Here is a 72089-nt window from a genome sequence, read left to right as displayed (position 1 = left end):
AGTGATGGTTTTTTTTCTCATTTTTACTCTCTAATCTCCATCTTATTTCAAAGATTTCCAGATTTGGGTACTTTGTTCGCCGGTGAAAATGGTGGCGGCGGTTTTCATTGGGTGGAGACAACTCGATTTTATGTATTTTTTTGGTTTTTTGTTTCGTGCTAGTTACACAATTGGTTTAGCAGCAGCTATGGTCGATTTTAATGGTGAAAAACGGTGGTAAATGAATCAGCTGATGTTAATGGTGTTTGGGTTGGTTACATGTTTTCTATGGAGCCTTAAATAGTGTTTATGGGGTAGTGGAAATCAGGGCCGGACCCACGTAGGGTCAAGTGGATCAAATGAACCCACTTCGCCGACAAATTCCGGTGTTTTCTACAAAGTTAAATTCTGTAAATTCTAATATATAAAGTATTTGAACCCACTAAAGAACAAAATAATCCCGTCGATGGATGGTCAGTGGGTTCAATTGTTGGTGGAGGGTCGTGTGTTCGAAACTTAACAAAAGCACTCACGTGCAAAGCTCTTTTTTTGTTCTTTCACCTGCTAGTTTATTCTTCTTCTTCCTTCTTGTTTTTTTTTTTTGTTCTTTCACTTGCTAGTTTATTCTTCTTCTTCCTTCTTTTTTTTTTCTTTTTTCCCAATGATAATGATCTTTTTATTTTATTTTACATTTGATTTCTTTATTCAAATTTCATAGGATTATTCTACTGTCAATTTCACTTCAAAATATAAAACAATTCTACAAAGAGAAATCTTATAGTCCCTGTGTTTCAACTTATGTGAACCTATTTTTTTTTTCAGTCTGTGTCAAAAAGAATAACTTTTTTTCCATATTTCGAAACAATTAACCTTTATGTAATGATTTATAGCTAGACAAAATATATGTGCCTCATTTTACACCACAAGTTCAAAAATCTTCTCTGCCCAGTCAAATAGGTTCACACAAATTCAAATGGCAGGAGTACTATTTTATCTAAAATATGCAAGTGCAATCATGAAAACATATAATAATTGTTAACTCTAAATTGTTTATTCATATTTTATTGAATTTGTTAGTTTACTTTATAAGCTCTCTTCTCTTATAACTTGTAGTATTGGTTAATTTAAGTTATATGACTATATTTCCTTAATGTTGTTCTTTTGTTTGTAAATAAATAACTTTATTCTTTTTAATAAGAAAAAGATTTTAGATTTTATCAAATTTCTTAGAATTTAAAAGATTTCTAACTTGGATAAATGATTCAATTTGTTGAAACAACACTGTTATTTTGAATAATTTTATTTTAGTTAAAGTAATAGATTTTTGTTAAACGTTTTAAATTTCCTTCCCAAATGTTTCTAGAGAAAAAAGAAAAAGAAAAAAGGAACGCATTATTCATTTTGGGATAGCATTAAGACCCCCCCCCCCCCCCCCAAAAAAAAAAAAAAACCTCGGCTGCCCAAAAAAAAAAAAGTGTTGGACAAAGTTCACTTGCCGTTTGAAGTCATTTTACTGAACCCACTAGCGTAACACTCTAGGTCTGCCACTGGTGGAAATGATGAAGATGATAGAAATATCTGTGGATCTTTCACGAAGAGAGGGAACGGAGAGAGAGAGGTGAGGGAGAAGCTTGATACAGCGAAATAACTCTTATATTTGGTATAGCTACGATATGTAAATTAAAAATCACTGTAGCTACAAAATATAAATAAATTAAATATTACTCCCTCTGTTTCAATTTATGTGAACCTATTTTCTTTTTAGTCTGTGTCAAAATGAATGACTTCTTTCCTAATTTGGAAACAAATTCACTTTATGAAGTGATTTACAGCCACACAAATATTCAAGACTTATTTTGAACCACAAATTTCAAAAGTCTTCACACTTTCTTAAATGTCGTGCCCAGTCAAATGTGTTCACATAAATTGAAACGGAGAGAGTTGTTTTTATCAATAAATATCTCTTAGAAATAGCTATGACAAGTAAATTTTCCTATTAAATACTAAGTGTTTAATGCTTTCGATTGTTAATAACCCCAATTAGAACTTAGAAATTGTTATTATTTATATAGTTTATAAATATAACTTTGTATTAAAGTTTTATGACTTTGGTTTTTAAGCTTTGCAATATGAATGTATCATGGGGTATGTAGATTGAGTTAGACTCCTCTTCTTGCTATTTTTAGTTTTCTACTTTTCTTTTGTTTATATATTTTTAATTAAATATTTTTTATTTGGCCCATGGCTGGCCCAACTCAGCCTTGCTCAAGTCTTGTTGGTCGGCGGGTTTACTTGGTCGAGCTAAAAGGCCTCGTTCTTAAATGGGCTTCAAAACTCTTAGCCCAGCCAATTTTTTTTATTATTTTTTTTGTCCAGATTACCCTGCTTTTGGGGTGGTCTTTAATTTTTCCCCCTCAAATTGTTGGTCTTTAACTTTTGCCCGTTGCTTAAAAAGGTGGCCGAAAATATCCCGAGATTCTGGGTTCGAACCCCCGCTCAGTAAGAAAAATAACAATTTCGCAAGGCAAGATTTTTGGCAAAAAGTCTGCCTTCTGCTGCAGACTTTGCCTTAAGGCATAACTAAAAGTCTGCCTTATATTAAGGCATAACTAAAAGTCTGCCTTATAAGGCAAAGTTCAGTTATTACTTAAGGCAAAGTCTGCCAAAACCGACAGAAAAGTTTTCCTTACAAGGCAAAGTCTGCCTTCTCCGGCAGAGGTTCTATGTAACTTCGCTCGAATAGAAACCTATGCCTTGCGAAAATATTATTATTTTTGACTCTACTAGGTTTTGAACCCAAAACCTCGGGATATTTTCGGCCACCTTTTGAAGCGAAGGGCAGAAATTAAAGACTAGCGAATTGAGGGCAAAAACTTAAAGACCAGTTTGTATGAAGGGAAATCGTGCAAATTGCCCCAACCAAATCAAATCATGAGCGGGGCTGGACCAGTCTAGCAGGCCAAGCCCATACTGACAGCTCTACGTCTATGTGTGGGAAAGATCACGCATGCCCCTTCAAATAAAAAAAATGTATCCCCTCATACCCCCATTACTTTCGTACCCTCGAAAAAAATTTAAAATATTTACCCGAGATGCCCCCAGTTATGATACTACCATAGTATATAAATATACTGAGATGGTAATGTCACGCCCCAAACCATGGCCTGGACGTAACACGGCACTCGGTGCCTGACTACATGTGACCGAGCGAACCACATGGCTTGCTGAACTATCATGAGGCATACATGAGCGGAAATATAACGTGAATGCATGATGAGCCTTTATAAAACGTGGTAAGTCATAATACTTAATAGAGTACTTGTTTAAACATGAGTGCGGAAATAACATGAATGAGCCAAAAATGGCTATACGACTCCGAATGTCTGACATAACATAACTGACTTGTCTAGTCTATGAAACCTCTATCATGAGTCTGACTGGAAAACATACTTACTGGGACAAGGCCCCCAACATACCTTTAGACGTAAAATTAAATAAGGAAATACAATGTCTAAACCCCGAATGAGATGGGGCTCACCAATAAGCTGGTACGTGCAAATCCTAATGAGCAGAAGCGTCGTCCTGTAAATCTGTACCTGCATCGTGAAATGCAGGCCCCCGGGCAATAAAAGGGGACGTCAGCACATTGAATGTACTGGTATGTAAAGCAACCAGAAGAAAACAACATGGGACATAGAATAACAAGATAAGAACTGAAACTGAAAACCTGGACATGAACGTGAGCATGAGTACATATGTATATATATAACATAAGTAAAAACATGATAAGTAGGGAGAGCATTTCGTAAACCGACATGTGATATCACCACGTGGGTACGTGGAGTCTGGTACCTCGCCGGACCAGCAGAGCCCCTATACCTTGCCAGGGTATAAGGTGGTAACGTACCTGATGGATCCATTCAGTATAAAATTAAGGTATCGTCTTATCCGGGCGGAGCGATCCTTGTCCTACGGTGGCTACGTAGTTTCAAGCTATCTGAGCCTTCTCGGTAATTCGTGCAACTCCCAAAAACATGAACATAATATAGTTGGCTAAGAAGCCCATGACGTTCGTGAATTAACTTGTACTTGTCTTGTAATCATGATTTCACGAAATAACTTGTAAACATATTCTTGATTCATGAGTAATAACAATAGTTCATAATCATATATATATAATTGACTTGAAAACGTGCTTGTAACTTGCAAAATAACATCATTAAGTTTCATATGAACATAATGAGAACACATGAGGAAGAATTCATGATTCCTGGATTCGGCTAGGGTTTCTAATAACCGTAATGGAAGATTAGGAATACAACAATGAGTATAGATACAGAATTCATGTACATAAATACGTAAATACGGGCTACCAATATGTTGGGTTTAATGCCCTAATATTTGGACTTCATGATTATCAAGGAAACTAAGCATGGGGAAGAACATAGAGATTCTCTCATGTGGATGGAAGTTCTACATACCTTAGTTGCTCCAAAACTTGAATTAAAGACTTGAATTTTGGAGAAAATTTCCTAAATCTTGATTCTTGAATCTTGAGATGGGTTTTCTTGAAAACCCTAGATTAGGAATGATGATTTCTTGTTTAGATTACAAGGATATATGTTAGAATTGAGTTGGAATAATTAGGATGGACTTACCTTGGTGTTCTTGATGTTGGAGGAGAGTAGAAAGTCGTCCTAGGGTTTGAGGGAGTGAAAAATAATGAGTTGAACTGATATGGACGGATATATAGTGTTCTGTGAAAGTGCAAATTACGACCTGAACAGTGCTGGTCGTAAATTCAGTTTACGGGTCGTAAACTGCAATACGGGCCGTATTTTGCAATACGGACTGCACTGCGTCTCTTCAGTAAAATGGCCATAACTCTTTGCACGGATGTCCGTTTGACCCCAGTAAGATACCGTTGGAAAGGTATTTCAATGATATACAACTTTCATCAAGGAAGGTTTCCCAAATTCCAAACACGTTTTGCAATATGGGCCGTAAAGTAAAATACGGTCCGTATTTAACCATATGACCTCAAAATGTCAAATTCCAGAATGTTCAGAAATTCTTGGTTTCAGTTTACGGGCACTGTTCATGGTCGTAAAGTGGAATACGACAACTGTTCATGGGCGTAAACCACCATATCACAACTGAACGGAAAAATTTCGATTCTCACATTCTTTATCTGATGTTCTAAGTCTAGGATCGTGGTCAAAACTTTCGTTAAAGGTACGGGGTGTTACAATATCTCCCCCTTGGGATCATTCATCCTCGAATGATGGGTCATGGTCAAGGATATGGATGGACATGGCTTGAATACATGGACTTGAAGAAACATGACATGGAACATGGAAAACTGACATGACATAGTTTCATGAAAACATGAGTGCTAAAACGTGAGACATGAATAGAGAATACATGAACTTAGACGTGAAACGTGAGGCATGAATACATAAGGGACATTATAACTCTTCTCCAAAATGTCATTAAGCCATCATTAATTCGATACTTGTAATTCTTGCCCGACACACAACATATACCTTGCTTTCCTTAACAACTTTCGTCTCTTACCTCAAATGTCATTTAAATCTCATTTAGAATCATTAAATATTACTTCTTACTCGTCAACATATCGTATACTTCATACCATTTGTGGTTCTATTCGCGGTACGCTAACGGGGAAATTTCCAAGGTGTAACATTCTCCCCCTTTTTGGAGCATTCGTCCTCGAATGTTAAACATTCGGGATTCTACAAAAATTTTGCCAGAGTTTCCCCTGTAATATGGCACTACCAACCTGTCACAACAGCCCATAATATCATTGCCTCACAGGGCTACATCACAATAGCACTATAAATTGGCCATACAAGACCAAAAGCATGAAAAGAAAGCTCACATACCTCAAAATCTGGGTGCTTCATCATAAATCTCTTCTGCGGGCTGAAACAAGTGCGGGTACTTGGATTTCATATCCTCCTCGGCTTCCCATGTAGCTTCCTCAACTTTCTGACTCCTCCACAGGACTTTTACTGAGGCTACTTCCTTAGTTCTCAACTTACAAACTTGACGATCAAGAATGGCTACGGGGATCTCCTCATAAGTTAACCCATCCTTAACTGTTATAGTATCAGTAGAAACAACTAACGATGGGTCTCCTACACACTTCCTCAACATGGACACATGAAATACGGGATGTACATCAGCTAAGTCTTGTGGCAACTCAAGTTCATAAGCCACTAGACCGACCTTCCGTAGAATTCTGTAAGGTCCAATATATCTGGGACTTAGCTTCCCTTTCTTGCCAAATCTCATAACACCTTTCATGGGTGAGACTTTAAGGAACACCCAATCATCAACTGAAAATTCTAAATCCCTTCGTCTCACATCTGTATAAGACTTCTGGCGACTCTGAGCTGTTTTCAAACGCTCCTGTATTAACTTGACTTTCTCCATAGCCTGATAAACCAAATCTGGTCCTAACAACTCTGCTTCACCTACTTCGAACCAACCAATAGGTGATCTGCACCTTCGTCCATACAGAGCTTCAAATGGTGTCATCCCAATACTAGCATGATAACTGTTATTATAAGAAAACTCAATGAGAGGCAAGTGATCATCCCAATTACCTTTGAAATCCAAGACGCATGCTCTCAACATATCCTACAGAGTCTGAATAGTACGCTCTGCCTGGCCATCTGTTTGTGGATGAAAAGCTGTACTGAGGTTCACCTTGGTACCCAATCCTTTCTGAAAGGATTTCCAGAAGTTCGCTGTAAACTGAGCACCACGATCTGAAATAATGGACACTGGTGTCCCATGCAATCTGACAATCTCATTAACATACACCTTGGCATAATCTTCTAATGAATATGTGGTCTTGATTGGCAAAAAGTGTGCTGACTTAGTAAGCCGGTCAACGATCACCCAAATAGAGTTATGTCTCCTAGCTGAACGAGGTAAACCTGATACAAAATCCATATTGATCATTTCCCATTTCCAGACAGGAATATCAATATTCTGAGCCAAGCCACCAGGCCTCTGGTGTTCGGCTTTCACCTGCTGACAGTTCAGGCACTTAGCTACAAAATCTGCCACATTCTTCTTCATATTGTTCCACCAGTAAATCTCCTTGAGATCATGATACATCTTAGTGGAACCTGGGTGAATGGAATACCTGGAATTGTGAGCTTCTGACATGATTCGCTCTCTGAGTCCATCTACATCTGGGACACATAATCTGCCCTGGTACCTCAAGGTACCATCATCTCCCCCTTGTTCAAAAGCCCTTGTCTTATGCTTGTGAATCCCCTCCTTCAGCTGCAATAAATAGGGATCACTAAATTGTTTCTCCTTGACTTCAACGACTAAAGAGGAAAGAGCACTATTCTGAACAACCACACCACCATCCTCGGAGTCCAAAAGTCGAACTCCAAGATTGGCCAAACGGTGAACTTCCTTTGTCAAAACTCTCTTATCCACGTCCACGTGGGCTAAACTTCCCATGGAATGCCGACTAAGAGCATCAGCTACAACATTCGCTTTCCCCGGATGATAGAGAATATCCACATCATAATCCTTAAGCAATTCGAGCCATCTCTTCTGTCTAAGATTTAGCTCCCTTTGCTTGAAGATATACTGCAGGCTTTTATGATCTGTGAAAATATCAACGTGCACTCCATACAAATAATGACGCCATATTTTAAGTGCAAAAACTACAGCTGCCAACTCTAGGTCATCAGTCGGATAATTCTTTTCGTGCACCTTGAGCTGACGAGATGCATAAGCTACAACCTTGCCATGCTGCATTAAGACACATCCGAGACCAGCTCTCGAAGCATCACAATAAACCACGAACCCTTCAGTTCCCTCTGGCAGTGTCAAAACTGGAGCAGAAGTCAATCTCTTCTTCAACTCCTCAAACCTTCTCTCACAAGCATCTGACCATTGGAACTTAACTTTCTTCCGAGTCAACTTAGTCAACGGAGCAGAGATAGAAGAAAATCCTTCTACGAAGCGTCGATAATAGCCTGCCAGACCCAAGAAACTTCTTATATCAGAAACTGAGGTGGGTCTGGGCCAGCTCCTTACGGCATCAATCTTCTGAGAATCAACTTTAACACCTTCACCTGAGATCACATGGCCTAAGAATGCCACTGACTTAAGCCAAAACTCACACTTTGAGAATTTTGCAAAAAGTTCACGATCTTTAAGAGTCTGCAACACTATTCTGAGATGTTCTGCATGATCAGCCACATTACGGGAACACACCAAAATATCATCAATGAAGACAATAACGAATAAGTCGAGATAAGGCTTGAAAACCCTGTTCATAAGATCCATGAAAGCGGCTGGCGCATTTGTCAACCCAAATGACATAACAAGAAATTCAAAATGACCATAACGGGTTCTGAAAGCGGTCTTCGGAATATCAACTTCCTTAACCCTTAACTGATGATAACCTGTTCTGAGATCAATCTTAGAATAGCATTGGGCGCCCTGCAGTTGGTCAAATAAGTCATCTATTCTAGGAAGAGGGTACCTGTTCTTAATGGTGACCTTGTTCAGCTGACGATAGTCTATACACATACGTAAGGAACCATCTTTTTTTCGAACAAATAAGACTGGTGCACCCCAAGGCGAAAAACTGGGCCTAATAAACCCCTTGTCAAGAAGATCTTTCAACTGGGCTTTTAACTCTTTTAACTCAGCTGGAGCCATTCTGTATGGCAGAATAGATATTGGCTGAGTATCGGGAAGTAGATCAATTCCAAATTCAATCTCCCTGTCAGGAGGGACTCCTGGAAGATCTTCTGGGAAGACTTCTGGGAATTCATTTGCAACTGGGACAGATTGAAGAGTTGGAGTCTGGGCATCTGAATCCTTGACTCGAACTAGATGGTAGATATAACCTTTGGAAATCATTTTTCTGGCTTTTAGGTAAGAAATAAATCTGCCCCTGGGTACCACTGAATTACCCTCCCATTCTATAACTGGCTCGTTAGGAAACTCGAATCTTACAACTTTAGTTCTACAACATACTGTGGCATAACATGAAGCTAACCAATCCATACCCATGATTACATAAAAGTCTACCATTTCTAATTCCGCTAAATTAGCTATGGTTCTGCGGTGATAGACTAAAACTGGGCAACCCCTATAAATACATCTAGCTATGACTGATTCCCCAACTGGGGTGGACACCTCAAAGGGTTCATATAATTTTTCAGGTTCAATACCAAATTTCTTAGCAACAAAAGGGGTTACATAAGATAAGGTGGATCCTGGGTCAATAAGAGCATATACTTCAAAAGTGAAAACTGTGAGGGTACCTGTGACAACATCTGCTCTAGCCTCTGTATCCTGACGACCTGTTAATGCATACAAACGGTTCTGACCACCGCTTGTATTGCCTGACCTTGCCGTCCCACGCCCCTGCTGGGCCTGATTGTGACGAGGAGCTGTTGAATTTATGGACTGCGTCACATTACCTCCAGTGCCCTGTCTGGCTGATGGACAGTCATTCTGAAAATGGCCCTTCTGACCACACCTAAAACAGGCATCAGTACCCACACGACACTCACCTGAGTGTCTCTTATTACACTTGCCGCACATTGGATAAGTATAAGTCGACTGACCCCCACTAGCCTGAGAGTACGAACTTGATGGCCTGAAATTCTGCTTCTTATCATTGCGGAACTTAGGAAGTGGGGCACTTGCTGTGGACGGAGCAGGTACTGCTGACCTGTTCTTAAAGAATTTCCTGTTTCGGTTCCCACTGAACTGTCCGGTAGAATTGAACCTCTTGTTGAACTCCTTGTCTTTCTCTTTTTGTAAGGTTTCTTCCTCCTTTAGCCTTGTCTCATTGCCCTGTACAAAAGCAACCATCTTGGAGATAGTCATTGCCCCATTCTGTGCAACAATATTGGCTCCATCATACAAATGGGAATCGAGACCTCCAACGAATCTTCTTACTCTTGCCCTCATATCGGGTAACATGTGTGGAGCATGCTTAGCCAGACTAACAAACTCCAAATAGTAATCTTGAACTGACCTGCCATTTTGTTTGAGTTTCAGGAATTGTTCAGCCTTAGTCTCTCTGACCTCTACTAGCATAAAGTGGTCTAGGAATGCACTAGCAAATTCATCCCATGTAGCATCAGGTGCATCTTCACCTCGGGATAATTCCCAAGATTCATACCACGTGTTAGCAATGCTCTGCAGCTGATGAGCTCCAAAAGTAGCAGCTTCGGTTTCTGTAACTGTCATAATCCTGAAGATCTTTTGGAGAGCATCAATGTAGTCCTGAGGGTCCTTATCTTTCTTTGTCCCCGTAAAGACTGGGGGATTCATTCTGAGAAAATCCTTCATCTTAGAAGACTCTCCATTACCTCCTGAACTTGACCCAGATTCCTGACGTTGGGCCTGAGCTGCTACCAGCTGGGTGAGCATGTTGATAACACTCCTAACATCCCTGTCTGAAGCACTAGGAGGTGTAACGGTAGGGGCGGTTGGAGCTGTTGCCTGAGTCGAGACAGTATCTTCGTGAGCTACTTCAGCGGCAGCCCTTTGGCTGGTGGCTGTGTTTTTCTTCTTGTAAGTTCTTTTGTAAGGCATTTTCTGAAAACACGTACACGCACAAATTAGGAAGCCATCCTAAAAATACTACTCTGACTGCACGATCTAGAATATGAAAGAAATGAGACAATCCTGAATGTCTTGGTGGTCAACTGTTTATATGTGTGGGGCCCTCACACATATAAAAGAGACCCCACTGGACACGGTTTCATAGACTCCCTAAAGACATTTGAACCTAGGCTCTGATACCAAGTTTTGTCACGCCCCGAACCATGGCCTGGACGTAACACGGCACTCGGTGCCTGACTGCATGTGACCGAGCGAACCACATGGCTTGCTGAACTATCATGAGGCATACATGAGCGGAAATATAACGTGAATGCGTGATGAGCCTTTATAAAACGTGGTAAGTCATAATACTTAATAGAGTACTTGTTTAAACATGAGTGCGGAAATAACATGAATGAGCCAAAAATGGCTATACGACTCCGAATGTCTGACATAACATAACTGACTTGTCTAGTCTATGAAACCTCTATCATGAGTCTGACTGGAAAACATACTTACTGGGACAAGGCCCCCAGCATACCTTTAGACGTAAAATTAAATAAGGAAATACAATGTCTAAACCCCGAATGAGATGGGGCTCACCAATAAGCTGGTACGTGCAAATCCTAATGAGCAGAAGCGTCGTCCTGTAAATCTGTACCTGCATCGTGAAATGCAGGCCCCCGTGCAATAAAAGGGGACGTCAGCACATTGAATGTATTGGTATGTAAAGCAACCGGAAGAAAACAACATGGGACATAGAATAACAAGATAAGAACTGAAACTGAAAACCTGGACATGAACGTGAGCATGAGTACATATGTATATATATAACATAAGTAAAAACATGATAAGTAGGGAGAGCATTTCGTAAACCGACATGTGATATCACCACGTGGGTACGTGGAGTCTGGTACCTCGCCGGACCAGCAGAGCCCCTATACCTTGCCAGGGTATAAGGTGGTAACGTACCTAATGGATCCATTCAGTATAAAATTAAGGTATCGTCTTATCCGGGCGGAGCGATCCTTGTCCTACGGTGGCTACGTAGTTTCAGGCTATCTGAGCCTTCTCGGTAATTCGTGCAACTCCCAAAAACATGAACATAATATAGTTGGCTAAGAAGCCCATGACTTTCGTGAATTAACTTGTACTTGTCTTGTAATCATGATTTCACGAAATAACTTGTAAACATATTCTTGATTCATGAGTAATAACAATAGTTCATAATCATATATATGTAATTGACTTGAAAACATGCTTGTAACTTGCAAAATAACATTATTAAGTTTCATATGAACATAATGAGAACACATGAGGAAGAATTCATGATTCCTGGATTCGGCTAGGGTTCCTAATAACCGTAATGGAAGATTAGGAATACAACAACGAGTATAGATATAGAATTCATGTACATAAATACGTAAATACGGGCTACCAATATGTTGGGTTTAATGCCCTAAGATTTGGACTTCATGATTATCAAGGAAACTAAGCATGGGGAAGAACATAGAGATTCCCTCATGTGGATGGAAGTTCTACATACCTTAGTTGCTCCAAAACTTGAATTAAAGACTTGAATTTTGGAGAAAATTTCCTAAATCTTGATTCTTGAATCTTGAGATGGGTTTTCTTGAAAACCCTAGATTAGGAATGATGATTTCTTGTTTAGATTACAAGGATATATGTTAGAATTGAGTTGGAATAATTAGGATGGACTTACCTTGGTGTTCTTGATGTTGGAGGAGAGTAGGAAGTCGTCCTAGGGTTTGAGGGAGTGAAAAATAATGAGTTGAACTGATATGGACGGATATATAGTGTTCTGTGAAAGTGCAAATTACGACCTGAACAGTGTTGGTCGTAAATTCAGTTTACGGGTCGTAAACTGCCATACGGGCCGTATTTTGCAATACGGACTGCACTGCGTCTCTTCAGTAAAATGGCCATAACTCTTTGCACGGATGTTCGTTTGACCCCCGTAAGATACCGTTGGAAAGGTATTTCAATGCTATACAACTTTCATCAAGGAAGTTTTCCCAAATTCAAAACACGTTTTTAAATACGGGCCGTAAAGTAAAATACGGTCCGTATTTAACCATATGACCTCAAAATGTCAAATTCCAGAATGTTCAGAAATTCTTGGTTTCAGTTTACGGGCACTGTTCATGGTCGTAAAGTGGAATACGACCACTGTTCATGGGCGTAAACCACCATATCACAACTGAACGGAAAAATTTCAATTCCCACATTCTTTATCTGATGTTCTAAGTCTAGGATCGTGGTCAAAACTTTCGTTAAAGGTACGGGGTGTTACAGGTATCATGGAAGATGCTTCAGTCCTTCTCTTAGTCCTCCATGATACCATTATGGTATATAAATATACTGAGATGGTACCATGAAAGATGCTTCCGTCTTTATCTTAGTTCTCCATGATACCATCATGATATATAAATATACCGAGATGGTATTATGAATGATCATGTTCATTTATTAAAAATGACACACTTTTCTCGAAAAAAGCCTCTATGATACAATCATCTTATATACATATACCGTGATGGTATCATGAATGACTGCTTCAGTCCTTCAATGAGACACTTGTCAGGATCATGATGGAGGACTGTTTTAGTCCTTCTCTTAGTCCTCCATGATACCATTGTGATATATAAATATACTGCGATGGTATCACGGAGGAAGGAGTTTGGCCAGAGACGGAGCGATAGAGTAACACGGGGGTTCGGCCGAACCCAGTAGCTTCTGCGTAGATCCTGTATTTATATTAGAAAATCTAGCAAATATATTTATTTATTTAAGTGGAAACCCACTCACAAACTTAAGCTGATGGTCCAATGGCAAGGAAGAAGGAACAAAAGCCTTCAGCCTCAAACTGTGGATTCGAATCCCAGCTTCCAGCATCCTTTTTCCCTTTTGGCTAAGCATATAATATGTACGCACAGTTTTCCCTTTGCTACACATTTTACCCTTTCTGTTATATAAGCATTTTTTTTTTATAAAAAAAAGTTTATTTTTAAAAACATAAGATTGACAATTAAAAATGCAAAAAGAACATTCCACTCTGAAACAAAAGAGGATCTGGTTCTTTTACAAACATCAAATCAAAAATTAGATTTCTACAAAGACCCAAAACCTATTTGGTCTTCTTCCTCAAAACTACAAAAACTTTTGCCCACCGGTCACCCATTCTCTACCGGAGTCCAAACCTCCGGCTGGTGACTAGTACGTACAGGAACTCTTTTAGTTCATCGCTTTTTTAAATATATTAAATACCGGTTCTTGTTCTTTAATTTGGGAATTGTTATATATTAGCTTGAGATCGTTATCATGTCTTAAAATTCTGAACCCCCAAACCTCAAATCTTGGCTCCACCTCTAGTTTTGGCCGAAGAGTATGTTGGGTAAATTTCCAGCCAGTGGGGGTAGAAGCGAAAATAATTTGGGAAAGGGCATAGACGGCTAAATATTTTAATTTTTAGGGGTATCCAATGATGTTTTCCCATCTATGTGGTACTATTTGACTGAACGCTGAATTTAAAAAGTATAATAATATTTTTTAAACCTTATAGCCTAAAACAAATGTTAATCAGTATTAGTTGGGTGATTCATATTGAATCTTAATTGTTTAGCTACTTGTCTCGGGGGTAATAAGATTTTATCGTTTAATTGGTTTTAGCTGTTCAATTAATCGTAGGTTACCTTTCTTGATGTGGTGTTCTCTTTTACTTTACTTTATTCGTGTTTTCGATTCCGTTTTGTAACATCAGTAGGATTAATATTGACTTTGGAAGTTACTCTCAGACCACTTCTCATTTTTCTCTCCTCCTTATTATTTTATCACTGAATATGGTATTACTGATCATATGTACTTTCTCCATTTCAAAATAAGTGATCTTTTTAGTTTGGACACACACCTTAAGAAATCTATTCATTTTTAGAAAGTAAGATGTTTTTTTACTAACTTACCTATAATAAATACTTTGAAAAAGATGTAGCTCTTATTAGTTTCTTGGTTATGTAAAACTTTTTTTATTCAATTAAGGGTAAAATTGGAGGAACATCATTAATGTCTTCTTAATTATATGAAACACCACTTAATTTGAAACAAAATAAAACGGTAAAAACACCACTTATTCTGAAATGGAGAAAGTATCATACTCTAATTTTCAATAATGTATATTGAAGTACCCCCTATATTTTATTTAAGTACTCACTCCATTCCAAAATAAATAAATTTTTGGGGTACACTCCTTAAGAAAGTTGATTAAATACATTAACTAAAGGGTAATTTATCGATATTATCCTTTTGCTTCTTCCCAAACTTTTCTTAAATCAAGATATAGTCAATATTGAGATTTTTGTAAGATCCGTTAAAGAGAAGGGTGATTTCAAAAAAAATTAATTAATACATCGATTTTTGAACAATGAAAAATTCATTCGTTTTCGATTTAAAAAAATGTCAGAAATTCATTTATATCGGAATGGAGGGAATAATTATGAAGTATGATTCTACCCAAAAATGATGATGTATGATAAAGCTTAAAAAGACAATGTATTTGGACAGTTTTCATGACCATTTCGAAAGTGTGTATATAAGAAAATTTTGGCACCTCTTTTATTCAAATAAGTTAAAGACTTCTCAAAATAAATTATTCCTCGCTAACTACCGATGAGGACTAGAAATTCCTCATTACATAATCATTGGTGTGCCGAATTTTGCCGTTTGTCACATTAGTAATTGATTCGATTCAAAAAGATCATTTATCATACCTTGACTTTCTTTCCAATTAGCCATCACTCCAATTTTTGATCTTTTGGTTAATCCATCATTTCCAACTTTTATATTCTCAACTTAATTAGCTAGGTGTGATCAATATTAATTACGAGTCGAATTTATATTATATTGTGTCCACGGGAAGGTAAACCTTAGAATAAATTTAAAAGATATTAACTTTTGATGAACTTTTAACTTTTCAATAAGTATGATATTAAGAAAAAGTAAATATGTCAGAACAATAGATCATCGCATATTCGCACTTACGCACGGTTTTGGCCTAGATTCGATGGGGCATAATCCGATGGATAAATTAATCCATGAGATATTGATTAAAATTTTAAAATGATAATTATTTTTTACAATGTGCTTAGCCTGTGATAGAATGATAAAGTTATACTCCTTCAATACGATGTTGATTATAGAATGAACCAAATGGAAGCTATACATAGACTCGTGATGTCTATGATATACGATGGACTAATGAAGAGGGGTTAAGAACTAACAACCTTCTAGATTGACAAATGTCCTAAGGAGAGGGATGCAAGAATGATGAATTGTCACATACCACGAGAAAATCCCACTACCTTCGAATTTTAACTTTCTTCATTCATTTCGTTTTTTCAGCCTACGGTTATCTTTAATCAAGAAAGAAAAAAAGTCATCAAAGCTCTCTAAACTATTCTAAAATATGTTATATTATCTCCCAACTTGCACTTGCTTTGACATGGTTTTTTTTCTTGCTGAAGAAGTTGTTTGACATTGTTAAATATAATATTCTACGTCTAAATTAACGCTATACATATAACAAAGGATCGTACAGATACATTAAAAAGAATAAAATTAAAATAAGGATATTCCTCAATGCCTTTTATTTTATTCAAGAACATTTTATGATAGTTATCATGAATACTTTGAATTATGTTATGTCATCTAATTACTTATTTCCGTATGTTTTAATTCATAAAATACATGAACGACCAGTGACAAGCTTGTCCCAAAAGCAATGATTAAAGTATACCAGTGTACTTTTTCAAAATAATTTAGGGACTTGTAGTTTCATTGTTTAAAGAAAGATATACGAATCTACATAATGTAAAACATAACCATTTAATTTACGTGAAGAAAAAATAAAGAAAAATGAAAATGAGAAGAGAAAAGTTAAAGAGTTCTTTCGTGTAGAGCTAAAGGTAGGCATCAAAGGATGTGAACACAATCAACAATCGTAGAATATAGAAAGTCAATTTTCTGTCTCTTTCTTTTTTTTCAAACAAACACTTATTTTTTGCAATAAATAAATATTTATCTATGAAGAAGAAGTAACTTCACCTAACTGGTTTAGAAGAAGTCTTATCTGCCTTCAGACATATTAAGGCTGGGTTGGTGGAAGAATCTTTCATCATACATCTAATGCAATCGTGTTTATTTTTCTACATATTCACGTCATCAAGTTTCCACAAGCAACTCATTTTGTGACTTTCATCGATCTCGAATTTATGGATTCTTTCTAGCCATTTCCCTACTTAAATATTTTTGAAAAAGTTCGAAATATTTTAAACCCATAGTTTGCCCCCCAACTTGTAGTCAAATTATTATTACACACCCTTTATTTTACGTACATACAAAAACATTTTTCTGAATGTGTCTAATATAAATTACTTAGCTAGTATTACTCACATGTTCTACACACCAAAAGAAAAAGGCAAGTAAATTTAAAAAATTATATTTAAAACTTTATATGGACGCCATATAACTTTTAAATGTTTTCCTTTTTTTTTTTTTTTTTTTTTTTGAATCATTTTCATTTTCCCGGTTCCTTATTTCTCCATCTTCATTTCCCTTACCACTCTCGCCTCTACAAAAAGTCATAGTACCATGACTTTTTTTATATGCTTCTTTCTTTCTTTATCGAACTCTAACATTTTATCTCAAGGAAAAAACAACCATTCCACTTTTCTTAGACATGTTTCAATAAATTTAATAGCTTTATTCAAATTTTATAAGTATGTTAAGAAATTCACTAAATATGTATAATAATAAAATTTAGAATTCGATTATTACATTTCATTTTTTATCCTAAATTTAGAATCCGTAAAAAAAATTTAAAAAAAAAATGAATTCGCCTCCTCTGTGAGTTGTCAACTCAAAATATCAAGATTACTTAACAACTGGCTCAGTTAAAGTCAAGAAAATCCAAACTTGTCAATCATTACAGAGTAAATATATATATTTAAGTGTACACATAGTGTGTGGGATTCAATTTGGATCTTCCAATTTTATTTTTGTATGTGTGAAACATCCAAATATACTTTGTCAACTTGAATTTGTTTTCCCTTCAGATTGAGTTAGGTTGTTAATGTGACCGTTGTAATGCAAATTCTTTTTCAATAAGACATAGTTCTAACAATGTGACATGTTATATATTATACTTAGTTTTGGGATAAATGATTATAAAATTAATAAACTGATACTTGAATTGATCGTTGTCTCCACAATCACATTGTTTGAGTTGTTGAGTTTTGGGATAAATGATTATAAAATTAATAAATTGATACTTGAATTGATCGTTGTCTCCACAATCACATTGTTTGAGTTGTTGAGTTCATCTAGTATTGCTCTGACAAGGTTATAAAGAATGACTTTATTGCATATTGCTTGCGTTGATCATGTTCATCAGATTTGGATCGTGACGATAACTCAATGAACTACTCCGTAATTAGAGTTATAGTGCAAATTAATGTTAACCAGGTGAAAATTATCCTCTCAAGAGCACTCTCTAACTAGAATTAAACATAGCAAAACTAGTTACTGCAAGTCCTATTAATTGTCATGGTAATTGTAGACTTTCATTGTCAAGAAAAGAAACATCATCTATATGTGTCAAAAGAAATGTCAAGGAGAAGTTCGAATTTACGACAAGGCTGGAGTTTAGATTCTTCACAAATGATTCATTTAACTTGGGCTATGTGATAATAACTACTGTATTAGTCAAGCACAAAAGTGACAAATGTCATCCACTTGTGTATCATATTGACATTGTTGAGAATACCATAAGGCAATTAGCCAAGTAGGTCAAATATAGGCAAGAAAAATTCTGACAGTGTTCCCATATTTTCATGATGTGCAGAGTGTCACTGTTTTACCAACTAAGAAATTAGTTCCAGATCGAAGGAAGAACAATTTCATCAAAATTCTCTAAACTATTCTAATAATATGTATAATATTATCTTCAACTTGCAGTTGTTTGACATGATTTTTTTTTTCTCGATAAGAGTTGTTTGCCATGGTTGAATTTAGCACTCTACGTTTTAATTAACACTATACATAAAGGTATTTTCAAAAGATTGTACAAGTATTTTTTTTTTAAAAAAAAAAAGAGGCATTCCTCAAGGCCTTTTATGTGTGTGTATATATATATATAAAGACATTCTATGATGCTACCTGAAATTTTATATTTAAAAATCCACTAGATACATATATAAAAGTTAAATTCAGAATCCAATCATTAACATTTAAAGTTGCTATCTAAAATTCAGAAATGATAAAATTAAAATCTTGGATCCGCCTTACCATACAAAAGTCAGCTCTAAATATCAAAATTACTCGACAACTCACACATTTAAAGTCAAGAAAATCAAATTTTGTCAAGCATTAGAGAGTGATTTAAGTGTACAAATAGTGTGCGGGATTCAAATTGGATCTATTTTTGTATGTGCGCAAACATTTGTAGGATTTTAGAAACAACAATACGAGAAAATTTTCTTGTGTATTATTTCCTCTAATGAACAGTGTATATATACAATAAAATGAAAGAAAATGACACCTCTACTCCTAGACAGTTGTCCTATACATATTGGTTGTCCTATAACAGAAAATTCTTATCTATGAAGAATAATAGCACACCCATAGCGCTAAAACCTGATGCTTGTCTATTGTTCCTGTATTGCTTTCCACCATTTCCTCCCCTATTGTACTGGTTGTTGTTCTAAGGAGAGATAGTACTGATTGTTGTGGTTTTGTGGAGGGTAGTGCATGTAGCAATTTTTCTCAACATGGTTTTGTCATTTTGCAGTCTCATGTATTGGGCCAGAAGAGCAAGTACGTTTGGACCCATTCTGTGTATCATCCAATCTTTTATCCTTGGGCCCAATATTTTGTAAGAGCCCAGACGAATTTGTCCACTTATCATCACACACTCTTTCATCCTGCAAGTTCGATAGACGCGATATACTCAAAGCTTTTGTCTTTGAAGCTTTAATGGAAATGTCATCTGAATGTTCAAGTACATCGTCTTCAAAAACATTCGAATATACTTCATCAACTTGAATTTGTTTTCCCTTCAAATTGAGTTAGGTGGTTCATATGACCGTTGTAATGCATTTTTTTTTTTTTTTTGCAACTAATACATATTTGTAATACAGTGACTTGTCATATATCTGTTTAGTTTGGAATTGTTTGATTATGAAATTGATACTTGAATTGATCCTTCTCTCCACAATCACATTGTTTGAGTTGTTGAGTTCATCTAGCTGTCAAGTTTATATATAACGAATGATTTTTTTGCATATTGCTTGTGTTGAGTGATATATATGATTGTTGAACTAGGTTGCATTATAGGACTTTGTGTCGATCAAGTTCACCAGATTTGGATCGGGACAGTTATATCGAACAAACTTATATTTGGAGTTATAGGTGCAAATTAATGTTAACCAAGTGAAAGTTATCCTCTCAAAAGAACAATAATAAATAGTATAAATTAGAGTTATAGGTGAAAGTTAATGTTAACCAAGCGAAAATAGTAAAAAATTATTGCGTGATGTTCATTATCTTCATGTCCAATTAAATTGTCATAGTGATTGTAGACTTTCCTTGTCAAGAAGAAACATCATCTATGTGTCAAAGGAAACGTCAATGAGAAGTTTAAATTTACGATAAGGCTGTAGTTCAGATTCTTCAGAATGATTCACTTTCCTTAAGCTATGTGCTCACAACTGTTAATCAAGCACAAAGTGACAAATGTTATCTAACTTGTGTAACATATCGACATTGTTGGGAATACCTGATTGATAAAGGAAGTAGGTCAAGATGGGCAAGAAAAATTGTGTTACTGGTCCCATATTTGCATGATGATGTGCAGAGTGTCATAGTTTTTCATACTTATCTATTTAAGTTTAAGTAATATATATTGTTTGCGTAAATAATTTTTATACTATTAGGTAATTTAAATATGGGGTTTAAAATCTTCAAAAATAAGATATATTATCTGTTAGAATAGATAAAAATAATTTGATAATGTAAAAATTGTTTACACTGACAATATATATTACTTTACTCATCTGCAGACCAAAGTTATTATTAAGTACTATTCTTTTTCAAGAGTCACATTTTATTACTTTCAGTCATCCGCCTTCGATCACTACTATCAATTACCATCGCCACCATATTACCACCATTAACTGCTTGCATCACAACCTCAATCACATAACTAGCAGTCCAACACTAACCAACACCATGGCCCCCAACATTATACTAAAACTGCAACAAATAGTAAGTCTGAATTCGTAGTTTTAAAAATACAATGGGATCAATACTAAAAATCTAAAGATCGAACCCGTAGAATTTTAATTCTAAATTCACCTCTATTGCCAACTACCACCACCAGCTGCCTTGGTGGCTAGCCACTAACACCACCAATCACCTTTACACCAATAATGGTGGCAAAATCAACCCATACCCGCCTCACTCGTCTGGTGTTTACATGGGTTGGGTCATGACTCATTGTTGAATTGACCAAACGGTATGAACCCAAATGACCCATCAAACAATCGGATCAAAATGGATCAAAGTGTAGAGTAACCGCGGGGTTAAAATGTAATCCAACCCAAATATCTGTTGCTTCATCCATCTTGCCTGACCCGTTTTGACCTAGCACACTTTGAGCGGGTTGAGTTAATTAATTTGACCCATTTTAACCCATTTGAAGTTGACCCACCACGCCCATTTGCCACCCCTAATTAACCACCAACCACTTCCACCTCTCGCTGTCGCCACCAATACCCTGTCTTAATGACTTGTTTAACCTGACTTAACCTGACCTTTTGACACCTTACATTATTCTCACTCAGCTCATCATTGATTTATCACAGGTAATAGACCTATTGTAAAGTTACGTAGAAACCTTATTAACCTCGTTGTTCATATTTCATAGATGATCACTTTTCATCCCTCCAAACTTTGGTTTATTATGATAATAACATCCTAGTCTATTCCAATGTTAATTCCTTGTAGGAGTCATTATATTTATTGACCACTTGATATAGGATATGTAATGGAGGTAGTTGGAACTTGAGAATTAAGGGACAGAAGAAAAAGTATTAATTAAATTAGGTGACTCGTGCGTTTTGACTAAAAACGATTAGGACTGCGATTTAGTTTGAACCTTGTTGATTAGTGTCCTATTGGATTTTATTTTATTCTTTATAGTTTGAAATGAGTGCCACATGAGACAAGGGTTTGGGATTGCATATTATTAGATAATAAATGATTGGCCTAATGGGTAGATGACGTTGTTTATGACCAAAGGGTAGGTAGTGGCAGCCATCAAATGATGAAAATCTAATATTAAGTCTCAAGACCAAGTTTTAACTTACTAAGCATGTTGTTATTGCGAATCTCCGCATTACCCTTGACTTGGCAACATATTGGTAGTTCAGAGAGTTCCAAAAGTTCACATTGGTTGGTAAGACAAATAAATTATATATATATATATATATATATAAGAGAGAGAGAGAGAAAATATACAGTTCCTAATAAAAGGGGGAAAAAGACAATAAGGAAAAAGAGGGGATTGGAAAAATTTGTACATATATTAAATTACGTAACTTTTAACTAGGTCGATAAAGCACCTAACATCTTTCATTCTTTTTCTTTTTGACGAAGTACGTAAATATCATTTAAATGATCTTTGGTCTCGTATTATGAATACTAGTTTATCAAAAAAGTTAAGCTATTTTCTTAATTTGTTATGATGCACAATATATGATAAGTATGTCTTTTTAACCCAGAAAAAGTTGAGCAAGAGGCTTTTAATACATTTGGCCATTCAAATTTTATATCTATCTATACTATATTAAAAGCTACCCTTTCAAAATAGATTTAATGTTAAATAAAATTGTCATTTAATTATTACCCTAATATTTAGGACTTTAAGATTAATTAAAGTTATATCTACTAAGTCTTTCCTAATTCGTAAGAACTCCTAGTATATGTACACACATACACATTAATTACAAAAGATGTATATTTTTCAATTATTATCTTAATGGGCGGTTATGCAGTGTAAATTAAACCCCATTATTATTATTAACCAATAAGGAAAAATTATGATTCCCAGCTTGAGACCTCCCAAACTAGAGACCAAGAAAAATGAGTTAAGATCATCTCAAATCTTAAATTTGCTTCTCATAATTCAATTCTAACTCAAATCTCTCATCAATTCCTTTTACCTGCTGTTATTAAATTTTCTAACAGTAAAATTTAAAACATTAGAACATGATGTCCTTTATCTTTCAAGTCCAATTAATTAATATCATAGTACGTGATTGTAGACTTTCTATGTGAAGAAAGAAAACATACCATTCTATGTCAAAAGAAATGTGAACGGGAGGTCCAAAAATAAGACAATTTCCCTTTTGTGCTATGTGATGACAACAGTTGATTTTTTTTTTATTTTTTTTTATTTTTACAATATGACAACAGTTAATCATTATCGAAAATTGTGGTAGGAAGGATAAGATTCTTCCACCTTTAACTACAACTCTTGGGTTTGAGCCCGTGGATGGAAAAAAAAAATCTGTCAGGGAGCATTTACCCCTTTAATCATGAGCCTTATGCAGCGAGAATCTGGATTAATTATGCCCCAAAGTAGATATAAGACACCGGATGGAAAAAAAATATTAATCAAGTACAACATTGAATGTTGAAAAAAAAAACAGTGACAAATGGCATCAAATTGTGTAACATGTTGACATTGTTGAGAATACCTGATTGATAAAGGAAGTAGGTCAACATAGGCAGGAAAAATTTGTGATGTTGATTGATAAAGCTATGTTGTATTAATATCTCAAATGTTTAATATCCAATTTCGATTAATATGTTTTTAGGTCATGAACTGCAAATATGATTGTACAAGGCTGAAACACCGAAAACTTTGATTCTGAGTTGATCAGTTGTATTCGGTTAATAATAATTTGTTCAATTTGGAATGGCTTGTAGTCAATGGCAGACTCGAAGTTACGGTTTGACAAAATCAATCGCTTTGGCTCATATTCTCTCTTTACGTTTAAAATTCACTAAATACGTATAAAGAATTTAGAATTGCAAAAAGGATTAAGGTCTTGAACTCATAAATTTAAAATTCTAGAACCCCTTTATTTCTAATACATGCATGGTTACACTTAATACGTGATATCCAATAATTTATTTTATACTCTTCGCACAGATGTGTATTTCTACTTTCATCATTTTGATTTAATTAAACAATATTGAGCTGTCATAATCTTGTGTAGTTTTCAGGTGGATTAGGAGCTTGAATACCATTTGACAATATATCTTTCAATGGTTGTGAAGTATACTAGCTCGAAATTTGCCTCGTCTCCAACTCTAAACAATAAGAAAATGTTTGACTTTTCTAATTTATAGAGTAACAAAATAAGAAAAAGTAATAATTGGTGGGCAATCATTTTTGTTTGAGAGAAGCAAGTTCTTGGGAAAAATAAAGGAAATGACTATACTTGCAACTTTTCTTGAGAGATACACTAGTGGCAATACTCATTTATAGATTCATCGGCAAAAAATATTTTAGTCTAATATATTTACATAAATGTGAAACATTCTTGAAGGTTAATTTAAGCAAACCTGTGTTATCAGTGGATATAAATGTTGATACATAAAAGTGTAACCGTAAGAATGTTTTGTCAAAAACAGAAAGAGAAGTCGATTGAGGGTTATGGTAGCATGTAGAGGTGTACATGGACTGGGTTGGTTCGGATTTTTTAAACACCAGATCAAACCAATTGCGTCGGGTTTTTAAATTTATACACCAAACCAAACCAATAAAATTCGAGTTTTTCAACCTCGGATTTTCTCGGGTTATTCAGTTTCTCGGGTTTTTCGGGTTTTTTTTTTCCGGAATAGTCTTGATGCAAAACATATATACTTTTACTTCAAATATTTCTTTAGTCCTAGTAAGATACGACTATAATTAAGGTGTTTCTTAAGAAAATAACACAAAATGTGAGAAGAGTGATGACATTGTATTAAAATATTCAACAAAAGATAATAAAATCGGTTAACATAAATATTGCTAATTAATAAGCCATAAAGAAAATGACCATAATCTAAAAATACTAAGTCATGTTAAAATAAGTACAGCTAATAAGTACAAATTACATAACAAAGAAAAAAACTTAAGTTATGTATTTTCACTCTGTAAACCAGTTATGCAAAATTAAAGAATAGATATCCAACATTATTATCATTCCTAGTGGTAAATTGAATTTCTTTTGTTAGCATTAGTGTTGAGTTGGTTTTGGTTTGGACTTTATTTGAGTTATTAACATCCATAGAATATAAAACTTATTGACATTCAAAATTCTAAGTTCAAGCTTGAATAATATGATAATAAATTAAAAAAAGCACAAAAAAATTTAAGAAATATTTATAAATTACATTACAAATAAATATTTTTATGTATAAAATATTTTAAAAATTGAATACATATAATGTCGGGTTGGTTTGGTTCGGTTTGACTTTTTTTAGCTAAAACCAAATCAAACCAATTATGGTCGGATTTTTTTTTCAACACCAAATCAAGTCAAACCAAACCACTGGTCGGGTTTTTTTCTCGGTTTGACTCGATTTATCGGTTTGGTGCGGTTTCTCGGTTTACTTTGTACACCCCTAGTAGCATGGATGATATCCATTCATCTATAATTGGATGTTTGAAGTTGAGTTTAAGATGCAGAAAACTCTGCTATCAAGTGAGTCTCCTTTAAATAGGCCCTACACGATATGAATCTAAATTAATTAGATGATCATACTAGTAAATTTCAAATATTAGATGATTATTATAAATAAAGGAAAAAAGGGACAGGAGGATCGAAGGGGAAAAGAGGAGGGTAAATAATTTGACCATATGATGTATTGTAGATACAAATAAGGAAAAAGATTAGATAGAAAAGTGATTTTAAGTTAGGGGAATTGAGTAATAGTCAATTATTCAACCACTTTAAGCGTTTTGACGAAAACAATCTTTAGACGGTTTATGTTATGACTCAAGTTATTCTCTCTCATGAGATCACTGATTAATCTATGGTACTTGTTAAGAAGTTAATAGAAAATTTTATCACCTTAGTTACTATTATTTTTGTCAGAACAAACTTTTTTCTCTCCAAATTTTGATTTATTATTATAATTATCCTACTCAATCATACTGTAATTTAAATATTAAATCTATGGTATGAGATATTATAGTTTTTGACCACGTCAAAAAGGATATCTAATTGGAGTGGTTGGAAACTTGAGAAGGGATTTAAAAAAACAGTGTCGACTAAATTAGGTGACTCATGCCTACTAAAAAATTAGGATTACGATTTAGTATTGAACTTTGTCCGAGTCTTGACGGATTCTATTTTATTCTTTACTGTTCGAAATAAACGACACCTGAGATAAGTGTCTTGGATAGTACATTATTAGATTATGAAAATGATTGAGCTTGGGTGGATATTATACATTATTATTAAAGATAGGTAATGGCAACCATCAAATGATTAAAATCAAATATGAAGCCTCATGAGTCATGACTAAGTTTTATAAAACACCTAAGCATGTCGTAGTCGCGAATTTCCGCGTTACTTTTGACTTGGGAACATATTGGGTGGTTCAAAGGTTCACATTGGTCGGTAACAAACTAAATATTTAAAAAAAAAAAAAAAAAAAAAATGTAAGTGTTATGAAATGATAGTGGATGTCCATTAGTTAAGATAATGGCCATTAGTTAAGACAGTGGACATTAGTGGAGATAGTGTTGATGACAAAGTCATGATGATGTTGCCATGTGAGCCCATATGACCATCATTGTATGAGGCTATATATATTCATTCATCTGTTGATGGATAGTACAACAAAAATTAGTAAAACAAAGTATTCTTCGTTTCTCTCTCTTTGTGTGTGAGTCATATTACTTACTTATTTTAGTGGTTAGTTTTATTTTATAACACGTTATCAGCACGAGACTCTACCGTCTCAAGAAATTCTTGAAGGCTAAGGTAATATTTTTATTCTCTCTATTTTATGGCTAACCTTACAAAACTCGAGTTCATTGCCCTTGATATTTCAGGTAAGAACTACCTATCATGGGTGCTAGATGCTGAAATCCATCTTGATGCTATGGGTCTTGGAGACACCATTAAAGAAAATAATAAAGCATCCAACCAAGAAAATGCCAAGACTATGATATTCTTGCGTCATCATCTTGATGAGGACCTAAAAATTGAATATCTTACTATTAAGAATCCACTCGTTTTATGGAAAAACTTGAAAGAAAGGTATGACCACCTGAAGATGGTCTTCCTCCCAAAAGCACGACATGAATGGATCAATCTAAGGCTACAAGATTTCAAATCAGTTATGAAGTATAACTCTGAGATGTTCAGAATTACTTCTATATTGACACTATGTGGAGAAAAGATTAGTGATTCTGATAAGCTGGAAAAGACGTTCTCCACTTTTCATGCCTCGAATGTGCTCCTGCAGCAGCAATATCGAGAGAAAGGTTTCACAAAGTATTGTGATTTGATTGCTCATCTTCTTGTGGCTGAACAAAATAATGATTTGCTGATGAAAAATCACGAAAATCGACCTACTGGCGCTGCACCACTCCCCGAAGTGAATGAGGTGTATGCCCACTACTCCAGGCGTGGAAAAGGTCGTGGCCCCGGTCGTGGTCATGATAATAGTCGTGGTCGTGGTCGTTATAATGGTCAAAGAAGAAATTATTTTCCTGGTGTTAATCACTCTTCAAAGAAAAATCACCACCAAAAGGGGAAAAAGAAGGATGATAGGCATGAAGTGCCAGAAGCACGTGGCTCAGAAAACAAATGCTATCGATGTGGTGGAAGTGAACACTGGTCACGTACCTGTCGTACGGCAAAGCACTTGGTTGAGCTTTATCAGGCATCAATTAAAAGAAAAGAGAAAAATCTCAAAGCTAATTTTATCTCTGAAAATCAAGTTGACATCACACACTTGGATGTAGCAGATTTCTTTGAGCATCCTGAAGGAAAGATAAATCACTTGATTGGTCATGGTTCTGTGGTTAGAGATGATTGAGTTGTTTATTTTAATCTTTACTAGTCATAGTAGTTGATGAATAAAAGACCATGTGACAGTGAGTAAGATTACTATATTTAATGCAATAGTACAATATCATTATTTATGTGTTAATTGAATGTAGTTAATGCATAGTAGGAGTACGCATATATTTTGTGATATTAATAAAAGATATTACGTTTGCAATGGTTTAAGAATGTTATATCATTAATAAACAAGTGAAGTTGCACAATTATTAAATTGAACTATGACACACTTAGAAAGAGATGTTAGATACTTTTGTATATGATATAAGACAATTGGTAGTTTACAAGCAGTTTTATATAATGCACTTATAACACCTCGTAAATGCTTATTTTTTCCTAACTAAAGAAAAGGAAATTATGGGTAGTTTACAAGCAGTTTTATTTTATGTACTTGCTTTACACCTCGTAAATGCTTATTTTTCCTAACTAAAGAAAAGGAAATTATGGGTACAGTACTATTTATAGCGATTGTTTACAGCAACTCTGTTAATCATAATTTTTAATTTCGAGTCCTTATTTCGGTATAATAAATTTTTGATTATCCACAGAAATGTGTTATTAAATTAGTCTGTTGACCTAATAAGTTAAGTAAATATCCTAAATGATATATTGGCTTGGATTATTATATTGAAACGTTGTATTGGTATGTAGTTTCATTTGTTTGTACAACTTTGGTTTGTATTTAGTTTACTCGAATTTCTAATACTTAGTATTTATTTTGCTTTGTTTGTGTCATTTCATTCGAAGATATGGATAACTCTCAAAGTAAGTTTGGATTAAAATCCAATTATGAAGACATATGTTTGATTGATTCTGCTACCACACACACGATCTTCAAGGACAAGAAATATTTTTCTCATTTACTTATGGGTAAGGCAAATGTTAATACCATTTCTGGTAGTACTAATTTGATTGAAGGCTCCGGAAGAGCCGCCATAATTTTGCCTAAGGGAACAAAACTCATTATAAAGGATGTCATGTTCTCTCCTAAGTCCAGAAGGAACTTATTAAGTTTTAAAGATATCCGTCAAAATGGATACCATATTAAAACAATGGATGAGATGAATCTTGAATATATTGGTATCACCAAGGATGTCTCTAGCCAGAAAGTTGTTATAGAAAAGTTTCCTGCTTTGTCTTCTGGCTTATATTGGACAAAAATTGGAGTAATTGAGGCACATTCTGTCGTAAACCAGAAGTTTATGGACTCCAATATGTTTGTACTTTGGCATGATCGATTGGGACACCCTGGATCTATAATGATGAGACGAATTATAGAAAATTCAAATGGGCATCCATTAAAGAACCTGAAGATTCTTTTAAACAATGAATTTTCTTGCCCTTCTTGTTATCAAGGCAAGTTAATTATTAGGCCATCACCTACAAAGGTTGAGTTTGAATCCCCTGAATTTTTGGAACGTATACATGGGGATATTTGTGGACCAATTCACCCCCGAGTGGGTCATTTAGATATTTTATGGTCCTAATAGATGCTTCTTCTAGATGGTCTCATGTGTGCCTACTGTCATCTCGCAACCTGGCGTTTGCGAAATTATTGGCACAAATAATTCGATTACGGGCACAATTTCCTGATAATCCGATAAAGTCTATTCGCCTTGATAATGCTGCAGAGTTTTCATCCCAAACATTTAATGATTATTGTTTATCAATTGGGATAAGAGTTGAACATCCTGTAGCTCATGTTCACACTTAAAATGGCCTTGCAGAGTCATTAATTAAACGTTTGCAGCTGATTGCAAGACCATTGCTCATGAAAACGAGGTTGCCCACGACAGTCTGGGGTCACGCTATTTTGCATGCAGCAACACTCGTTCGTCTCAGACCGACAAACTATCATAAATTTTCTCCGTTGCAATTGGTTTTGGGTCAAGAACCTAATATATCCCATCTAAGAATTTTTGGATGTGCTGTATATGTGCCTGTAGCACCACCACATCGCACCAAGATGGGTCCCCAAAGAAGATTAGGAATATATGTTGGGTTTGAATCGCCCTCCATTATTCGCTACCTTGAACCATTAACCGGAGATTTGTTCACTGCTCGATTTGCAGATTGTCAATTTGATGAGACAATTTTCCCAAAATTAGGGGGAGAGAATAATGAAATAAAAAGGGGAATTTTGTGGAATAATTCATCATTGTCTCATCTTGATCCACGTACTTCTATTTGTGAGCAAGAGGTTCAAAAGATTATTCACTTATAGAAAATAGCAAATCAAATGTCAGACGCATTTACAGATTTGAAAAGGATTACCAAATCACATATCCCTGCAGAGAATGTCCCGATTCGGATTGATGTCCCTGTAGGACCATCTACTAGTGTCATAGCAAACGAGTCCAAAGCACGCTAGAAGCGTGGTAGACCATTGGGTTCTAAGGATCGAAATCCTAGAAAAAGAAAAAGAAATGGTCAAGATGACACTACGAAAGAACCTCACAAAGAAATTCGAGATTTGAGCAATAGTGATATTCTTGAAGAAATCAATGAGCCTGAGACTCAAGAAAATGAGGAAATATCAATTAATCCAATTAATGTTGGGACTAATTTGAATAGATTGGAAATAAATGTGGATTATGTCTTTGCCTATAATGTTGCAACAAGAATTATGCAAGATAGTGAAAATATTGAACCCCAATCTGTTAAAGAATGCCAAGAAAGACGTGATTGGCCAAAGTGGCAAGAGACAATTCGATCAGAATTAAACTCACTTACCAAACGGGAAGTTTTTGGACCTGTAGTCCAAACACCTAATGGCATTAAACCTGTTGGTTATAAATGGGTTTTTGTGCGAAAAAGAAATGAGAAAAATGAGATACAAAGATATAAGGCACGCCTTGTTGCACAAGGATTTTCACAAAGGCCTGGTGTTGATTATGAAGAGACATACTCCCCTGTTATGGATGCAATAACATTACGTTATCTCATTAGTTTCGTTGTCCATGAGAGACTTGAGATGCATTTGATGGATGTAGTTACAGCCTATCTATATGGATCACTTGAAAATGAAATATACATGAAAATTCCTGAAGGATTTAAGATGCCTGAAGCATGTAGTTCAAAGTCTCGGGAAATGTATTCAATCAGATTACAAAGATCATTGTATGGTTTGAAGCAATCCGGGCGCATGTGGTATAACCGCCTTAGTGAATATTTGTTAAAGGAAGGCTATACAAATGATGCAATTTGCCCATGTGTTTTTATAAAGAAAGTAATATCGGAGTTTGTTGTACTTGTTGTATATGTTGACGACATAAACCTTATTGGAACTCCTGCAGAGCTCAAAAAGGCAATTAATTATTTAAAGAAGGAATTTGAGATGAAAGATCTTGGAGAGACAAAATTATGCCTTGGTTTGGAAATTGAACATTTGACAAATGGCATTTTTGTCCATCAATCTGCCTATACAGAGAAAGTGTTGAAACGATTTTATATGGATGAAGCACATCCATTAAGTACTCCGATGGTTGTTCGATCACTTGATGCGAATAAAGATCCGTTCCGACCTCAAGAAAAGAATGAGGAAATTCTTGGTCCAGAAGTACCATATCTTAGTGCAATTGGTGCACTAATGTATCTTGCCAATACCACAAGGCCTGACATAGCATTTTCAGTTAATGTGTTAGCGAGACATAGTTGTGCTCCTACAAGGAGACACTGGAACGGAATTAAACACATATTGAGGTATCTAAAGGTGACTATCGATTTGGGCTTATATTATTCTAGCAATTGCAATCCCGATCTTGTTGGTTATGCCGATGCAGGGTATTTATCTCACCCGCATAAAGCTAGATCTCAAACAGGCTATGTATTTATTTGTGGGGGCGCTGCCATATCTTGGCGATCTACAAAGCAGTCTATTGTGGCTACCTCATCAAATCATGCTGAGATAATAGCTATTCATGAAGCTAGCCGTGAAGTTGTGTGGCTAAGGTCAATGATACATCTCATTCGAGAAAAGTGTGGTTTGAAATTTGATAAAATACCCACAATCTTATATGAAGATAATGCATCATGCATTGCCCAATTGAAAAGAGATTTCATAAAAGGAGATAGAACGAAGCATATTTCACCAAAGTTATTCTTCACACATGATCTCCAGAAGAATGGTGATATTGATGTGCAACAAATCCGTTCAAGTGACAACCCTGCAGATTTGTTCACCAAATCTTTACCAACTTCAACTCTTGAGAAGATGATATTCAAGATTGGAATGCGAAGACTCCGACATCTGAATTTTGGTCTTTGTCAGGGAGAGTGAAATACGTGTTGTACTCTTTTTCCCTTAACCAAGGTTTTGTCCCATTGGGTTTTTCTTGGTAAGGTTTTTAATGAGGTAGCTCTCAAAGCGTATTACTAGATATGTGTACTCTTTTTCCTTCACTAGGACTTTTTCCCACAGGTTTTTTTAATAAGGTTTTAACGAGGCACGTCATCTAATTAATAGACATCCAAGGGGGAGTGTTATGAAATGATAGTGGATGTCCATTAGTTAAGATAGTGGCCATTAGTTAAGATAGTGGACATTAGTGGAGATAGTGTTGATGACAAAGTCATGATGATGTTGCCATGTGAGCCCATATGACCATCATTGTATGAGGCTATATATATCCATTCATCTGTTGATGGATAGTACAACAAAAATTAGTAAAACAAAGTATTTTTCGTTTCTCTCTCTCTGTGTGTGAGTCATACTACTTACTTATTTTAGTGGTTAGTTTTATTTTATAACAGTAAGAAACTAAATATATTTTTATACCACTATTCACCCCCAAGAAAAGGATTAATAAAAAGATGGAGAATATATTGTCTTTATATTAAATTGTGTAATATTTAGCTACGTTTGTGCGACACCTAAGGTGATTCGTTTTTCTTTAAAGAAAGCCTGAGTATTGTTTTAATGATGAATGATAGCAACGCTTGAGCCAATGGCCTTGCTTTGCTCTCTACTACTATCTAAAAATCAATGCAATTTAGACGGAAAAAAAATATTAGGGCTGTTGATTCATCGAACTTTAAGTATATGCATAAATCACACACACACACTCTTCAATTTCTTTTATTTGATTTCTTATTTACTTTTAAATATTTTATGGGGATGGAGTCTGCAACTGGCAAATGAGAGGGGGGAAAGGTCCAAGGTGGGTGTCTCATAGGGCCCCATTGCGTGCTTTAAGGAATTTTAAGTTTGAAGTTGGTCAAACAAAAGCCCATTTGGGCTAAACGGAGGTCTTTGGTGTACTAATAATGGCAACCCAATGAAGCGTGTTATATGACATAGGTGATTCCTCCTTAGCCATGTCAGCGACAAACAAATAGCCTATGCTGTGCCCGTAATCCCACCTAACTACAAACCATCCTTTTCTTATCCCATATGTCTTGGCACGACCCTGTGCATATGGTGAAACTCATCTCTGATAATTTTGGATATTGGTCTCCCATATGTTAATTTCCTAACCCATGTCCGTTTGCAATCATCAGCTATGACTCCATAGTAGTCTTCTTCCTTAAGGATGATGGTCGACATTCTGTTGTGATACGTGTGTCTTGCGATGAACTTGGAGCCAAGGTTTTCAGCGTTCGAGTTTGGGCAATGTGATTTTGATTGTTTGAGAGCCATGGATGAGGAAGGAAGATAAAACATAGCCGTTGTGCTTGCGTGCGCGCGACGAATTTGGGTAGTTTGGGAAATAATCTTGTAATTGCATTTAGACCAATAATCATATGAAATGTAGAACTTATTCTCAAAATATTATTATAGGCATCAAACCATGTATTTCCCAAGGCATTGATTTATGTGATGCATCAGTAACACTATATGTAGAATACAGTTTGCTGTGTATGTGAATAAAAAAATGAAGTCATAAACAGTTACAACATGTCATGCATGTCTATGAAGACAAACTCTGTAGCAAAGACATAATGTTAGAAGACCTTAATGGCCTTCTAAGTGATAATGTAATCAATTTTGTGGTAAGAGCAAGCACAATTTTGAGCACCAATATCATCTGCAACACAAGGAGGTGTGACTTTTCCATCTTGGTACCACTTTTTCCTTTGTTGTAGTAAATCGGTGATAAAACTATCCAGAGTTTCTCTGGTTATGCCTGGCATAACAATAACATGTGCCATATCTCTCACACAAGATAGTTGCCAACGACGAACAAATTCATGGTCACGAGGCCTCTCCAGGACAACTATGATGCTTAGCTCATTGAGCATGACACTAATCCCTGCTTGTTGAAGACGGTCTTTCAAGTATTTGGCATTGTCAAGGCATCTCTTAACATCTTTCTGAAATCCGATTTGACCTTTGGAACTTAGACTATACCACAAGAAGATTGGAGTTAAACCATTTCTGCTTCCAGAAATTGTCGCATCCACTGAAGCGATGTATTCAACTTTTCTTGAGAGGTTGTTAATGTAACTTTTCCTTGTTATTTGAACTCCACAAGGCATTGGACATCCCAAGAACTTGTGACCAGATATTGTGACACTTCCAATTGGTTTCTTGAAAGAAATCATCTGTTGCAAAATATGATCACAAATGTTAGATATACTTAGTGTTGAGCTATAATACTCAAATAATAGAAGACGAAAGTAAGAAAATAAACACACATCTTTAATAAAAGGGATAATAAGCCCATTCAGTGCTGCATCACAATGGATGTAAAATTGATCTTGTGTATAGCCACAATCTTTAAGTGTTTGAAGAATAACGTCAAGGTCATCAACAGCTCCTTTGAAGGTAGTACCTATAGTTTAAAAAATAATTAAAAAATGTGTAAGACGAATGATCCTCAAGCTCTCCACAAAAAGGAAAGAGGTTAAACGGAAGGTATTAAAATATTTACCAATTGTAACATTAATTATTGCTGGTTTGCCCTTGTTTTGAAGTAATTTTGCTTTCAAATCTGAATAATCCATTTCTCCATTTATAGATGCGTTAATCATTTCAAAATTCATTCTGTACATCATTGCTGCTTTGGCAACTGAGTAATGAGAGTCTTTTGATGCATATAAGATCCCATCTGGAAGCAATTCTCTCCTGCAACAATAATGTTAAAAATTTATTTTCAAAGAATTTGGTTACTAGCATAATTATTTTCTAAAGGTTATTTTGGGAAAACTAGAAAATATAAAGAATTATAAGAAAAAAGAAAAACAAGTCTAATAGATAGAGAAAACTAGTCAAAATTGGTGCTTACCCAACCAAAATGCCATGGAGATTTCCTTCTGTACCACCATTTGTAACATAGCCCCAATATTGATCTCTTTCAATTTTCCATAAGTCTGCAAACCAATTCAGAACAGCCACTTCGAAATCTTTTGAATGAAAATCCACAGTGTTTTGAAGAAATGGATCACCACAATTATTTAAGTGGAATTGCAAAAGTGGGGCCAAGCTTGCAAAATGTTCATAGCATATGTTAACAGGATAACCTGAAAAAATAAAACAAGCAAACAAAATTTCAACAACTCATCATTTGCAAATTCACCAAAGTAAGTGAATAAGTTATCCTAAATTTTATACTAATTAAAATATATAGTGTTCCCTCCGTCTCAATTTATGTGATATAGTTTGACTGGGCACGAAGTTTAAGAATAAAGGAAGACTTTTGAATCCTGTGATCTAAAACAAGCCAAAGATATTTGTGTAGCTATAGATTATCTCGTTAAATATGAAAGGTAAAGTTTAAAGTTAAATTGTTACCAAATAAGAAAAATGTATCATTCTTTTTTAGACAGACTAAAAAGAAAAGTGTATCACATAAACTGGGACAGAAGGAGTATATATTTATGCCCAAAAAAAAAAAATAGTGGCTTCTCTCAGATTGAGCCAGTCCGTTTTGACAGCTTCAAGAATCCGAAATTGCTGCCGATAGTGATTTTGTCCCTTCCCTTTCGAATGTTTTTGAAAAATATAGGCCTTAAATTCTATATTTTACAACTACAGCCTACTCAAAAGTTTCCAAAAAAGAAATTGTCAACCCCACGTCGCGGAACGAGTACTGATAGACCAAAGACTTGTCTTGCATGTCACTTTTGTCTGCAATTTACTCTTAAAATATTATAGGTTATAAGTATAAATAATTTTCTTAAATTGGCCGGAATTTAAACATGTAATAGCAGGTTAGTTATTAATTTTATCCGATTTTCAATTAATGCATATCAAAAGATATAACGCTTAATTACTTAATAAGTGACTTAATTGTGTAAATATTCTTGATACCGTCAGCGGGAGCGGAACTACCATGGTACATACGATTAGGCAGAACCCAGTACCTTTGGATCAAACCATGTATTTGTATTAAAAGAAATTATTTAATATGTATAAATAATCAATTCAGAACAGTATACAAAAGTAATTATGGTCCAAAATTCATAAACTAAAAATCATGGTTCTACCTCTGACCATCATGTACCAAAACTTAAACTCAAGAATATATTCATACGCCCTAGGGATTGGATAGAGAAGTTGGCGATAAATTAAAAGATTAATTACCTATATGGTAGTTGATACGTTTGGTAAGTGTATCAATATAATTCATCAATGTACAATCAAGGCTTGGTCCCTCATTTTTGCCCGGCTCAGTCACTGAAAGGTTCAAGTTTTTTCTTGGTGTAGTAGGTGTTGTATCCACCTTCAATCTCTTCATTTCTCCAAAATCTCCATTTGCTATTAATCCAGGGGGTGCCAATCCTCTGGGAGTGATTGCCGATGGCTCAAAATCCTATAAAATATCCAACCAAAAAAAAAAAAAACATTTTTCAGATAAATGTATATAATATGTTTGATGATTTAGTAGGGAAAAAAGAACTAATTTAAAGAACCATGCAAATGATTAGAAATGAAACAAGAATCAAAGACTGAGCTGATCGAGGGAAGCCCTATGAATCACAAAAACGACAGTAGGAGCGCTTTTTCTATCGATAGAGGGACCGAAAAATAGGCTTTGCTCCCCGAAGAAAGAAAAAAGGGTGTAAGTTTAGACAGAAATAAGGGTGTAAGTTCAGACCGCTCACATTAGTTCTAAAATAAAAAGTTCAGTTTGTGTTGTGTGTATTTTTTATTTTTTTTTGTTCATTTTCCCTCAACACAAGAAACCTTTGGGAGAGAAAAAACAAGATTTTGCTAAGTAATGTGGAATTGTTTCTTGATCAGAACAAGAAGATGGAAAAGTTTTGTATAACTAGGTAAGAATTATACCTTCTCAAACGATAAGCTTCCCATTCTTGGAGCTAAAGGTTTTCAAGTTTTTGTTAGCTAGGAATGGAAACCAAATAAGTGTGATATAATTATGTAAATATTCTCGGATTATATATAGGTCCAAAAGATTGTGGGTTTGGGCACCAACCACAACTCACTTTTTCTTTCTTTTTTTTTCCTTTTCATTTATAATATTCTTTCTCTTTTTCTTATTTCCTCGCCTTTTCCTCTTTGTTTCCTTCTTTGTGTTATTTTCCCACTTACATAAGATTAGTGATAAGTCATAAATGTTGCAAAAGTACTCATTGACCCTGTGTTGCAAAGACTACTCAACTTTGCCAGCCTTATTGTTTATCAAAATTGTTAGGTAAGAATGGTAAATCAAATTCAAAAATTCATGCACAAGTGGCTGATATCTAAACTCGAGCTTGTAAAATAGTCATTTTATACTTGTTTTAGTTAATATCAATTTTCACCAACTACGAGTTATATGGAATTTTGATACGTTCATAGCATGAGATTATTTTTTGTATCTTTTTGATGTATTACAATGACTATTTCCTCTCTAATTTCGACCATGTACACACTAATTAGCAGCCATCTCCATCTAATTTTGAAAGAGTTTAAGTTCTATGCACTAATAGTATAAAATATATTTATATATTCATACCACTTAAAATATAATTACAGACAACTCTTTTTAATATGAGAAAATGGGTCAATTTTGCCTTTGAACTATTCCTAGAGCCCGTTTGGATTGGCTTATAAGTTGCTTATAAGCTGTTTTTAGCTTTTTTGAGTGTTTGGCTGGCCAGCTTAAAGTCATTTTGTGCTTAAAATAAGCTCAAAAAAATAATTTGGCCCATTTGACTTAGCTTATCTAAAGCAGCTTATAAGCTGAAAACAGCTTATAAGCCAAAAAAAATAAGTTAGACTACCCCAATTTATTTTTTTTAGCTTATAAGCTGCAAACAACTTATAGGCATAAGTTCATCCAAACAGGCTCCTAATGAGACAACTTGTCCCCTGTTTCATTTTTTGCACAACATGCCCTAAAAATTACCCTTCTAAATAGAGTTTGCTCCAGGATGGGTGGAAAAGGGACAATTTTGTCATGCGTTCCCTGTAGTTGAGTCAATATCATCCCCTAAAATTTGGAACTATGGCCAGTGAAATTGGACTCATATTTAACATATTATAAATCATCCCTAACAAATAAAAATCATTTGCATTATGAATGAATAATGAATATTGAGCCGGTGTTAAATGTTTGTTTTTAATTGCAAATCTTCACAAATTAATTCTATTTTCTTGAAAAAGACACAAACGATGTTTAGCATAATATAATGTTAAAACGAAAATCTAATGTCTGATAATAAGGAGAGATCAAAATTCCTAATTATTTAGAATTTGTTAGAGGTTGTATATGTTTTGTAAGGTTTTAATTTGTTGCTATTTTTTGAAGTAGAATAGTATTATCAGTTACGATAAATATGAATTTATATTCGTATATTTCTATAAAATCCCTACTTTTTAATCTAGTTCCAGCAGTAAATAGGAAAGGTCTATTATGCAACAAAATACAAAATGTCACTATTTAGCAATGATAAGGAATTAAGAGAATAGATGTCATTTTGAAAGAAAAGATTATGTAATAGTTAATTGACCTCTTCTGTTAACGAAAAGGGTACGTAAAATAATTAAGTTATTCATTGTGAAAAATGTTTAATGAATTAACTAAATATTATTATTATTATGACCCTCGACCCTCGTTTACTTTCTTCTTTTAATACTCAATAAACTATATCCTGTTATAAAATGAAGCTAAAAGAGTAATAATATTAAAGGATGAAAACTATAAACATAGAGTGACAAAGAGGAGAGATTTTATTATTATTCCAAAATGTGTTTCAAGTGTATTTCATATGAAAACTTATGCCTCTATTTATAGTGCTACATATGCATTCAATATATGAGAAAATGGAGGAACCATTAAGATGGTGGAGGAAAATGGAGGAACCATTAAGATGGTGGAGGAGAAGCATTATATTTGTGTATTAGACATCCATAATATATTTCATAACATATCCCAATTATGTCATACAGGACTAATAATATTAGTTACTTTCACTCAGATTCAGGAAACATTCAGTAGTACTTGATGGTAAAGGTGGCAACCGGTCTTGTAGCGTTAGCAAGATACATAAGTGCACCAATTGCACTAAGATATGGTACTTCAGGACCAAGAAGCTCTTTATTTTCTTCTTGAGGTCGGAACAGATCTTTACTCACTTCAAGTGAGCGAACAACCACTAGAGTACTTAAAGGATGCGCATTGTCCATGTAAAATCTTTTTAAAACCTTTTCGGTATAAGCAGATTGATGGATAAGGATCCCATCTGTCAAATGTTCAATCTGCAAACCAAGACAAAGTTTTGCTTTTCCCAGATCTTTCATCTCAAATTCTTTCTTTAAATATTCAATCGCCTTTTGGAGCTCTTCTGGAGTTCCAATTAGGTTTATGTCATCAACATAAACAACGATTATAACGAACTTTGATTTTGCTTTCTTAATAAAAACACATAGACAAATGGCATCATTTATATAACCTTCTTTTACCAAGTCCTCACTGAGGCGATTGTACCACATGCGCCCTGATTGTTTTAGACCATACAACGATCTTTGTAATCTGATTGAATACATCTCCCGAGACTTTGAGTTAATTGCTTCAGGAATTTTAAATCCTTCAGGAATTTTCATATAGACTTCATTATCAAGTGAGCCATAAAGGTAAGTTGTAACCACATCCATCAGATGTATTTCAAGGTTTTCATGTACAGCTAAACTGATGAGATATCAAAATGTTATGCCATCCATAACTGGTGAATATGTTTCTTCATAGTCGATATCGGGTCGTTGAGAGAATCCTTGTGCAACAAGGCGTGCCTTGTATCTCACAATTTCATTTCTCTCATTCCTTTTTCGCACAAAAACCCATTTATGGCCAATTGGTTTTACACCATTAGGCGTTTGTACTACAGGTCCAAAAACCTCACGTTTGGCAAGTGAATTCAATTCTGATTGAACTACCTCTTTCCATTTTGGCCAATCATATCTTCGTCGACATTCTTCGACAGATTGAGGTTCCTGATCGTCAATGTCTTTCATAATATTTAGGGCAACATTATATGCAAAAACATTATCCACCATAATCTTCGATCGATTCAAATTTATCCCATCACCCGAAGAACTCAATGATAGTTCTTTATTTGCTTGAGTCTCGAGTTCCCTAATATCTTCAGGAGTATCAGGATTAGTAAGACCTTGAATATCTTCATGATATTCTTTCGTAGTGTCATTTTGATCATTTTTCGTGTTTGTTTTCTAGGATTTTTATCCTTAGAACCCAATGGCCTACCACGCTTCAGGCGTATATGAGATTCAGAGGCTATGACACTAGTAGATTGTCCCTTTGGGACATCAATTCGGATAGGCACATTCTCTGTAGAGATATGTGACTTAGTTATCCTTTTCAAATCAGTAAATGTGTCTGGCATTTGATTTGCTATTTTTTGCAAGTGAACGATCTTCTGGATTTCCTGTTCACATATGGGGGCACGTGGATCAAAATGAGATAGCGATGGAACTTTCCACGCAATTTCTCTTTTGATTTTTTTTTCTCTCCCCCTAATTGTGGAAAATTTGTTTCATCAAATCGACAATCTGCAAATCGGGCAGTGAATAAATCTCCCGTCAATGGCTCAAGATAGCGAATAATAGAGGGTGATTCAAACCCAACATATATCCCTAACCTTCTTTGGGAGCCCATCTTAGTACGTTGTGGTGGTACTACAGGCACATATACAGCACAGCCAAAGATTCGGAGATGAGCAATATTTGGTTCATGACCAAATACTAATTGTGACAGGGAGTATTTATTATAATGAGTCGGCCTGAGACGAATAAGAGATGCTGCATGTAAGATAGCATATCCCCAGACGGTAGTGGGTAACCGTGTTTTCATAAGCAGTGGTCTTGCTATCAATTGTAGTCGTTTAATAAATGACTCAGCAAGGCCATTTTGGGTATGAACATGTGCTACAGGATGTTCAACTTTTATCCCAACTGATAAACAATAATCATCAAAAGATTGAGACGTAAATTCTCCGGCATTATCGAGGCGTATAGCCTTAATGGGATAATCTGGACACTGTGCCCTTAAGCGTATTATTTGTGCCAATAATTTCGCAAACGCCGGGTTGCGAGAAGATAAGAGGCACACATAAGACCATCTTGAAGATGCGTCTATTAGGACCATAAAATATCTGAATGACCCACGAGGTGGATGAATAGGTCCACATATATCCCCATGTATACGTTCTAGAAAAGTAGGAGATTCAATGTCAAATTTCATTGGTGATGACTTAGCTATCAATTTACCCTAATAACAAGCAGCACATGAAAATTCACCACTTTCAAGAATCTTCAGGTTCTTAAGTGGATGCCCATTTGAATTTTCAATAATTCGTCTCATCATTATTGATCCAGGGTGACCTATTCGGTCATGCCAAAGCATAAAAGTACTTGAATCATTAAACGTCTGGTTTACGATCGAGTGTGCTTCAATTGTATTAATTTTTGAATAATACAGACCAGAAGACAAAGTTGGCAATTTCTCTAAAACATATTTCTGGCCGGAGACATTCTTTGTAATGGCAAGATATTCATCATTTATTTCGTTTAATGTCTCAGCGTGATATCCATTACGACGGATATCTTTGAAACTTAACAAGTTTCTTGGGGATTTAGAAGAGAATAATGCATCTTCTATAACAAGTTTCGTCCCCTTAGTCAGAAATATAGTAGCTCTTCCGGAGCCTTCAATCAATTTCGAATTGCCAGAAATTGTATTAATATTTCCCCTTTTTCTACGCAAGTGAGAAAAGTATTTCTCATCTTTGAATATGGCATGCGTTGTTCCACTATCAATCACACAAATATCTTCATGATTGGTCATTGATCCAAATAAAATTTGAGGAATTTCCATAGATTCTTCAAAATGAAATAATAGATAAGTGAATATCGAAGTAGATATTATGATTAGACAAAGCATTACACACATTTTATTATATAAACATGGAAACATAACCACATACAAACGACACGTATGAAATATCTAAGTTTTTACAGATCCATCACCGATCAAATGATCTATTTTCCCTTCAGGGAGTTCAAAGAAATCTGCCACATCTAGATGCATGGGCTCAACATTATTTTCAGAAATAAAATTTGCTTCGGCATCCTTTTCTGCCCTTTTGAGAGAGGCTTGATACAAATCAACTAGGTGTTTTGGCGTACGACAGGTACGTGACCAGTGCCCCTTTCCTCCACATCGGAAGCATTTATTTTATGAATTTTTCTTTTGCACAGCTTTATGCTTTTCATCCTTCCTTTTACACTGCTGGTGGTGAAGGATATTATTTGGTGCAAGACGAGAATCATGATTAAAATTCTTTCCTCGACCACGACCATGACCACGACTGGGGCCACAACCTCTTTCACGCCTAGAATGACGAAAATTTGTCTCATTCACTTCAGGGAATGGGGCAGTACCAGTGGGTCGGCTTTCATGATTTTTCATTAATAATTCATTATGTTGTTCAGCCACTAGAAGATGTGCGATTAGATCAGAATATTTCTTGAACTTCATTTCTCGGTATTGCTGCTGCAGGAGCATACTCGAGGCAGGAAAAGTGGAGAATGTTTTCTCCAGCATATCATGATCAGTGATATTTTCACCACATAATTTCAACTCAGAAATAATTTTAAACATGGCAGAATTATATGCTTTAATAGATTTAAAATCTTGTAGCCTTAAATGGAGCCAATCAAAACGTGTTTGTGGAAGTATGACCATCTTCAGGTGGTCATATCTGTCTTTTAAATTATTCCACAGAGTAAGAGGATCTTTAACAGTGAGATATTCCATTTTCAAGTCCTCATCAAGGTGATGGCGGAGGAATATCATAGCCTTGGCATGGTCTTGGTTTGATGCCTCATTTTTATCTTTGATGGTGTCTGCCAGACCCATCGCATTAAGGTGAATTTCGGCGTCAAGAATCCAAGACATATAGGTATTGCCGGATATATCTAAAGCTACAAATTCACGTTTGGTAAGATTTGCCATTAGTAAAGAAAGATAGAAAATCAATACCTTCGAGGCTTTAAAGTATTTGCTCGGAACGGCAGAGTCTCGTGCTGATAACGTGTTATAAAATGAAGCTAAAAGAGTAATAATATTAAAGGATGAAAACTATAAACATAGAGTGACAAAGAGGAGAGATTTTATTATTCTTCCAAAATGTGTTTCAAGTGTATTTCATATGAAAACTTATGCCTCTATTTATAGTGCTACATATGCATTCAATATATGAGAAAATGGAGGAACCATTAAGATGGTGGAGGAAAATGGAGGAACCATTAAGATGGTGGAGGAGAAGCATTATATTTGTGTATTAGACATCCATAATATATTTCATAACATATCCCAATTATGTCATACAGGACTAATAATATTAGTTACTTTCACTCAGATTCAGGAAACATTCAGTAGTACTTGATGGTAAAGGTGGCAACCGGTTGGAACCGGAACTGGTTCCGGTTAAAAAACCGAAACCGGTCCGGTTTGGAGTGGTTAAAATCTATTTTTTTTTTAATTTTTTGTATTATATATATATATATACATTATAGTATTTATTTGTATATTGTAGCTATATTTTCATATGTTATACAACTTTATAATTAAAGTTTAAATATTTACTGACTAACAGCCTAACAGCAAGTCAGCAATACAGAATAGTGCTTTTCGTATACATATATATGTATAACTTACATATACTTATATATATGTATAACTTAATATATATATATATATATATATATATATATATATATATATATATATATATATATATATATATATATATATATATATACACTATATATATACTATATATATATATAACTTAATATATATACTATATATATATATATCTACTATATATACTATATATACTTAATATATATGTACTATATACTAAATATATGTATAACTTAATATATATACTATATATATGTATATATATGTATAACTTAATATATATACTATATATATATATATACTATATATACTTAATATATATGTACTATATACTAAATATATGTATAACTTAATATATATACTATATATATGTATATATATGTATAACTTAATATATATACTATATATATATATATATATATATGTATAACATATCTACTATATATACTATATATACTTAATATATATACTATAAATTACTTATATACTTTAGTTTTTTTTTTTTAAAATGTTTTACCGGTTAAACCGGTTTAACCGGTCCGGTTCCGGTTTTACCGGTTTAACCGGTTCCGGTTTCCAAAATATTGGAACCGGACCGGTAAACCATTAAACGGTTAACCGGAACCGGTTAACCGGTTCTACCGGTTCCGGTTCCAGTTCCGGTTTAACCGGTTAACCGGTTCTACCGGTTCCGGTTTAACCGGTCCGGTTACCGGTTAAAACCGGTAAGGCCAAACCGGTTACCACCTTTACTTGATGGTTGCCCATTTTAGTGAAAAGTGTATTTATATGTGTTCTGTATTAATTTTTAAAAAAAGCATTATTGTCGTATGGACCGTCTGAGAGTTACAGAATGTATTTCTTGATCATAGAAAATATCAAAATTAATAAAAGTCAATCAAGACCAAGTAAGGAATGGAAACTGAGGGTGTAATTAATTGCATATCTTGAACCATGTCAAACCAATTAGGTACATTTTTAATAAAACAAAAACGTAAGTACCAAGAAAATCTAAAAATATTGCTTCTATACTCTAATTTTATACACACAGCTGGGAGAAAAAAAGAGCTTTTTGTCGTATATTTAGTCAATATCGCTAAATTTAAACATTAGAAAGAAGATTTCAAGTTCAACTAAAGTCCTGTGAAATGAATAATACGATACTTGGTATCCTTTCCATCAAATCTTCAGTTTCTTGCCAAACTTGATCAGAAAGGAGGATTGAATGTAGTAATATTTGGGAGATGGAACAAATATACATTTTTAGGAGTTCAGCTTAATTTCTTTATAATTTTCAGGGTTAAGGGTAAAAAAAACATCTTAAGTATAACTTTTTTTTAGTTGCCTATCTGAACTATTATGAGTGAGAGTTTTCTACCTAAACTATCACCAATTAGTTTGCAGAACGCACCTCAATTATCAATTATTCATTTTTTCTACCTGAATTATCACCAATTAGTTTATAAAACACACCTCAAAGTGAATCTTTTTTCTAGAAAAATGAAAAAGAAAAAAGGAAAGAATAGAAAAGGGCACACCATTGTGTAGTCCTAGCAGTTTCCCTCGCCTTATTGCCACCTTGAGAAAGGTGCAGGTGGACAGTCCTATTCTAGATAAATGGTACCTCTATCCTTATTTTTGACAATTCCGCGGTTATAGTGTAGTACAATCTACAATGCATAAGAAAATAGGGGTGCGTATATTTTGAACAAAATTGAAATTAATTTTTTAATATTTTTGGTTATTTTCGGATTACAAATTTAATTTCAGATTTAATTTTAAAAATATTTGGATTTTTAATTGGATTTCGAATTAAACGTAATCCAAAATTTTCTATACCTTATATTTTCTCTTACCCTGCATACTAATTGTAAGACGTTGTAAGTTTCTCAATGTATTTTAGATTAATTATAACTTAGAAAATGAAAAATATAGCATGAATATGATTCTAGAGTATGTTTGGAGTTAAGAACACTTTATGGATGTGCTAACAGGCGTGCGAGACGTCATATAATTTAGTGGGGATGTGGAGAGACTTGAAAATAAGAAGAACGAAGAAAAATTAGCATTTCTGGACTTAGGGGAGGGTTGGGCGAGCACAGCCAGAGCGCCACAAAACAACGAATTCTAGAATACATAGGCATATGGCGCACAAGACTTGGGAGAATCTCATATTTGCCTATTTTCTGGATGGAAAATGTATATGTTGAAGTCTAGTTCACAGAACATCAAATCGTTCGTCTATTTGAGTCCGATACAAAATGTTACAATTGCTTTACCGAATGATGGTTTTTTTGTCACATGCGAGGCGATAGTGGGCCGATGGCCCAGGCTTGGGGGAGGCTCCAGAATAGCCTAGGGCGAGCGTGGTGCATCACACAAGGGTCCCCAAGCCAAGACAAATGCATAAACGAATATAGAAGTTGGGGAAGGATTTCCCCATTCATAATTTGACATAAATCCTGCAACTTTCGAAGAGCCTTTTTCACCAAGAAATATCCCTCCCAAAGTTTTCTATCATTAATGTGAGTTTAAGCTATGAGATTATATTGCGATATAATATCTTTATATTATTTGATATTATTTGGTAGCATATTTGTAGGGAGATAATTATCATATATTAGTTAGTTTCCTTGTTTCACTAGGATCTTAGTTTCCTTGTTTCACTAGGGTTCAAGATTGTATCCTATATATATTCTCTCTTGGTGAATGAATGGAACAAGTCAAGATTGTATAATTTCTACATGGTATCAGGCCACACGTTTTTTTTCATCTCTTCATCGTAAATTTCCATGGCCGGTGACGCCGTACCTCCTCCACCACCACCCAAAATTGAGTCTAATTCTCCCTATTTTCTCGGTCCTCAAGACCGACCCGGGGACTATATCACGCCTACTCGTTTCAAGGGCGCATCAAATAACGCTGCCGTCGGTCAGCACTTTACTTCCGATCAATGGAAGGCTATTACGGGATTTTTTGGTAATGCTACAATTTCCGAAAATTGCTTGAATGGTAAGTTTGATGTTTTTTCTTGGATTATTGACACTGGTGCTACTCATCATGTTACCGGTGAGAAATCTTGGTTGTTTGATGTCCATACTATTGATTGTCCTATTGGTTTTCCTAATGGTGAAAAGGTGCTTGCTTCTTTTGAAGGTTCTGTTCGACTGTTAGATAAAATCACCTTACATCATGTCCTTTATGTGTCTTATTTACGTTGCAACTTACTCTCCGTCCCCCAACTTACTGATAATTTACATACTATTGTCTCTTTTAATTCTTATATGTGTGCTATTCATGACCCACTGAAGGGGCTGATTGGAACGGGAGTTAGGAGGGACGGACTATACTATTTTAGCAAACCGGACGTGGTGCAACATGTGTCTACTGTCGTGGCAACGTCCGCATTGGAATTGTGGCATCGACGATTGGGGCATCCTTCCGAGAGAGTAGTTAAGTTGCTTCCTCATGTCAGTAGTGATAAGAGTAGTTTAGCAAAGGATTGTGAAGTGTGTTTACGTGCTAAGCATCCTAGAGACAAATTTTCTTTAAGTGATAATAATGCATCTAGAATATTTGAGAAAATACATTGTGATTTGTGGGGCCCATATCGCCATGTTTCGTCATGTGGAGCTCGTTATTTTTTAACAATTGTTGATGATTTTTCCCGAGCTGTTTGGATTTACTTGTTGGTTGATAAAACAGAAGTGTTTCCGATGTTTATGGCTTTTGTTGCTATGGTTGATCGACAATTTAATCAAACAATTAAAGTTGTACAAAGTGATAATGGTACAGAATTTAATTGTTTGATCGATTATTTTTCCGCCACTGGTATTTTGTTTCAAACCTCTTGTGTGGGTACTCCGCAACAGAATGAGAGGGTAGAGAGGAAGCATAAACATGTGTTGAATGTTGCGAGGGCTCTCAGATTTCAGGCCAATTTGCCTATTTTTTTCTGGGGTGAATGTGTTCTTGCTGCATCTCATCTCATAAATCGTACCCCCACACCCAAATTGGAAAATAAAACACCTTTTGAAATTTTATTCAATAAACCTCCTTCTTTTGATGCTATTCGTACTTTTGGGTGTTTGTGCTTTGCTCATAATAAAAAAACTCAGGGTGACAAATTTGCGAGTCGGAGCAGAAAGTGTTTGTTTGTGGGATATCCATTTGGTATGAAGGGGTGGCGGTTGTTGGATCTTGATACGAAGGAATTTTTTGTCTCTCGTGATGTAAAGTTTGTGGAGGATGTGTTTCCTTTTGCTTGTCCGGAAGATGTTAATATTTCGTCTAGTTTTTTTTATGAGGGCGCTGAAATTGATCGTGATTTTATGGTGTACGGGGATGAATTAGGGGGCGAAATTGATAGTTCGGAGGCTGCCGAGCAGCAGCCGCAAACCACTGCCCAACCAGCGCCTGCTGGCAGCCAGGCCGAGCTGCAGCCAGCGGCCACTGTCCAGCCCGCTGGGAACCCAGCGCCAGCTGCCAGCGAGGCTGAGCTGCTGCCAACAGCCACTGCACAGCCCGCTGGGAACCCAGCGCCCGCTGGCAGCGAGGGGGGGGGGCAGCAACACCATACCCCAGTCACGAATGTGGAAGGTGGCTTGGGGCGTGGTTTTCGGGAGAAATTTCCCTCTGTTGTGCTTCGTGATTATGTGACACACTCAGTTTTTGCTAATAGTCTGTTCCCTACAACTCCTGTTAACAATCAATCCTCAGGTACTCCCTATCCTTTGGCACATTATATTAATTGTGACAATTTTTCTGTAAATTATAGTAAGTTTCTTGCAGCTATTATTTTGGGTAAGGATCCTAAGACCTTCAAAGAAGCCATGAAACACGAAGGTTGGAGACATTCAATGAAAGAAGAGATATGTGCATTGGAAGACAATGGTACATGGAATTTGGAACATCTTCCTCCGGGTAAGAAAGCACTTGGTAATCAGTGGGTGTACAAGACCAAGTTTTTGTCAAATGGAGATGTGGAACGGCTCAAATGGCGCTTGGTTGTGTTGCGAAATCATCAACAAGCGGGGATTGACTACAATGAAACTTTTGCTCCGGTCGCCAAGATGACTACTGTTCGAGCCTTCCTAGCCATTGCAGCATCCAAAAATTGGGAACTTCACCAAATGGATGTTCATAATGCCTTTTTACATGGTGACCTTGATGAGGAGGTGTATATGAAGCTCCCTCCCGGGTTTGAAAGTCCAGATCCTACGTTGGTGTGTCGTTTGCGCAAATTGCTGTATGGGTTGAAACAGGCCCCTAGATGTTGGTTTGCAAAATTGGTCACTGCTTTGAAAAGGTACGGTTTCCTTCAATCTTATTCTGATTATTCTCTTTTTACATTTATTAGAGGGAATATTCAGATTAATATCTTGGTTTATGTTGATGATCTTATTATTTCTGGGAATAATTCCGCTGCACTTGGAACTTTCAAAGCCTAGTTGAGTGATTGTTTCAAAATGAAAGACCTTGGGTCTCTCAAATATTTTTTGGGTATTGAAGTAGCTCGTAGTTCATCAGGGTTGTTTTTGTGTCAACGCAAGTATACTCTTGATATTATCTCTGAAGCAGGATTGCTAGGTGCAAAGCCAAGTGGGTTCCCTATTGAGCAAAATCATAAACTTGGCCTTGCAAATGGAGATTTGTTGTCGGATCCGGAGGTCTACCGTAGATTAGTCGGGCGTTTGATTTATTTGGGGGTCACTCGACCGGACTTGTCATATTCTGTTCATATTTTGTCTCAATTCATGCAAGAACCCCGGATTGAATATTGGGAAGCGGCCTTACGAGTGGTCCGTTATTTGAAAGGCACACCAGGACAGGGTATTTTGTTACGTGCCGACAGTGAGTTGACTTTGCAGGGATGGTGTGATTCTAATTGGGCGGTTTGTCTGCTTACTCGTCGTTCGTTGACAGGTTGGCTAGTATTTCTAGGTCAATCTCCCATCTCTTGGAAGACAAAGAAGCAGCACACAATTTCTAGATCTTCTGCAGAGGCTGAATATAGGTCCATGGCTGCGGTCACTTGTGAGTTGAAGTGGCTGAGAGGTATGTTGTTGAGTTTAGGTATACAACATCCCAAGGCGATCAAATTGTTTTGTGATAGTCAGTCCGCTTTGCACATCGCAAAAAATCCGGTTTTCCATGAACGAACAAAGCACATTGAGGTAGATTGTCACTTTGTTCGTGATGCAATTAATGAAGGTTTGATTTCTCCGTCACACATTTCAACATCTTCACAATTGGCAGACATTTTTACCAAAGCTCTCAGCAAAACTCAGTTTGACTTCTTGCTTTCCAAGTTGGGCATTTTTGATTCCCATGCTCCAACTTGAGGGGGGGGGGGGGGGGGGTATTGCGATATAATATCTTTATATTATTTGATATTATTTGGTAGCATATTTGTAGGGAGATAATTACCATATAGTAGTTAGTTTCCTTGTTTCACTAATTACCATATTTTAGTTAGTTTCCTTGTTTCACTAGGATCTTAGTTTCTTTGTTTCACTAGGGTTCAAGATTGTATCCTATATATATTCTCTCTTGGTGAATGAATGGAACAAGTCAAGATTGTATAGTTTCTACAGATTAACACCCTAATCACAAGGAAACCCTTTCTAATCCACATATTTTATTAAAAAAATCTAGCAAGTTCAAATAAGGGTCTACACTAGAGTTCTTTCACGAAGTAACTTCTACAACCCTATTGTATTCAAGAAGTCGATTATAAGTGTATGAACACCTCTAGCATATGGAATTACACTCTGATCCCTCACCCTCTTAAGAGGTGAACTCGAATTCATGTTAACTTTATATCCACAATTACACTTGACACCCTTATGGTAAGTGTAATGATTGGCCTGTGAATACAAGTTAAATTAATAATTTTAATTGTCTTCCCGTTTTTACTCGAATCTATCTGTTTCAAACCAATTACTTTCGTAGACATGCACTGCATTGCCGAATCACTCATGGCTATTAGTAACATGCTAAAGTAGAAACACTGATTAAAACTTCAAGAAATAGTCAAAGGTCAAAGGGTATTCCATTGAAAAGTTAATGTAACTTTTTGGGGTCTCACAAAATGAAGAAGCAGGGATCCATTCCTCAATTAACCCATTGGTCACTTAGCACACGTGGTATGAAGCACATGCTATGGCGTTCTCACATTATAGTGGCGTGTGTGTCTCATTCATTTACTCATTCAATACCGTACAGATCTTGATCTAGACACCTCCAGATGTCTAACCTGAGCTTCTCTCTTCAATGATCCTCAAATACATATTCTTAGAGAAACTCATATCTGGCTTACAAAATAAGTCATAACATGGCGGTGGAACTCATCTCTTCACGTTCCTCAATGTAAGAGTCGATTGCTCGTGTGAGAGAGCCAATCTCGCGACTTGTTCGACACACTTTATCAATAAAATTACATCATCACATGTATATCAAATATGAACTTAAATTCAAGAGTTAAAATTGATGAAAATATTATAACAACCAAGTCATTTTACAATACAAAAATATGATCATATCATACGCAAACCCAGAACCATAACATGTTTCTCAAACAGGTCTCTAGATATCGCCTTTGTAAAAGGATCAGCTATCATTTATCACGTAGGTATGTATTGTAAAGTTACTTCTCCACTTGCTACTGTGTCTCTTACAAAGTTATACTTGATGTCAATGTGTTTGGTTTTGTTGTGATACTTAGGATCCTTTGTGTATGCATTAGCCGCTTAACTATCACAATGTAATACAGTTGATCCATGAGAATTCTTTGCTGCGCCAAATTCTCAAAGAATCTTTTTAACCAAACGGCTTCTTGTACTGCAGATGCACAAGCCACGAACTCAGCATCCATAGATGAAAGAGTCGTGCAAGTTTGTTTCTTTATTTTCCATGAAATAGCACCACCATTAAGTAAGAAAGCATACCCGGATGTCGATTTTCTATCGTTCCGATCACTACCCCAATCAGCATCTATATACCCTCTCAAGTGTAAATCATTTCCACTATAACATAGTGAATAATCAATAGTTCCTTTCAGGTATCGAAAGATCCTCTTCACAACTTTTCAATGATCTCTTCCGGGATTGGACTGATACTTACTAACTAAACCTATGGCATAACAAATGTCCGGACGAGTACACATCATGGCGTACATCAAACTCCCAACAACACTTGAATATGAAACTCAAGACATGTTTTCCTTTTCTTTGTCAGTCTTTGGATACATTTCAAGGCTTAAAGTATCACCTTTCGCTATAGCAGTATCCATGGGTTTGCAACTATTCATACGGAAGCGTTCCAATTTTTTTTTTTTTTTTTTTATATAAGTTTCTTGAGATAAACCCAAAAACTTCTTAGAACAATCTCTTTGGATCTTAACACCGAATATATAGTCTGCTTCACCCATATCTTTCATGTCGCGTGACTTTGAACGCCAGGACTTGATATTTTTCACATACTCCAAATTATTTCCGGCTAATAAATATCATCCACTTAAAGGGAAAGAATTACAAACATTCCATTGGACTTCTTCACATAGATGCAATGATCTTTATCGATCATGGTGAAATCATATGAAATCACCTCCTTATGAAATCTCAAATACCACTGCCTTGAAGACTGCTTCAGGCCATAGATAGATCTTTTTAACTTGCAGGCTTTCTTTTCTTGGCCTTTAACGACGAAACCTACAGGTTGTTCCATGTCAATTTCCTCATTTAGTTCTCCATTGAAAAAAGCTGTATTCACGTCCATTTGGTGTAACTATAGATCCAAACGTGCAACAATAGCCAAAAGTAAGCGAATTGATGTAAACTTCACAACTGGTGAAAAGGTTTCCTCATAATTTGTTCCAGATTGTTGGGTAAAACATTTTGCGATCAATCGTGTCTTGTATCTTTCTATTGACCCATCCGATTTGCATTAACTTTGAGAACCCATTTATTCCCAATAGCTCTATGCCTAGAAGGAAGGTCAACCAGATCCCAGACTTTGTTAGTTCTCATGGACTCCAATTCTTCTTTCATTGCTTTCATCCATTCATCTTTTCCACGACTTCCCAAAGCCTCAGTCACAGAATTAGGCTTATCCAATCCAATGGGAGATACCAAGAAAATGTAATCTTCAATCTCGCATGATCGTTTAGGTATACCTTTTCTAGTACTCTTACGCAATTGAAGTTCAAATTCCTCAATAGGATTTTGGGATTCAAAACTCCCACTTGAGTCAGGAACCAATCCTTGATCTATTTGACTATCAACATGTCTAAAGACATTGTCTGATCATCTAAATTCAACATTTCATAAAGAGGCTCTCTTTCCTTTAGTTCGCCCTTTTTGGACAATCATTTTCTACAAATGTGACATCTCGTGATGCAATTTCAGTAATACTTCCATCTTCTAATTCACCGATGAACACATATCCTTTGGAGTGTTCTAAGTATCTTATAAAGATACATTTTCCAAACTTACCAAAACGATCTTTTACATCTGCAGCACAACCCCCAGTTCGTACGTAGATCATTCAGGTTTGATTTATGACTAGTCCATAGCTCATAAGAAGTGAAAATAACTGATTTAGAAGGCACTTTATTCAATATGTAGGCCGCAGTTAACAACGCATCTCCCCAGAATGAGATAGGTAAATTTATCTGCGTCATCATGGACCTTGTCATGTCCAATAGTGTTCCGTTCCTCCTTTCTGCTACACCATTTTCTTGAGGTGTGTAGGGAATAGTTAACTGTATGGTAATGCCTTTTTCATTACATAATGCTTCAAACTGTTTTGATAAATATTCACGGCCTCTATAAGTTCTTAAAGTCTTTATACTTTTATTTAATTGATTCTCAACTTCATTCATATATTTTCTAAAGCATCCAAGAGCTTCTGATTTATGAGAAATCAAATAGACATAACCAAAGTACATGAAATCATCAATAAATGTAATGAAATATAAAGCATCAGACCTTAACTCACATTCATTGGACCATAGATATCAGAAATGGATTAACTGCAAAGGGGAATCAGCTCTCTTAGCCTTCCCAAATGGTTTACGTGTAATCTTTCCAGCAAGACAATTTTCACGAGTTGGCATTTCAATTTTGGAGAAAGCACTCAAATGCTCTGCCAATCTATTCAGCTGGTCTTGCCCTCTGTGACCTAATATAGCATGCCATGTAATAACATCAACATCACTGTTACTAGAATAACATGTCATTACACAACGGTCAAAATAATAGTCATAAATTGAAGGATTACAATCTAAAACGATAAAACCATCATAACAAAGTCCAAAACCATAAATAACATTGTCCTGAGTAATTCTAACACCATTGCGACTAAAATTTAAATCGAAACCAAGATTTAGAAGAACAGACATAGATACTGAGTTCAACTTCCATTAGTTAAATGGACCTTCATACTCTCCTGTTTACTAATAATGGACAATATACTAGAATCTTTCACCATGCGATTTATGCCTCCACTGTCTACAATCCATTTAGCTTCTACATCTCTTGTAAGTAAAGAAATGACAATCCCAACTGCATTAGCTGCTATATTAGTGGTCTTGTCCTTGTTCAGCATTATTTGTAAAATTTATTGATATTGTTCTTGAGTAAATTCCATACGCATGGCTCTCAAATTCCAATATTCGTACTCTTTTTTGTGCCATATCCCTGACCTTGGCCTTTACCAGCATTGTGCCTTATTTCCTGATTATGTTTGTGAGTGTGAAAATTCTGACCTGTCCATGACTCCAGTACAGAAACTCTGTTGCCCATGACCACTAAAATTATATGTCCCTGACAGTGTTGTCAAAGGCGTTTTTGGGGCGAGTCTCGGGATAGGGCATACCAAAAACGCTTCGGGACGCAAATGAAAGGTGTAGATTCATAGGGCGTACGCCCCGAGCGTAAAAGTGTAAGCCCCGGAAGTAAAAGCATACATCCCGGCGGTTAAATTTAATTTTGTTGTTTTAAAAATATTTGTACCAAGTCTACAAGAAGTAAATAGAGAAAATTTGTGCTAGTAGTGAAGGTTAAATTAGAAGAGCGCATGAAGAAATGCGGTGGGGTCGTGGGAGGTAAAGGGTGAAGAGAAGGAAAGCAAAGTTATATCATTTCGTATAGTTAGGGGTAAAACTAATTTCATTATCCTAAGAAGAATGATGTGAAAATTGGCAAGATAATAGGAAAATGGAGGAAACAATCATGTGAAAATTGGCAAGACAATAGAAAAATGGAGAAAAGAAAAAGATTAAAAGAGCATGCGAAATATTGTGGAACCACCACTCTATAAGTTCTATTAGGGGTGTACAAACAAAACCGACAAATCGCGCCAAATTATTAATCCGAATCAAACCGAGAAAAAATGCGACTAGTGGTTTGGTTTGACTTGGTTTGGTATTGAAAAAAAAAAAAGGACCATAATAGGTTTGGTTTGGTTTTAACTAAAAGAAGTCAAACCGAAACCAAACCAACCCGACATTACATGTATATAAATTTTTAATATATTTTATTCCTAAAATATTTACTTATAATGTAACTTATAAATATTTCTTAAGTTTTTTCATAGTTTTTGTCTTTTTACATATTATTTCAAGTTTGGAATTAGAATTTTGAATGTTTCAATAAGTTTTATAGCCCGTAGGTATTAGTAATTCAAATAAAGTCCAAATCAATACTAATGCTAATAATAAAAGTAATTCAATCTTAACATTAGGAATAACAATAATGTTGGATATCTATTCTTTAGTTTTGCATTATTAATTTAGACAATAAAAATACATAACTTAATTCTTTCTTTGTCATGTAATTAATACTTATTAGCCGTACTTATTTTAGCATGACTTAGTATTTTTAGATGATGATCATTTTCAGTATTAATTAGCAATATTTATTTTATGCTATGTCATTATATTTTTGTTGAATATTTTATTACAATGTCATCACTCATTTTCACATTTTTGTTATTTTTTAAGAAACACCTTATTTGTAAAGTTATATCTTACTAGGACTAAAGAAATATTTGAAGTAAAAGTTATATTTTGTACGAAGATTTTTCCGGGAAAAAAAAACCCCCGAAAAACCCAAGGTCGAAAAAATCAGACTTTTATTGATTTGATTTAATTTATCAATTTAAAAACCTGACATAATTAATTTGATTTGATATTTAAAAAAAAAAAACGAACCAATTCAATCTATGTACACTCTTAAATTCTATCATGGCACGATCATTAGAGACTTTGGATGGAAAAAAGTTAGTAGGGACTAATGGAAAAAGTCATTGACAAACGGAAAAAGTGGTCCCAAATGGGAATCATTGGTGTAAAAGCGACATGTAACTCGTGCTCTTAAATCTCTCTCATTGTAATGTTGGTTGCACTCTTGATCTGCTCCCTCAGTTTCACTATTTGTTACAGTTTGACTTTGACACAGAATTTCATAAAAAAGAAAGAATTTTTAAAATTTGTGATTTTAAATACTCCTTTATTTCAAAATAGTTGTTAAATTATGCTTATTAAGAATTAATTTGACTAACTTTTGAAGTTAAATTGAATATATTAATTTAATATTTAAACTTAAAATTTATATTGACTATATGAAAAGTAATATAAGCTCCCATTCTTCTTATATCAATAAGGTGGAAAAATATATTTTAAGGTATTGGTCGAAAATTATGTAGCTTGACTCCCAAGAAGTGGAATATGACAAGTATTTTGGCACAGAGGGAGTGCCATAATATTTGTGTATCTATAGAACTTTTGAAACTTATGAGCTTAAATATGTTACTCCCTCCGTCTCAATTTATGTGGCATCATTTGACTAGACACGAAGTTTAAGAAAGAAATGAAGACTTTTAAAACTTATGATCCAAAATAAGCCCTAGATATTTGTATGACAGAAAATCTTATCACAAAGTTAAATTGTTTCTAAATATAGAAAGGTACATTCTTTTGGAATAAACTAAAAAGAAAAGTGCATCACATAAATTGAGACAGAAGAGCATAATATTTATGTGATTATAAAAGCTTCACGCTAAGAAAACACAGGAATATTCCATCCTTTTTAAACGAACAAAAGTTGTTTAAAAATGGAACGAAGGAAGTATATACTTAAGATTCTTCTTTAAAAAAAAAAAAATGGAGTTGAAAGTAACAAGTGTGAGTGGATCCGTTTATCCTTATTTTTCTGATTAATAATTGCAGTTAACATAAAAGATTAGATGAAGTTGACTTTGTAGAAAATTTGATACTATTATGTAGAGAAGCTAAAATAATTAATACTATGGTAAAAATTATGTAGTGTTGTAGTGTTGGCAAGTGCAGGGGCGGAGCTAGGTAGGCTCCAGGGGGTTCAGGATGAATCCCCTCGACGAAAAATTATATTATATATATAAGGTTAAAATTATTTTTTATGTATATATAATAGATGTTTTTTTTAATGAAAAGAAAGCTTTATTAATCACCAGAATAAGAACTTACATTGTATCCCTTTCCTTAAGAATATGAGGCGTCCTTCCAGACTCTATCTATATGCAATAACAAAGAATAAAATATAGCAACAATTATGCAAAACTACTATATGTGCAGGTATAGACTCCCAATCCATCTCCTTCCTGCTTTACTCTTCTTCTTTTCCCTTTTGCTTTTTACTCTAATGTATACCTCTTGTTTGAGCTGGTCACAAATCAACCTTGCTAATGGAACCTCCTTCTTCCATATTGCATCATTTCTGGCCCTCCAGATGTTGTATATTAATGCCACTACTGTTGCAGCAATGAAATCGCTGCAGTTTCTTCCTTTCCTGATTCTTGTCATCCTTCTCTATAGCCCATGTAGCTCAGTGTTCTGTATCGTTAGTCCCATCCATTGCATTATATCAGTTAAACATATCTTTGAGAAGTAGCATTCAAAGAATAGATGTTTAATACTTTCCTCTGCTCCTCCACACAGTATGCAACTCTCATCATCAGTTACTCCAATCATCTGAAGTCTCTGTCTCGTTAGTAATCTATTATGCACTACTAACCAGCTAATAAAGCAATGCTTAGGAGTATTAGTCATATTCCAACCCCATCTGCTCCCATGCCATGCTTCCATTTCACCTTTCCTCCAATAATACCCACTCTGGATGGTGTGTTTGCCATCAGCTTTTAACTATCCATCCTCCACATATCCCTGCTTGCAGAGGCGGATGGAGCTCTATAACTTGGGGTTCAATTGAATCCTAAACTTTTGTTGCAGGGTATAAATTTATGTGTAAAAATTTACTAAAATTACAACAAATAGTAGATATGAACCCATAACTTTAGAAATATAATGGTTTAGTGCTAAAAATTTAAGATGTTGAACCCCTAAAATTTAAATCCTAGATCCGCCTCTGTCTGCTTGTATGTGTCCTTTATGGTGCAAATTTTTCTCCAACACCAGCAGCAACCCACAGGTGGTTCATAGTTCCACCAGTTCTGGTCCTTTATGTATAAGTGATTCACCCACTTCACCTACAAATTATCTGCTTTTTGGGCCACATTCCAGACATATTTAGCATAGCTGCTTTATTTTATCCAATACTATCCAATATCCCAAGTCCCCCATTCAGTTTTGGCCTACATACCATATCCCATGCCACTAATGGTGATTTTTCAGACACATCTTGACCATCCCATAGGAAGTTCCTACACAAAGCAATAATTTCTTCATCTCTAATTTTGGGAGAATGAAATTAGATGCCCAATATGAATCGACATGCATCAATACAAAGTTGATTAGCTGTACTCTTCCAGCATATGACAAGTTTTTAGTGCTCCAAGTCCTAATTCTTGTTCCTATTTTCTCTATCAGCATTTCAGAATCTATTGCTGTTAATTTCCTGGATAAGATTGGTACTCCCAAGTACCTAAAAGGCAGCTTGCCTTTTTGGTAGCCAGTGCCACTACATATATCTTCTAAGCATTGAGCATCCATATTTGCACTGAATATATTTGATTTACTAGCATTTGCCTTTAGGCCTGAAGTTTTTGAGAAGGCTTGTAATCCCCTTTGTAGTAGCATTACTGATTGATAGTTGCCCTTGCAAAAGAGTAACATATCATCAGCAAAGCATAAGTCGTTCAGTTTTAGTATGATACTCAAAACCTGGTATTTCCCCTACTCTATTTAGCACCCTAGTGAGATACTCCACACATATGACAAAGAGCAAGGGGGAGATATGATCCCCCTGCCTTAGCCCTCTCTTGCCCCTAATGCTCCCATGGATTCCCCCATTAAGTGTTATACTGTATTGAGGTGTTGTTACACATTGCATAATCCAACCAATGATTTTTTTAGCGAAATCCAGTGCTACCAGCATTTACTTTACAAATTCTCACTCAACTAAATCATAGGCCTTTCTAAGGTTAATCTTAAGCAAGTAGCTTTGAGTGGTGTTTTTCCTCTTGTACAATCTCACTAGATCCTGGCAGATTAGTATATTCTGTACAATATTCCTACCAACTATGAATGCACTTCGATTATCAGATACTATTTTTGGGAGTATTGGTTTCATTCATGTACACAGAATTTTGGTAATCACCTTGTAAATGGTGTTACAACAAGCTATAGTTCTGAAGTCACCTACCCCTTCCACATGATTTTCTTTTGGTATCAAGGTGATTAGTGTGTGGTTCACCACTTTGAGCATCTGCCTAGCTCTGAAAAAATCTTCTACTGCATCTATTACATCTGGTCCCACTACATCCCGGCTATCTTTATAGAATTGACTGCCAAATCCATCAGGTCCAGGTGATTTATCTCCTTGGATAGCCCATACAACATTCTTTATTTCCTCATTGGTGATCTCATCTGTCAACTGTGCTCTATGCTCCTCTTGCAATATTGGTCCTTGCCTTACTAATTCAGCACATACTTGATCTCTCTCCCCATTGCTTGTACCTAGTAAATTAGTATAGTATTCTATAAATGCTTTGACCACCTCTTCAGGTTGAGTTTGCATATGCTCATGTCTGTCCCTTATAGTGAATACTCTGTTATTATTTCTGCTTGATTTCAGCATAGCATGGAAGAATTTTGTAGTTTGATCCCCTTGTGTCAACCACATCACCTTACTTTTTTGCCTGAGGAACTGATCCCTTACTTTATTCAACATACTACAGTCTTTTGCTATTCTTTCCTCTTCCTTCATTAGTGAAATATCAGATGGATTTGTTTGTAATCTGGTTTGACATTCAAGTAATGATGCCATAGCTTGCTCAGCTCTCTTCTCCACCTCACTAAATCTTGCCTTATTCAACCCCTTTGACCTTATTCAATTTCCCAACTAATTCATACATTTTGGTGCCTCTTCTGTCAATTTTCCGTCCTTCTTTAACCTTCTCTTTATACTCAGGTACTAGGCTACATATATTTTAATATTTGAACATATACTGTTGTTTTTGTCCCCCTTCATATTGTATAATGCCAGGTGAGTGGTCATAGAAACCAGGGTTCATGTAATTCACTTCTGATATTGGCAGCATTGTCATCCAATCATTATTGACCGTAACTCTATCAATTCTGCTATAGACCCTATACTCACCACTTTGCTTATTACACCAAGTTAAAAAAGCCCCAGATGACTTCAATTCTATCAGCTCACAATCCTCATTACATTGTCTGAACTCACTGATTTCAGACAGTGTAACTGGGCTTCCAATTCTTTCCTCTCTATGTAGGGCACAGTTGAAGTCACCCATGACTGCCCATGGACCTTGTTTTTTTCCCTTTATTCTTAATATATCCTTCCATAATCCCCTTCTCAGTGTTATATCATTAAAAGCATACATCATAGTAATACGTAATTTACTCATTGTTCCCCTATGTACTACATCACAATGTATCACTTGCTTCCTTGATATCCACCTCAAATATATTTGGTTTCCATAATAACTGAATTCTTCTACCTATGTGTTGACTTAAGTTAGTACTAAATTACCATCCCTGACAGAGATTAAGAGAGGCTTTTTGAACCTTTGCCCTCTTAATCTTTGTCTCCAAGAGACCAAACAATCCCACTTTGGCATTTATGCAGGAAAATTTGCATTTTCTTTTGCTTAGTTGGATTGTTTAGTCCCCTTGTATTCCAGAATCCTACTTTATCCATAGGGCAGGGGTGTACCCCCTTTCGCACTTGTTGGACCACCTCCACCTTGTTCCTCCATAGGGTTAGAAGAATTTGGTATGTTACTAGTGTTGCATCTTGTATCTTGCATATTTGATTCCTTATTTTTTCCATCCAGCTCAGCTATTAAAGTATCACTTGTTGCTACTTCCACCAGAGCACCAAACATGTTATCAGTTTTCACTCCCCCACTATAATTTCTATTTGTGTATCTCGTGTACTTTTGGTTAACATATTTTGGTTATCCTTGTTGTCCTGCTTCATTTTTTTCAGTTTGAGTATTCTGTCTTTTGTCTCCTCTCTGATTATTTATTTGTGTTTCCTAATCCTTCATCTTGCCCTTTCTAATCTCTTCCTCCTTCATGTTTTTTCTACATTCTGTTAGTTCATGCCCATAATTTTTACAATTTGGACATAATACAGGTTTCCATTCATTGAATACTTCCTGCTCCATCAAGCATCCATTTTCATTTTCAAAGGTCACAGTGGTAGGATATGTTTGGTTAATTGCAACTTCAATCAATACTCCAGCATACGTAAGCCTCTCCTTCATTGTTGTGGCACTATCAGTACGAATTGATTTCCCAATCATACCAGCTATCTTCGTCAATGCTTTGGGCCCCCAATATGTGATATCCAGCCCAATTAGTTGGACCCATACCGGAATCTTTCCCATTGCCTCTTTTGTGAGCTCCATCCCAGGTTTCCATTGTCGTATTGAATCCCCTTGACTTCTTATTTTATTTATTTCGTCATATTTTTGAACCCTTAGGTGAAAACTCCGTTTCCGCCACTGGCTATCAACCCAATATTGCAAAGTTTATCCCACACGAGGAATAATCACTGTGTTCATATTAAATTTATCCGTTCTATGAATTATATATGTTTAATGCTGACGAGTGTCTAGCTTATATGAAATTTTAACTCGTACTCTGTCAGATTATAGTACAGAAAGATGTCGAACCCATAGAGATTGGTTTGTCTATTTTAGAGACGTTTCTTATTTTAATTACTATTTGAGAATATCAAAAGAGAGTTGATTGGTGAGTTAATTAACTAAAAATGCGTAAATAAAGCAATGGAGAAATATTTTAATTTTTCACAAATATAATAAAAGGTGTTGGGATCCTGACTTCACTTGATATTTCTATTATAAAGTAAATTCTTTAATCTTCAATTTCTATTTCTCATAAATGTATAAATGTCTCTCACGATTACATTTATATATTATTACTTAAGTTGAAGAATTAATCGCACTCCTCTAGGTTATACAAATTAATTATCAAAATAGTAATATTAAAGCACCAGAAATATATGCTTGAACTGAAACATGTTCTTTATAGTAACTCCATTTCGGTTATCTTACTTGCTACAACTAATTAATACACTATCCGCCTCTCTCGATTACAAATAAGTATAATATTAATTATAACATAAAAGAGATAGATGTCACTAAATAAATATTAACATCTATCAATACGACAATTAACTATGTTACTTCTTCCGCCTCTCTCGATTACAGAATTAGTAACAAATTAATTGGTAGTATAAATTAGATAAACGTTAATAAATAAAATAACATCTAACTGTAAAGCATATAAAAGTTAAATAGAAAGCTTCCGCTCAAACATGTGAAATTGAGGAATAATATTATCTATTATTATATAGAAATATCAAGATCCGTCATTCTCCCAACACAAGAAAGTTACTTCATATTGGAGTTAATACAACTAATTGAAATATTCTTATCCATTAATAAGAAAATAGAAGAAATATTCAAGAAAAATAATTCCGCTATTTAATTAAAAGTAGGAACTAGAATAATTTCCTAAAATTAAATAACCAAAGAAGTTATAAGGAAAAGGCTCTCAAATGGAAACAAAGTCTTATTTTGCTTCCTCTATGTTTTTCTGTCCCTCTAAGCAGCTTCAAATGTTGATATTTATAGAGTTTCCTTCTTCAGCAAAATCTTCCCGTGTGCACACAAGCTTTTTGCAATATATTTCTTCCAATTTAGCCAATCAACAATAGGGTGTTGATTTAAGAAATTGGTGTGTTCACGAACGTTTTTTTTCCAATTTGTAAGTATACATTGCTGCTCCCTTTCTTTTATTGAGAATAAGGTTTGTCTTCCTCTTCCTTTAGCTTTCTTAGTTTCAATTTTGATGGGTCCCACATTAAGGAAAATTTGCACAATTGTTTTCATCTTTGCAGCACTTCCTTTTTCTTTCTTTTGCTTTTCCTTTTTTGGATCTTCTTCTTCATTTTGCTCTCTTGATTTATTTATTAAATTATGATATTTCCTGCAAATAAAATATAGAAATGTTAATCTTTAAAATTAAATAACAACTTAATTTATATATGGATTTTTATCTTATCAAATGCCTAAATTCAACCGATTAGTAGGCGGCTTGTAGTTTGAGAGACTATTTCCTTATGGATTTGGTAATCATTATCTTGGTTAGAAGAAATCTATTATACTAGTGGTTTCTTATTGACAATGTGAAAGTTCGTTAGAGCTTCAAAAAGGACTTCCAAACAATATTGTCATTTCAAATTTCTACCAATTATATGTACTCTTTGAGATTATGATAGAGACTCAAGATTCCATCGACTTTTGGGTGGGTAAATTATTGGAATTTTGCAATATAACTCCATGATTATACTTTTAGCTTATCTTACATGATTTTTAAAGTTGTAATACATCAATGATTTTGAAGATTTCTAATTGCGTGCTCTTTATATGCAAAACAATAAAAATTGCTTCTTTGTGCAATATAATGAGAAAATGAGGGGTATACCCTAAAACAAGCTTAATTACTATAGATCGAATATAATACTAGAAAATTATTGCATTATAATGCCTGCCCATCAAAATAATTGTCCGTAAATGTATATTTTTGTATATTAATGATAATATAGATATTTTGTATTAATACACATAACTTATATATAATTAATGTATAGTTTTTACGGAAAAGGGTCAAATATACCACTGCACTATCAGAAAAGGGTTAAGTATACCCCTCTGTTATACTTTGGGTCCAAATATACGCCTCCTCAGTTAAAATTGTCTATGATGGACATGAGATATAACGTGACATTGACAACTCGGTGAGGTGGACACTACATGAAATGTCACTTCACCACCCTAATCCATTTACCCCTCTCTTCCCTTCTTCTTCCACCACTATCATCTCTTCCCCTCCACAACCGTTGCCACCATTTTACCAAAAAAAACTCCTTATTTTAGTTTCAACTTAGGGGACCTTTTTTTTTCAATTGTTTAGCACAAATTTTAACCACTGCACCTGCAAATCTTTTATAACCTTTTTCCAATGGGAGATTAATAATGATCCAGTAAGGTACAGAATTCTAGACCACAATTTTATGATACCCCATTGATAATGCATATATCATTTGGGCAAATAGCGCTGGAATTCTTCCTTATACTTCTCTTGTTTCTTTAATTTTTATTTTATTTGGTAGGTGAATTTGAAGTTTTGGACTAATCCTCTTTTATTTCTTTTTTTTTTTATCTTTTGTAAAGCTCTCTGTCACCAAAGCAAAATACAAAAAGATTGTCAACGGAATTGACATCTGCAGTTCAAGTGATATGATAAGTTTCCCTTAGAAACCCAATGGTGCTAATGGTGGCAAACATGTGGAGGGGAGGAGATGGTAGTAGTGGAAGAAGAAGGGGAAAGGAACGGTAAATGGGTTGGGGTGGTGTGGTGGCATGTCATGTGGTGTGCACCTCACCGAGTTGTCAGTGCCACATCATATCTCATGTCCACTATGAACAATTTTAACGGAGGAGGGGTATATTTGGACCCAAAGTATAACAGAGGGATATATTTGAACCCAAAGTATAAGTGTATAACGGGAAGGGTATATTTAACCCTTTTTTGATAGTACAGGGGTATATTTGACCCTTTTCCCTAGTTTTTATGTATTGGCTGGCAGATGTATTGGCAGAGTGGCCAAATGTATTAAAAGTCTGATACTTTGTTACGGCAAGCCAGCATGGGGAGCTTTTTAGTTTATATATATATTAAAAAAAAAAACCACGGAAAAAAAAATTGCACAAGCATATGCAGAGGCGGAGCCAGGATTTGAAGCTTGTGGGTTCGGGGTTCTGATTCTTCAAAGTTATTGGGTTCTAAATTAATAATTTGTAGATATTTAGAAAAAAAATATAATACAAATATATATGATTCAGACCAAAGCTACTGGATTCGACTGAACTCATGCCCGAAGGGTTAGCTCTGCCTCTGCGTATATGCAAGCAAGTGCATAAATATATTGTCAAAAGGAATCTCTTATAGGATAACAACCATAAATAAGAGTTTAGATAAATTTATATCATTTGCTGAAGGAAATAAAAATACTCAAAGGAATAATATAAGAACAAGCGGAATACTCAACAATAGCTATATAGAAGAAATTTATCAAACTAGAGAGAGAAGGTAGAAGACTTTACTTAATAACTCAAGACTCTTGAATCTCACTACAATGAAAATTTGTGACATAGCATCCCTATTTATAATACTAGAAACCAAAATATATTAGGACTAGAAAACTCATTCCAATATGAACTAGACAAATAAATCCTAACTAAATATGAATTAAATAAATACCAAATATCAATCCTAAACAACTTTGGATTAGTAATCTTGGTTTAATTCCAACATAGCCTCCCTTAAACCAAGATCTTCAACCTTGAGCGTGCCATTAACAATATCATATCTTGTAGAAGTCAACCACCTCAAACTCTCGAACAATTTCCTGAAGTACGTAGCATTAACAAACTTGCGAGTGCCATCTTTAGTCAGCTTCAGTTTCTCTTCAACAAGATTCAAAGTTAATTTGGCTTTCTCCATCTTCAAAATATCATGAGCATATTTGTTCTTCTTTTTGTATCCTTCAATAACTCGTCTTGATTTAAAATCATCTGCTTCTTCACTTGTTTTGTACTTGGTCTTGTGTGCTCATCCGACTCTAGTTGACCTTTCAATAGATGGTAGAGCAGTATCATCAACAAATGATTTTTCTTCAAGCTCCTCAAATTATACAATCTCAGATAATGGTTCAAAATTGATTGTGTCTTCAATATCCAGAATCATGCACATCAATTGTGGATCTGGACCCTTAATTATTTCTGCTTCAATTTTGGGTAGATCATCAAAAACTTGCTCTTGATGAGCTTTATTGCTTCTTTCATCACTAGATTCAACTTCAATACCTTCAAACAATTTCTTCTGTGATGATGGCGGGTAATTCTATTCCTTTTTCAATAGCCCCACATTGTATAGACCAATCATGTCTATTACATATTTCATTACTTAAAACACCAGTAGCCTCTACCAAAAGAGCATCAGTCCCAATCGAATTATCCTTTTTAGCTATCCCAGAAATCATTGATAAATCAATTTGAATATTATTGGATTTTGCGTTACAACCAAAGACATCTATACCACAACAAAAATTACCTCTACCTTATCTTCTTTTCTTCATAATTTCTGAATTTTGGCCTTCTTCATTTCTTTCTGCCAGATTCGATGACTCTTCTTTATCTTTTGGTTCATCCTTTGTTTGCAATGCCTCATCCACTATCATCTGTGTTTGCCGATTCAATGACATCTCATATGTCACCAATTCATCTTCTAGATCATCAACTCTCAACGTATTAAGATCCTGGGTTGCCTCAATAACTGTTTCTTAATGTGAAATTCTAATCTTAAAGACCGCAATATCTTTTCAATAACTTTAACTTCTTCCAATACTTCTCCATTGATTTTCATATCATTAACAATTTCTGTAATTCTTACAAAAAATTCTTTGACAGATTCTGTTGGTTTTATCTGGACCAACTCATACTATCTCCAAACCTCTTGAAGTTTCTCTCTCTTCTCGTCTGCAACACGTCTATATGATTTCACCAAAATTGTCCAAGCATCTTTTACTGATTTTGCATGCAAATATTTGTTATATACATGCAATTAGACATTGTTATTGAGGTAATATAACGCCTTATAATTCAATAGCATATCTTTCTCCAATTGTGTAGCTGCTTCACCAGTCAATGTTGTGCCTTCTGGGATTTTCATGAATCCTTTATCAATAATGGACCACAGTCCAACAACATTAAAAAAGTTCTTCATCTGTTGATACCAACTCTCAAAATTATTTTTGCCATCTAACACAAAAATGGGACAATCTAGTAAATATGGAATATTCATATTTCTTTATATGTCGGATCTCGCACAAGGCTTTGAACGGAACTCACACAAGCTTTGATCGAATCTCTCACATGCTCTGATGCCAATTTGAAGGAAATAAAAATACTCAAAGGAATAATATAAGCACAAGCGGAAAACTCAACAATGGCTATATAGAAGAAATTTATCAAACTAGAGAGAGAAGGTAGGAGACTTTACTTAATAACTCAAAACTCTTGAATCTCACTACAATGAAAATATAATACTAGAAACCAAAATAGACTAGGACTAAAAAACTCATTCCAATATGAACTAGACAAATAAATTCTAACTAAATATGAATTAAATAAATACCAAATATCAATCCTAAACAACTTTGGATTAGTAATCTTGGTTTAATTCCAACATTTGCAATAATTAACTCATAAGCTCTTTATTAATGAATATCAAACTTTACTATTTAAAAAAGGCCTAGTTAATTAATATTGCAGATGCGTTTTAAAATTCGGAGTGGGTAATAGCTTCAACGTTGTTATAAACAACCAAGACAAATATCATTAAAGTAGAGCATATACAACTGCAATTGCCCTATATACTGTAACCACTAGGTTTTTTGGATCTTCTTTGTCACCTTTTCTTTTTTGGTTTCCAATCCAGTGTTCGGTACCGGCATTGGAGCCTGACTAATCCGGATTTGTGCTGCGTGGACCGATTAGGGAAAAGTGCGCCCTACCAAGGATTGTTTCATACTCATGGCTCGAACCCGAGAATTTGGTTAAGGGAGGAACAACCCATCCGCTTCAACACTTTTTGCCTCATAGATACATTGGATTTCATTAGTGGACATAATCTATACTATACTAAAAGCACGAAGGGTCTTTGAAATGTTGATTGAACTTTTTGCCGTTCATTAAAAGATTCTACAATAGACAAAATAGTCATTTACTCTTTTCCACAAATTAATATACATAAATATTAATAATATATATCAATTATTTTTCTAATATGTAAGAATTTAAATTCAATTAGAGTTACGTTTATTAAATATTTCCTTATTTAAACTATTCTTAATTTATTTTATTCCTTCTAAAGAGTATCTATCTGAATAGGAATCAATTATATATATATATATATATATATATATATATTGAATAAAACAAATATATAGTACGTTAATGCAGCTAACAAATTGTACCTTTTCTCGCTTATGTTTAATGACCTTTCCTAAAATTTCTTACCTTTTTCATGCAATTAATAATAGAAGAATATCCTTATATGGAGATTTTATGCAACACGTTATTAGTGATGATATTACTTCTTCCATATTTTCTCGTCCTTTTTATTTCAGCTACAATTATTCATCCTCTTGTATTTTCTTTGCCTCTTTTGCACTATTTCTGAATCTATATGATTAGAAATTTTCCCCCAATATGAAGGCATATGCACTTCAAGAATTCTCTTGAGGTAATTCTTGAGATAAATTGTTTTCTTAATCACATAAATTCTGTCTTAAAATCAAAATTAATTCCATGTATGCATCTCAATTCTCAATATCTACTGCTTCACGAAGGCTGTAGTAAAATATCGTTTGCCTTTTTTACCCTTTAAAAATATAATCACACTAGACAAAATAGTAATTTAACTATTTTCCTAATATTTAGGATTTTGAAATCAACTAAAAGTTTAATTATTAAAGTTTTCCTTATTTAAATTATGCAGGAGGTCCTAATAGTTTAATTTCAAAATTCATTGAGAGTTCGCATAATCTTCTGGATTGGGGAATAACTATAGATACAAGACTTTATTCTAAATATGGCTTGGAAAGGAATATACGCCTCCGTAATAGTATTTTATAAGTTTATAAAAGGAGTCTAAAAGATTTCTAAGATAATTTCTTTTTTGAGAAAGTATTACTAGAAAGGAAAAACAAAGAAAAAAAAATAGTTTTGCATCTAGGCACTTTGAAATATTGGGAATAATTTTCCCATTCTGAAGCTGCCGAAAGGATTGTGTAGTGAGACACATTCAATGACTTCAAACATTTATTATCAATGTTTTTTATTTTATTTTATTATCAATGTGTTTGTTATATGTTAAAGAATTCACATTTTAGTGAAATGAGCCTATGCATGTATTCCTACTGATCAATGATATTGATTGAATTATTTGTCTTTCATTAGAAGACTCGGACACGTTGCCCCTCTAGTAGAGGAACTGTCCAGTTTGTCCAGCAGACTAGCAGACTACTCATCTGCTGACATCTAGACACTTATAGATCTAAGGGCCAACAATTGTTTAAACTAAATAGCCTCTTAAACCATGGTTAAAACACAAGTACGCTTAGCTCAATTCAAATTTGGCAAGATAAAAGAAGAATACGGAAATACTGCTGTGAAAATTCTCTGCTGATTGCAAAATTTCCGGAAAATTTTCTGTGGGAATTTCCTTTTGTTGGAAAAGAGATTTTCTTGACTGTTTACTACCTTAACTTCCTTGGAACTTATGCTGAGGTATTTGTTGTTGCTACAATGCTACTATGTAACATCTAGAACAGTGGGAGATCTCTGTCTATATTTGTCTCTAGTGCTTTCATCTCTAACTTAATTCTAATTCTGTTCAATTTTTTTCATTTTTTCTTAACTGGGAAAAGATTTGGGAATATGACCATTATGAATATACATACTACAGAATTTTTCGTCTCGCATTAACAACGCCTATATGAAGTCCTATATAAAATTATGAACTAGAGTAGTGAAGAGATCTGAAAGATATATATACTCGATGCACTTTAATTTTGTTAAGTTTGAATATATTCCCTCTGTCTCAATTTATGTGGCACAATTTGGTTTTTGAGAGTCAAACAATTTTATTTTGACCGTGAATTCACACATGGAATCTCTTTTCCCTAATATTTACTGATACATTTAATTTTATCCCTAAATTTAGGTTTTCTTCCCATACCTTTTAACTTTAGGAGTCCTTTTTTTTTCCCCTTATTGTCCTCCCCCCCCCCCCCCCCCCCCCCTTATTATTGTGACTTCTTTTCAGCAAGGAGATAAATGTTTAGTTCTTTCTTTAAGTAAATAAAATAATTTCATATTGAAATAAAATAGTAATATCAAAGTGTATACTTATAATTATAATAGGGGACTCAAAATTAATCAAGAATTTGTCCGCTAGATTTTGTAAATCACCAGCACTACATACGGCAACTATTCCTAGTCGGTAATGGATCCTAATTAAGTAATGAATCGATATTCTGTATAAATAAAAAGGTTTTGCTTATTATGGTTTTTACATATAATTTGAATCAATTGTTGTTTGATATCATGATTTTTGCCTGCCTCTCTGTCTTTTTTTCTCATGTGTAGTAGACTTTTTATGCCTTTGATAAAGAACAACTTACAAGGAAGAGAAATATAAAAGAACGGAAAAGTAACGACAATGAGACATGAGGAGATTTCTTCAATTACAGACACTTAACTTAAATTGCAATGAAATTTTTTCCTTATTAATATATTACCTTATATGTAATGTAATGAATCATAAGAAATTGGATCCTTTGATTTTTTTTTTATAGCAATATATTACTTCGGTCTGTCCCTGATTATTATAAGTGAATATTTTCAAAAAAGCTTATCATTTAGTATAAGAAATCAATTGATATGAGAATTTTCAAGTGAAAAGGAACACAACTATCAACAAGAATTATCGGATGAGCAAATTAATCGACTTACCAACAGTAAATAAAAGAATTTAGCTATGAGCAATTTAATAACTGATTAATGAGAAAGCTTGTAGCTAAGTCCAATTTTTTCTGAAACATTTGTTGTCAAATGAGGTACGCGTTTTGTCACGCGCAAAGTGCGTACACTAAACTAGTATTATTAAAACTAGCACTAATATCACAGTAACCTGAGTATATTTAGTCGGCTTAGCACTTTATTCAAAATTCGACCACAGTAAAAAAAGAATCACAATAGAAAGAGTTATGTTTGTTGATGCGCGGCAGTGTTACGTTAGAGGCATCTTTATATGAATTCTTTAAATTCAAATACATGATGATCAACTTTTAACCATTTGAGCAATATTTGAATGATTTTCTTGATGATATGCAAAATTAACATGAGGATTTTGACTATTTTACTCTTATTTATGTCTTAAGATATGATCTCTGTTCATTTAATATTTACTCTATTATGTGTCATTTTCACATAATTGAGGTGTTTGTAGTCTTTAAGATTAATAACTACTAAGGCGAAATGAAAAAAAGAATAATAAATTTTGTCTTGAAGTTCTAAAATAATAAATAATTTGAGACAAATATTTTAGAGAGCACGAACCGATAGTTAAGGATACTTTTGTCGAAGCTGAAAATTCCAATCGCAGCTAATATATATTCTCTTGTAGTGTGGAGATAACTGATGGAACAAGAATCAAGATTAATTGTGTAATTCCTTCTGATCCACCTAGATCCATAAAATTCTAGCTAGTATCTGATCTTGAAATATATAAATATTTCTTTTTCCAAACTCCAAACGTGCAAATAAATCATTGAACTTTAACGGAAATTTAAACAAAGATTACATCAATCGAGACTCAATAAGAACACATCACATCAAGATATAGCCATATAGGAGTATTAGAATGTATGCATTGTCATAGATACGGTTACTGATCATATTATTTTAGTCTTATGCTATATATGCATTATCATAATTAATCTATCAATTGAGCAATAACAAGAAATAATAATAGATTCTATTC

General features: G+C 34.7%; 1 protein-coding gene across 1 annotated transcript; it reads right to left on the bottom strand.

Moving 5' to 3' along the window:
* Positions 1-33557: 33557 nt before the first annotated feature.
* Positions 33558-37194, bottom strand: LOC132609429 (histidine decarboxylase-like). Its single transcript, XM_060323406.1, has 6 exons — positions 37042-37194; positions 36337-36565; positions 35039-35273; positions 34685-34878; positions 34449-34585; positions 33558-34355 (listed from the first exon to the last, which is right to left on the bottom strand). The coding sequence occupies exons 1-6, from the start codon at positions 37063-37065 to the stop codon at positions 33777-33779; spliced, it is 1398 nt and encodes a 465-aa protein (XP_060179389.1). The 5' UTR covers positions 37066-37194; the 3' UTR covers positions 33558-33776.
* Between the last annotated feature and the right edge of the window lie 34895 nt (positions 37195-72089).

This window comes from Lycium barbarum, chromosome 9 (genome assembly GCF_019175385.1).
Source record: "Lycium barbarum isolate Lr01 chromosome 9, ASM1917538v2, whole genome shotgun sequence".
In the NCBI taxonomy this organism is placed as follows: Eukaryota; Viridiplantae; Streptophyta; class Magnoliopsida; order Solanales; family Solanaceae; genus Lycium; species Lycium barbarum.
The sequence above is the reverse complement of the archived record's forward strand: the minus strand, read 5'-3'. Positions and strand labels throughout refer to the sequence as shown.

Bases quoted from the DNA above. Each gene is read 5' to 3' on its own strand.
- LOC132609429 (XM_060323406.1), bottom strand. From the start codon at position 37,065: ATGGGAAGCTTATCGTTTGAGAAG. The intron at 34,586-34,684 runs GTAAATATTTTA...TTTAAACTATAG, and splicing joins AATAATTAATGTTACAATTG to GTACTACCTTCAAAGGAGCT. The intron at 34,356-34,448 runs GTGTGTTTATTT...ATTTTGCAACAG, and splicing joins TTATCCCTTTTATTAAAGAT to ATGATTTCTTTCAAGAAACC.